Genomic DNA, 64,440 nt, shown 5'->3' with positions numbered 1-64,440 from the left:
CATAAGTGAAAAGTCTATACAAATTCCTTAAGCCAACTTCCCTTCACCAATGAACACAAGTTCGTGCCTGGTGTAATACACGGAACAGACTATCTAAGTAACTCACCAGCTTGCTGACCTATGTTTGATCCTGGAACCCATGTAGTAGGAGAGAACGAACTCCCACAGCTGTCCTCTGATTTCCACACATGCACAAGTCAGGACATACAGTTTCACACACACTGAGAAAGAAAAATAAGTACATGTGTTGTGTTTTTTTTATTTTATTAATTTATTCATATTACAACTCAATTGTTATCCCATCACTTGTATCCTCCCATTCCTCCCTCCCTCTCACTTTCACTCCATTCTCCTCCCCTAGGTCTATGACCGAAGGGGACCTCCTCCCCCACTATATGGTCATAGGCTATCAAGTCTCATCTTGGTAGCCGGCTTATTCTTTCATTGAGTGCCACCAGGCCTCCCCACCAAAGGGAGGTGGTCAAATATGGAGCACCAGATTTCATGTCAAAGTCAGTCCCTGCTCTCTACATAACTGTGGAGAATGCCCTGTCCATTGGGTAGATCAGAGTAGGGGTTCGATGTTTACTATTGTATTGTCCTTGGTTAGTGTGATAGTTTGAGCAGACCCCCTGGGCCCCAATCCACCCATCACGATGTTCTTCTTGTAGGTTTCTAGGACCCTCTGGGTCCTTCTATTTCCCCATCTCCTATATTTGTTTTACCTAGAGTCCCAGTGGGATGTCCTCACATCTATCCCAATCTCCTGGTAAGTGAAGACTTTTGTGGGACATGCCTTTTGGGCTAGTGCCCAATTATAAGTGAGTATATACCATGTGAGTCTTTCTGCTTCTGGGTTAACTCACTCGTTATGATCATTTCTAGTTCCATCCATTTGTCCACAAATTTCTGGATTTCCTTGTTTTTAATAGCCGAGTAGTATTCCATAGTGTAAATGTACCACAGTTTCTTTATCCATTCTTCAACTGAGGGTCATTTAGGCTGTTTCCATGTTCTGGCTATTATGAATAAGGCTGCTATGAACATGGGTGAGCATATGTCCTTCTTGCGTAGTGGAGCATTTTCTGGGTATATTCCAAGGAGTGGAATAGCTGAGTCTTGAGGAAGCCCTATTCCCAGTTTTCTGAGAAAGCACCAGATAGATTTCCAAAGTGGGATGTGTTGTTTTTAATACATTAAAGGAGCTGGGAACTGGCTCAGTAAAGTGTTTCCCATATAAGCCTCAGGACCCAAGTTTGGATCCCAGTACTCAAGTGAAATGCCAAACATGGCATCCCAGTGCTGGAGATATGGAGATAAGCGGGTCCCTGGAGGAGCTGGAGAGATGGCTCAGAGTTAAGAGCACTCTCTGTTCTTCCAAAGTTCGATTCCCAGCAACCACATGATGGCTCACAACCATCTATAATGAGATCTGGTGCCCTCTCCTGGCATGCAGGCAGAACATTGTATACATAATAAATAAATCTTTTTTTTTTTTTAAAGAGGATCCCTGGGGCTTGTTATCCAGTTAGTGTACACAAATTGATGAGTTACATGTTCAACAAGAGACTTTGTTTCTTCTCTGCATTGTCAGTAGAACACGGTATTAGTCCTACTTTCTGTTACCATAAAGAAATGCTAAGGTTTATTTAGCTCAAAGTATTGGAAGTTCAGAATCCATGATCAAGTTGGGGAGCAAAACAGTGATTTGGCCCATAATATTAGCCTAACTGTAGAGATAGGGTCAAAAGGCAAGTGAACGTGTCGGAGAATATTACATCAAAACCAGAAAGCCAGAAGAGTCCCAGAAGTATTCCTGAAGACATGGCACAGTGATCTAAAGACTTCCACAAGACCTCATCTTCCAACGCAGCTACTCAGGGCCAAACCGTCCTGAATGATCCCTTGAAGGACATACCAAAACAAGGCAAGAATTAGAGTGCTTTAAAAGTTCTAAGTACCCTGAGGCAGAGGCAGTTGGATCCCTGTGAGCTAGAGGCCAGCCTTGTCTACAAAGTGAGTCCTGGATAGCCAGGGCGACACAAAGAAAATCTGTCTCAAAAAACCAAACAAACAAAAAAACAACAAAAAGTTGTAAATAGCCTATGAATTGCATCTTAGTCAACCCTGTCTTTGTCACCTCCCAGTTTTTGTTGTTGTTGTTTGTTTGTTTGTGTTTGTTTTTGTTTTTTTCCCTACAGAGAATCCTGACCTTAATTCCCATCAACCTCCCTGCCTCCAGCACTCTGACTTTACTACCATACTGCTGCATCTGTGGCCCAAATCCTATCAGTCTAGATGTTTGTGGAAAATGAATTACTCATCATTTTACTTGAAGTTTGTACAGCATTCAATTTTGTTTATACTCTGTATTAGAAACTTATCCTTTAATTTCTGTGATATCATGTCTATAGTTTGCATTCCTTGGGCTCCTTTGCAAAGCCTGTTCTGCTGGCTTTTCAGAATTCAACATTTCATGTTTAGCTCTTCTTTAATCTACACTTTCTTATTAGACAGTCTCATCCACACTTGTGATTTCAGTTATCCCATAATTAACAAATATTTTTTCATTCAGTCCAAAGCCCACATTTGAACTTCGTATTTCTCCTTCTGGAAGCACTAAGCACACAAACTTGCTGTGCCCAAAGTAGAGCTTACCTCCAACCCACCAACTGTAGTTCCTTCTGTGTCCTAGGCTAAATCAATAGCACTGCCCTCCAGCCTCTCAAAGAAGAACCTGTTCTTTTGTGCCCAACTTCCTACTCTCATCCCAATATTCTCAGTCTCCACCCCAACTCGTAGTGCATCTTGTCAAGCTTTCCTCTCTCAGCTGGGCGTGGTGGCATACCCCTTTGATCTCAGCTGGGCGTGGTGGTGTACCCCTTTGATCTCAGCACTCGAGGCAGAAGCAGCATAGTCTACAAAGTGAGTCCAGGGCAGCCAAGGCTACACAGAGAAAGCCTGTCTCCAAAAACCAAAGGGGTGAGGGGAGGTGGGGGGCATGGGGGTAGAGGAGCTTTCCTCTCTCACCTAGTCTTTTAGCTGAGCTCCTAGCTTCTTGTCAGATCGAATCCAATATCCCATCCACAAATAGAGATTCCAGGGGATTTTTCAAAACATAAATCCATTTATCTTCTACCTTGTTTTAAAAAGCAAATGGAGGAGAAATAATTTAAGTGCCTAAAGAGAGGGTCCTCAGAAGAACTAGGGCATGGGTACAGACCTCTTTGGTGGTGATGAGAATGGTCTAAAATTGACTGTGGTAGCGATTGTACAACCCCCTAAACGTGTTTAAAAATAAAACCACTTGCATGCTTTAAATACGTGGACCATATGACATTGGGGGTTGCATATGCTTTAATGTTTCAAATTTAAGAATACTTACATGCACTTAATATCTCAGAAATTAGACTCAATCTTAGCAATGAGATTTGTTTCCTGTACACATGACCTGGATTTAATCTTATGTGAAAATTTTCATCTACCTCTGCTTTACTGTGGCTCATCACATGATGTCAGGTGTGTAATCTTCAACCTGTGATATGTCAGCCTATAAAAGTTCATATTTGGAGCATTTTTAACCAGATTTTCAGACTCAAAGGGGATTAACATGTACTGCACTTTGACACAGTGTTAGGAAATGAGAAGGCAAATAGAGCTGAATTCAAGATGACTGGGAGGAGAGACGAATGCATTGATATAGTGTAGGAAAAGTATATGTGTTAATATAATCAATTCCAACTTACAGCTAATCTAACGCATGATACTCTGCAAGTAGTATTGAAATAATCACATGGACATGTCCTTTATGTACATGACTGTTTGGGGTGTGTGGGGGGGGTATTTTGGGAGAGTACTCATGTGTTCATGTGCTTGTGGTGAGAGGGTGACTGTGAGTGTCTTTAGCAGGCCATAATCTTTTTGACACAAGCTTTCATTGGCCTGCAGTTTACTGAGTCGGTTGAGCTTGCTGGCCAGTCACGGAGAGTCACCTGTCTTTACCTGCTAGTGAAGAAATAGAGACAAAAGCCATTACAGGTAGCTTTTTTATGGAACTCAAATTTGATTCCTCATAGTTATGTAGCAGCACTTTACTGACTGAGCCCCTACGCACATGATTTTTAATCTATTCTCATGCATTGATACTTTTAAAGGTGGGTCTGGCTGTCAATTTAGAAATCTAGGATCAAATCTGACCTTGCTGCTGCTCTCATATGTGTGCATATGGTCATGTCATAGCACACATGTTGAGGTCAGAGGACAACTTCTGGTAATTGGTCTTTTCTGACAACTTATGAGATCTGGAGATCAAACTCAGTTTTTCAGGTTCTGTGCACAAACAACTCTTCTCACTGAGGCATCTCACTAGCCCATTTAACCTTCCTTTTTTCTTCCAACTGAACTGTTTCTCCAGCAACCAAGTAGATAGTTCTAAAACAAGATTCAAAGTGTTCAGAATTTCATTTTCAGAGATTTTTTTACCTGATAATATAAAAAGGAAACCCTTGGGAATCTTTAGAAAGGGGCTAACAGTAGGTATGAATGCTCTCACTGTCCCTGTAACCCCACATCCAGTGAAACATCCTCTGGTTTTCTTTAACCATGATACATTCCTTTTTACCAGCCCTGGGGATTGACCCCAGGGTTTTGCATATGCTGGGGAGGTGCCTTACACTCCTACACAATCAAATCTCAACTCAGAAATTTATGAACTTTAAAAATATATATGCATATATGGGAATCCAGAAACTTATGAAAGCCAAAATGAACCTTATAGAAAGTTTCTATTTCTATAAATTTTCTATACAGAGAATTACAGAATCCACAATGTTTAGGAGTCCCCTTTATTTATGATACTTTGGTCCAGAAGCAAACAGATCTGGGGGTTGATTTTACATTATTTATAACCTAAGACAGTCTGTGAATGGCCCATGTTTGCTTCTGAACAATCATTCTTATATCAGTAACAAAAGATTATTATAACTTACAGCAACAGCAGACACCATGAGCACCAACATACTTCTGCCAGTTCCCTTGGTCCTCCGAGGTGAGGAAGAAGATAATGGGCCCAGATGTGTATTGTGCGCACAGGGAGTTTGTGCTTCAGTGGAGAAATACTGAGCTTTGGGGGACTCCCCTGGTATTAAGCTTTTAATGCATCCCTCTTGACTTGCTACTTTTGCAGTAAATGAATCTACGTTTTGTTTGGGGCAATATGTTACTTCAGTGCCACCAGTTGTAAAACAACTCTTAGAAATGATCTGGCTAAATATTAGCTAGGGCCTTGCAAACTTGGCATGCCCAGCCAAATTTGTGTAGATGTGCAAGAAGACTGTGGAGGGCTGTTTCTCCCATAGTAGCTACACAAGCAACTTGAGAGTACAGCTGAAACTGTGAGTTATGATCTGGTATGAAACAGAACAGTGGGATACAGAAAAACTGGACAATAAAAGCATGCTTTTGTTCTCACCACGGTCTCCCTCTCCTGTGTGTGTGTGTGTGTGTGTGTGTGTGTGTGTCATATTAAAATAATAAATAAAAGCTAGAGAGTATCTGGGCAGTGGTAATGCAGGCTTTTAATCCCAGCACTTGAGAGGCAGAGGCAGACAGATCTCTGAGCTCAAGCCCAACCTGGCCATTTCACAGATTGAGTTCCAGGAGAGCCAGGGCTACACAGAGAAATCTTGTCTCGAGAACCCAAAAATAAATAAATATACCAGCTAGAGAGTAATTTTAATTTTTAATATTTCTTCCTTGCAAAAAAGTAACAGCCTTGGCCAGATAGGGGCATACACCTTTATTCCTAGCACTTAGGAGGCAGAGGCAGGTGGATTTCTGTGAGTTCGAGGCCATCCTGGTCTACAAAATGAGTACAGGATAGCCAAGGCTGTTACAGAGAAACCCTGTCTCAACAAAACAAAACAAAACCAACAACCAACAACAACAACAAAAAAAAAGACTAACAGTCTTTCTTTGACATAAAAATGGTTTTCTTTTACAAAATGGTCAATCATTTTAAAAATCAACAAAACAGAACCCTGAAATTATATCTGCAATTTCATTACATATTTAAGAGCTTGGTTGTTGGTTCATTATGGTTGGTGGGTCATTGCTTTTCTATCCCAAATTCATGTTATTACAGTGAGGAAATAAAGGAACCAGACCTAAAACATCTAAGAGAAGCAGAAAGGACACATTCTTCCTAATGTGTTTCTAACAGACAAAAAGTGGAAAAGATTGATGTATGAAGCATACTGACAACTGAGGGTGGGAGTATAGCTCAGCAGAGGATGCCCTTAGCATGTAAGCCCTGTGTTTAATATATATACATGTATCTGTATACATACATGCATGTATATCCATACATGTGTGTATACACACACATACACACTTGAGACATTATACAGAAGACAACAGCAAAATGGGAGCTGAATTTCCAAATGTTTTCTTAAGGCTCCAAATTCTAAAGATAAGAATGATAGTGGAACATAAAACATAAGAGCTGAAATCTCCCCCATAAGTGAGTCCAACACTCTTCTTATGGAGTAACTACTGGTTCATTTATTTCCAGGAAAAGCAGGTGTCTGCCTTGGGAAGCTCCAACTTCTGGTGGATAAGCTGGGGGCTAGGGCAAGTCCTTTTCATTTTAACATTTGAGATCACCTGCAGCTATTTGCCAGCTTAGTCCAACTACAGATTGGCAAATAAAAGGATGTTATTCTAGAAGACCAGGCCTATATAGCAGCTCATAGTCATGTCTAACCCCAGTTCTAGGGGAGTTAATGCCCTCTTCTGGCCTATGCAGGCACAGACAGATATACAGGCAAAATACCCATACACATAAATCATAAATAGTAATAATAATTATTATTTAAGGAAATTATGGCTCCAAGCCAGTCATTTTGCCATCACTAATCTTTATAATATAATACAGCTGTTAAAAGCTAAAAAAGACATTGGGAAGGACTCTTTGGATAGAAATGTTAATTTTCTGTATTAGAGTGAAAAGAGATGTTAAAATGTGATGGCTTGATAGAGACATAATTGTTATAAAAATAATGTCATAAAAAGGACAAGGGAACTCAACTTCCATAAGCAAATAAAAGACTAAAATTGATAGAAACTGGAAAGATGAATCAATGGCTAACAGCACTGGCTGCCCTTGTAGAAGACCCAGGTTCAGATTCCTGGCACCCAGATGGTGCCCTCTTACATTTTACAACCATCTGTAACTATAGTCCCAGGGGATCTGCCGCCTTCTTTTGGCTTCTATGGGACACTATATACACTTGCAGGAAAAACATTCATATACATAAAATGGAAAGACTGTTTTGAAATATTCAAAGTAAAATTGATAAATTAGATTAGACCTATAAACATCTTGTTCTGAGTTTTTCACCAAAGAGCTAGTTAACAATTAGGGTAGGGATGTTAGGTGTCTGTCATTCCAGCCATAGCAAGATGACCAATCAGTGGTTCTCAACCATCCTAATGCTACAGTCTTTTAAATAAGTTCTTCATGTTGTGGTGACCCCCAACCATAAAATTTTCATTGCTAATTCATTACTGTAATTTTACTGTTATGAATTGTATTGTAAATGTTTTCCAGTGGTCTTATGTGCCACTCTGAATAGGTCATTCAACTCCCCCAAAGAAGTCACAACCTAAAGGCTGAGAACCACTGTGGCAGATACCTTTAAGTTGGAAGAGGTTAGGACCTATATATAAATGAGAACTTTTATATATTTCTTCTTCAGATGTTTTCCATGTAGGGGGCTGTGTGTCTATGTGTAGTGTATGTATGTGCAGTCGTACATGTAAATATGCAGACATATTCAGCCCTGTGTGCATCTGTGGGGGCCAGAGCAGGACTGAGGTTTCTTCCTCTACTAGTGTCTACCTGATTGCCTTGAGACAGGGTCTCTTGCTAATCTAGAAGCTTGCCTTTTTTGACTAGGCTGGCTGGCCAGCAAGCTCTTAGGATCTGCCTGTTATTGTGGAGGACATAGGCAGGTAAGGCCATACCCAGCTTTTTACATAGCCTGAGCTACATGATACCCTGATTAAAAAACAACCAACACTAGGGGTTGGGTTCCAATACCTAATTTGATTCTTGCTTCATGTCTTTGTTTACATGTATGTGTGTGTGTGACTTAGATACATTGAATAGATTTAGTAACAGAGACACCTTTTGATTCCAAAGCTCGTGTATCTGAGTTTTCATATACTCAGTGTAAACTCTTAAAGTTAGGTTTTTCTTTCCCTAGCAACCATCTTATTACATTCATTTACTTATTTCTCTCTCTCTCTCTCTCTCTCTCTCTCTCTCTCTCTCTCCTCCTCCTCCTCCTCTCTCTCTCTCTCCTCTCTCGTCTCTCCTCTCTCCTCTCTCTCTCTCTCTCTCTCTCTCTCTCTCTCTCTCTCTCTCTCTCTCTGTCTCTCTCTCCACAGTCCATATGCCAAGTTCTGAGGACAACTAGTGGATGCTCATTCTCACCTGCCATGAGGTCTCCTGGGATTGAATTCAGGTCATCAGGCTTCGCAGTAAGCATCTTTCCCTAGAGACAATTCTGACAAGCCTTTCAAAATTCTCATCTTTCTCCATCACCACTACCTCCTTATAGGAAGTACTAGGATCTACAGTGTGGTGAACACAAGCATCTCACCTAACTTTTTAAAAGACTTTAATTGGGGGAGAGTATTACAAGTTGAGTGCCCGAAGAGGCCAGAACACCACTGTGAGCCATCCAGTGTGGGTGCCAGGAACAAAACTCAGCAATTCTCCAAGAACAGTAACCACTTTAACCTCTGAGACAGCTTTCCACATGGTTCCACTTAATCTTGCTGGCCTTGTAATAACCTTTTTGGAAGTATTCAATCTTGACAGCTTGATTTTTAAGTACCCTAATAATTCTGTCTCAGCTAACAGGTCACCTCTCAGGAAGCGTTCTCCCATCATTAGCAGCAGGTCAGCTTAGTTCTACCCACGGTATAACAATACCCAGCTCTCCTCTATGTCTGCTTATTGTTTTACTGTCTCCTTCCTCTCCCAGAAATGTGAGCGTAATGGAAGCAGGGAGTGTGTATTCCTCATAAAAGCTTATTATTATTTATGTCTTTTCTTTTTCCAGACCAGTAAATCTCAACTAGTGATCTGTGACCCCATTGGCTAACCTCTATTTCGTTCTTTTTCTTTTTTTGTTTGTTTGTTTGTTTTTTGTTTTTGTTTTGTTTTGTTTTTCGAGACAAGGTTTCTCTGTGTAGCTTTGGCTGTCCTAGACTCACTTTGTAGACCAGGCTGGCCTCGAACTCACAGCGATCCACCTGCCTCTGCCTCCCAAGTGCTAGGATTAAAGGCATGTGCACCACCATGGCCGGCACTAAACCTCTATTTCTAAAGTATTTACATTATAATTCGTAACAGCAGCAAGATTACAGCCACAAAGCAGCAAAGAAAGTAATTTTATAGTGGGGTGAGCACTGCATGAGGAATTGTATTAAAGGTCACAGCATTGGGAAGGTTGAGAGCCACTGCTCCAGCCAATCTCTGTAGCCCAGGCTGGCTTCAAGTACACAGTGTAGCTGAGGGGCTTGCTCTTCTGGTCCTCCTAACTCCATCTCCCAAGCACTGGCGTTCCAGGTGTACACCAGCACACCTAGTTTGTGTGGTGTTAGAGGGAAAGCCCAGTGCTCTGCACATGCTAGGTAAGAACTCTACCAAGCCACATCCCCAACTTATTACTACTGCAGAATACCTGACACAGGATTCCACAGGAAGTCTACAAGTGTACATAGAACATGAACCACACTTTGATAAACATGGACATTTGAAGAGCCTTCCTCCCAAAACAAGATACCCATCTAGCAATCTAATAATTACACTAGGACTTTGAAACAAGGGTGTTGGACTTTTTTTTTAATTTTTACATTAAATATTGTTAGGGGTGTTGGACTTTTATCTCATTACTGATTATCAAATTTACCTAGATCTGTCACTGATCTGAAATTGGGAAACTTTTTCTGTAGAACCTCCAGATTTGGAGGCAGGAAAATAAACCCAAAGTAGGAACTCAAGGAGAAAATTGGGCTTCAGAAAGTAAAATAGCAGGAAATAGTAAAGCCATGTGCTGTACTTTGAAATTAGTTCAAACCAGATTGGTGAACATAAAATTAAGCTAGATTTAAATGATATTCAAAAGATTTAGGACCACAGTATCTTACTCTTTTGTTAAATTATTAACATAGGATTGAGGCTGAGAGCATAGGCTACATAGTCATCAACATTTGGATTTATTCCAGATGCTACCAGTTCTATCACTTAACTACAAGACATTGGTGTTTTGTGACTTTTCCTGGGGAGAAGTGAAAAAAACAAAAACAAAAAACAAAAAAACAAGAAGAAAACAAAACATGCCCACTTACTCCAAACAGGGCACCAATAACAGACCTAAGAAAGAATTCCAACCAAGTCTAGCTTAGTAAGATGAACTGAGTCTACTTACAAGAACATGGGTGAGAGTTGATGAAAGGAACATGAGCTACTATACCAATGGCTTACATTGCCTCAAGAAAAAGAGGGGCCTTGTATCCTATAATGGACTATCTAAAGAGCTCTTGAGACCCAACCAACTTCTATAAGGGAGCCAGCCTTGTGTTACTTCAAGGCAGTAATGACCACACGTCATGCCCAGAGACACAGTTCCACAATTCTTGGGGAAACTACCTAATCATATAAGCCTGACAGCCAAGCACAAAGGTCTGAGTTAATCACTATGTGCAAAGTGTTTAAACTATTGTCTAAATACAGGGAAAGGAATCACTTTAATAGCAATAGTGACTCATCACTGCAATGACTTACAAGTGTGGTCTGAACTTGATTGCACATTTACTTCACTCTAAGCACATAAGAGACATGAAATTTGTCTTTCAGAACTGTTCCACCAGTTCCTAGAAAAGTGTGGCTTTTGACAAATACTTCTTTTGAGTGAATGATTACAGTATTAATTACACAATATCCTGATTCCAAAAATCTAATGTAAAAATTAGTAATTTTACAGACAGATTACATCCCACCTATGGTTCTATACATAAAACCAAGGAATAATCACACACATACATGTATACACAAATCGCACGTCACACACACACACACACACACACACACACACACACACACACACACACACGATCCAAAGACCGGTTTAGTTGCAAAAACAACAAATTGAAAGAGCCTGTTTTTTCACCTTCAATGTACCATAGTGCAGAAAAATCAATTGACTTACTTCAATTTTTCTCTGTACATTTTTAATTATTAGAAGCAATCAATTATTTAGTCAGATTGTACTTGCTGAGGTATGACAGCCAGTCTATAAAAATAAAGCCAGTAATGAACTATCTTGAATGGAATGTTTATCTTACTTTATTTACTGAAGCTTTTGAGAGCTCTATCTTGATGGTATGTGACCAATGGCATGCACACAGTAGACCTCAAGCCCAAGTTTGTGACTGTAGCCTCAACATTATTAGTCCACAGTGCCTGTTGCATTAGCACCAATCTCAGCACATGCACCTATGGTCAGCAGAACACAGTGGTACAATTGTAAAACCTCAAGGGTACAGCAGAAATGGGGCCTTTAAAAGCGCCATAGCTCATCTCAGCCACCGAGCACAGAGAATCAACTCTCTAGATTCTCAGTAGTTCAGGAGATCATAAAGCCCTCACAGAAAAATTTGGATGTAAAAACATCCAGTTTCTACTCGTTGGCAACATACTAGAAATTCAACAAATTTTGGATTTAGGAGAATAAGTAACGCACACATGCCACCATGTAAGGCTGTACTACACTCAGTGGCAGCTAACTCTTACCACAACTTAAAAGGACACTAACCACAGCAAGTATTTAAATATACACTGTGCCAGGTAGTTCTAATGTTCAGGCAATAGCTCATCCTCACAACTCTAGGGGTAAATGCCATTATCCTCCCAAGACAGTGAAACAGAGATGACACAACAGGAAGTGTGCTTAGACGAGGACCTGAGTCTGGAGTCTAGGGCAGTTCTGACCACTGGGGTAAATGGTCTACTATGATATAATAAATAGTAAATATGCTGAAACTTAAAAGTTAATCTAAGTGGACAGTTGAGTGATAAGCTATGAGAATAAGAACTTTAGTGCTATTTTCTGTACTTTCCTTCAATTCTGTATCATCACTAGTACTTTTTCAAAAACACAAATTCTCTATTAGAACATACCTTGTTTTGAAATTAGTAAGCATTACATGGGCCAACTTTCTAAGGAAAGGTTTTTTTGTTGTTTTGTTTTTGGTAACTGGATCCATTTCATCTAACATTAAAATCTATATTAAAGAAAAGTTAGTTCCTGTATAATTCATATGCTTTAAAAACAACTTTATTATGCTAAGATTTTATAAAACTGAACTATTTGTTCATGCATTATAATATTAAAGTCTAATTCCAGGAAACTAAAGAACATTTATTTTAAAAGCCAATGTGAAGTTGAGGGGAATCAGTAATATATTATTTAGTTTATTATTAATACAAAATTTCAAATACTGTACAGTGAAGTGTGCTCAAGAAAATTATACTGTTATACTGTTACCAATTATTCATTCTCAATTATAATATATACAAACAATCATGAAATCAGAAAGTGATGTCTAACAGTGCCTTATGGATGACATAGCATCTATACTACTTCATTGCCAAGTTAAAGTACTTGCTAGTTTTGGGGGATTGTCTAAATATTTATACTATTTCTGCTTGGTTTTAGTCTAAGTAGCATTTTCCTCCAAAAGGAGACTCTCAAATTTTTAGCACTAATACTTAAAGCCAAACAAACCTGAAAATACTGATAAGCTTTTCAGTCCTTTATTGCTCCACAACAGGCATAAAGGCTCCAGGAGGGATTTCAGTATTCTAAAGAGAGTATGCAATACCTTGAATTTTAAAATACTAGTAATTGATACAAGCAAATAACATCAACTAAAACTTTTTCTTTACTAGTTTTTCCTTCTTTTACAAGAGAATAGTCATTGTATTATTATACTACAAAAACATGTCAACTCCATAATTAAAAACTTTAAATGTCAGATATACAAGTAATGGCGTTTTCTCCAATAATTCACAATTTTTCTTTTCTTTTCTTTTTTTTTTTTTTTTTTACAGTTTCTGCTACTTTGGAACAAACGTTAAAATTTCCACGATTTGAGTATCATTAAATATGAATTGAAACACTTGGCATCTCAAAGAATGGCAGAACTTGCAATTAACTCTGTGATATAAGTTATCTATCTCCCCTTTGCTACTTTACTCCTTAAATATACATTTTACTACTATTTTCATGAGTTGTTTTTGTTTGAAAAAATACTCTGTGAAGAGCCTCTGTGTTGTTAAATTAGTCTTGGAAAGCAGAACATCTAGCCAACCTAGAATGTGCATCTATTTCTGTTATAAAAGGTAACTTTACATGTATGTTAAAATAAGTGGAATTTAAACCAATTTTGCAAGGGCTCTGATTTTTATAAGAATCTTAAGGTGAAGACCTTGCTTTGAAATCCATTAAAAAAAAACAAACCCTAAAACTCTCAAGATTTGAACTTGAGTATTTAAGTTTGGGCCAATTAAACTGATTGCTGAAAAATGAGGACAAAACTATATTAATGTTTGCAAATTTTTAAAAAAATTATACTTATCACTATAGTGACAAGCTGAAGTATAACTAATGACAGAACTTAGAAATTTATTTCATATCTACATGTTACTTATTAGTAGGGTCCTAAATATCTAGAGAAATATTCAGTAGCAGACAGCAAGTAAAATAATACTTTTTTGCATTTGGTAGTTAACATGTGATATGTCAAAGTAGTTCTCCAAAGCCTGTCAGTGTAACAGCATAGGAGTTGCTAGTCAATGATCTTCCCTGAGGTAAGAGACCCTATGTAAGACACTGTTAATATCCAATGAATATGACCCTTAAAATAATGACAAAAAAGACCTGTAAAACCTGTGGCTATTCTCACAAGTACAGTCCAGAATGCTATCTTAACTGCAAGCAGTAAAGCTTAATTGTAAAAACCAAACTAAAAACCATAAGAAGGTATAAAGCAAAGTTCAAATACCAGCAATTGCTAAATTTCTTAGGCCTCTTTCCTAGTAACTTCCAATAAACATCTGAAACATAGTTTAAGGTGTGGGAGAGAAATGGGCTATCTAGGCTTGCTCTTTAGTTCCTGAGTAACCACTCCCTTGGAGCTAATTGTATACTACTAGTCTTAATACTTGGCAGTGTCTTGTTTCCCTCTATTTTAACAATCATTCATTACCAGCGTTCTAAATATACACCACCTTTAACTGCCTGGACTTTGGGTCATCAACTCAAACTTGGTATGATTACAGAATGGATTACTGAAGAAAAATATTTACAATATTACTTCAGTATTTAGTGAAACACTGCAAATAGAACTGAGTTAAGTTTGAAATACAGTTATGTTACATCTAGGGCTTAAAAAAAACATTTTTACTTGAGATTACAAACTATTGTGCTCCACTGGTGCACTACAGTGGTATCACATGGTAAAAAAAAAAAAAAAAATCATTTGCACTCATATAACTACAAGAATGATGTTTAAAACAAAGAAACCCCTCTCAAAACTTACCCAAAAACCACTAATAACCCATTCAAATTTCAACTCTTTCAACTTGAATATATTCAATTTAAAAATATGTTCAAGATTTCTGATGAATTCTCGAGCCTGGTTTTTGTTTGTTGATTTGTTTGGTATTTTCTACCAAGGGAGAACCAAAACTGTTATTTATACCCAATTAAGTTTCTAACCCTAAATACTACTACTGTCACTAAAGACACTGAAGTACTGCCAGAGATTAAGCCCATCTTCTAACATTCACATGTGTATAATTTACACTAAATTCAAGTATTTAATAGGGAGATAAAATTTGTTTCTAGCCAGGCATGGTAGTGTACGCCTTTAGCCCCAACACTTGGGAGGCAGAGGCAGGCAGATCTCTTTGAGTTTAAGGCCACCCTGGTCGACATAGTAAGCTCCACGACACCCAAGGCTGCAGAGTGAGACCATGTCAGGAAATAACAAAATTTGTTTCTGATATTCCTACTAATGCTTTGAGATCCTGCCAGTTATCAACTAATTAAACATACCAAGCCACAGAAGAACATGTGTTAAAGCAGGGTGATTATATAATTTATTTGAAGCAGTACACTTTCTGCTTATTGAAGTTTTCTTATACTTAAGCTAGGGAAAAAAAATTAAGAAGAATATCTCAGTGGCTGAATAAGCCAAAATAATTACAGTAGTTAGTGAAGTGATAGGGGGCATTGGTTTTTTTGTTTTGTTTCAAAAGCACAGCTAATTGTTAAGAATTTGATAGCTTTCTTACTTCATGCAAAACTAGTATGCAATATAAAAGTTCTAAATTTTCCTGGTACTTTGATATAAAGATGTGTTAAACTAAATTTAGAAATGGGTGGAGATAAAATATTGCAAAGCATGTGATATGATAAACACTAATCCAGGTGTGTGTGTGGTGTTGCACACTATCTTACCCTCGGCTACATCTAGATTCTCCCTTCCTTCCTTATTCAACAAAGTGGGGGTAATCGGTATGTAGACTCACTTAAAGATACTGTCACAGGGGGGAAAAACCCTCAAACCTTCCTTATCCAGAAAGTTAATGTACAACCTACATTCCTTTCAAATGAACAGGTAGAGATTTTTAACACCTGATTAATGTATTTTCTGACATACGGTTTTGTAGAATTGCAAACAGTTCTGCATCTGTACTATGTGCAAACAGAGACAGCCAGGCTTTGAGTGCTCTAACAGATTATATTAACATACATTTGTCTTTCGTTCATTCAAATTCAACTTAATTTCAGTAAGCAAAGGAGAATGATGGACTAAAATACATTTACAAATACAGATCTATACAACAGAATACAGTAGTGCTGTACCAATCTCAGGAGTATACACTCTGCTTTTAAAGAATACGCATGAAAGCTGCTATGAGGAAACTGGCACTAAGAGTTAATGCAATGTTTAAGCAAGTGCACAGTTGCTTGTGGTATGTTGGAGTAAACTATGCATCCAAACTATGCCAACAGAAAGAAAATCTTATGGACTCTAATAAAAACGGAAACATTTTTGGTTCAAAGGGGCTTAGAGACATTTAGCATATAAAGGCTTACATACTACTGTGCCAAAACTGCAGAACCATTCATAAAGATAAATTTTCTGTGACTCTGACATACTCTGAAAATTAGAAATTAACTACTGCTACTATTATTTTTTACATATTCTAGAACAAATTGCAATTTTCTTTTATGCAAGATTTAAAAAATAATAGGTGGAACTTGACAAGGCCAAGATTAAAAAAATAATGGCAACATATTATCAACAAGAGCATACAACTGGCCACATTGGCTCAGACCAACTAACTAAATCACATTGATTTTATCATACTAGGATAGATATTTCTTCCCAACTTTGCTCAAGTCAGGAAAATGTCATATTACACTCTATTGTCAAGATGTTTTTGCCAACAATAGCTGTCTCTATAATGTTATAACTTTTAAGTAATCTAAAAAGTGTTTTATGTACTTTAAGATACATTTAGTTCGGGTAAACTTGAAGTCAACGTTCTCATGAAATGTAGGATGGCTACCTTGATGACAACATGTACAAACTCTCATTTCCTCTTCAATTCTGGTCTCTGCAGAAACTAAGCATTTAGCAAGAGAATTTTCATGTCTGAAAATTAAGACTTTCATGGAATTAAAAATGACAAAGAACTTCCAATGAGCCACATATGTGGAAGAAATTCTTTCAACAGATCTAAACTAATTTATAGGAATTCAGAGCCAGCCTGGGTAGCAGAATATTAAAAGCTATTGCCAATCACACACTTGGTATCATGCACTGAATAACAAGATATAATCTTTGAATTATATACGTACAAGATTTTTAATGACTACTCAAGTTATGTGGCCCAGCCAACAAATATTACATATTCACAATAAACATTCTGCCTTTATTAGCCTCTAATTAAATCAAGAGTGATCCATTGGCTCAGTTGTGTTAGTTGTCTCAGCATCTTGACTATCCATCTCTTCAGGTTCCTCTATGGAATTTTCCTTTTGTGCTTTTGACCTTGTGGCAAACGCTGCTCCCAGTACATCTGCCACACAACTATCGGTTGTTTCAGTATTCGAATTCTCAGTGCCACCAGTTAAAGATTCGGGCAAGCCAGTCTGAAGACTCCCAGGCCTCACAGAAGAACTCACAGCTTCTACTTTTCTTTGAGAAAGATCAGATGGTGTCTGCTCTGTACTTTGATCCCGCAAGTGTTTGTCCATTGAAGCCTGAATAGAAGAAACCATTTCCTGCAATTTTTTTCGCTGGGCCTCAACCACATCAGGATCAAGCTGCCTGCCGTCTCTCATTGTAACTACTCCAGGAGCTATTCGAATAAGCTCACTGTTACTAGAAGCAGCTGTGAACACAGGAGGCTCTGTTTTAATCGAACTATTACTAAAATCTGTCCCTGTATTATGCTTTCTTACAGCCAGAGTGTCCCTAGCTCTGGGATCAATGTGCGGGTTACTGGATGCAGTTCCTAGAGAATGGCCCTTCCCCTGAAAGGCAGTTACATTGTGAAGCTGCTCAGATTTCTTTTTCACTACTCCACCACTACCTAGTTTTAATAACCCATGTGAGGGGCTTGATTCCCTACTTCTTGTAGTAGCCTCTGCTCGAACCTGACTTACAGCCTCTTTAACTAAATCTTCAACATCAGGACCAATGGGGAAATGTCCTGCAGCATCGACACACAATTCCAGTCTATCTTCAGAGGCATTATAAACGAAGGTTTTGCCAGGTAGATGTGGAAAAGTACAATGTTTGCCATCAGCCATTCCTAAAGAAAAGGAAAGACATTAAACATATTAGGACTTTATTTACAATACTAGCAAAAGCATAGCAAACATTTATGGCCAAAATACTGAATTTCCGAAAGCAATGAATAAACAACTTTAAAAAAAAAATGATTTGCAGGGCTGGAAAGATGGCCCAGTGGTTAAGAACATTGTCTGCTCTTCCAAAGGACCATGGTTCAATTCCCAGCACCCACATAGCAGCTTACAACTGTCTGTAACTCCAAGATCTGACTGACACCCTCACACCAATGCACATAAATTAAAATTAAATAAAAATATCTTTTAAAAAGTGATTTGTAGCTGGGCAGTGGTAGTGTACACCTTTAATCCCAGCACCCAGGAGGCAGAGGCAGGTGGGTCTCTGAGTTGTAGGACAGCCATTACTACACAGAGAAACCCTGTCTTTATAAACCAGAAAAAGAAAAAAAAAAGAAAACCATCAAAAATGATTTGCCAAAAAATAACTTAGACTACTACAAAAAAGAACATCAGTAAGACCTTAAAGTAGTTTTCCCAGGAAATGAGTGTGTGTGTGTGTGTGTGTGTGTGTGTGTGTGTGTGTGTGTGTGTGTGTGAAATTATTATCCTATAGCAAAGTAAATTTTGCTCTCTCTCTCTCTCTCTCTCTCTCTCTCTCTCTCTCTCTCTCTCTCTCTCTCTGGGTGACCCACCCCTTTCTTTCTCTCTCCATACTCATATAATAAACCTCTACATATCATAAAAAATGTAACTCTACTTACAAAAATGTAAATAGAATGTAAATAAAATTTGCATTATAACATTCAAACAAATATTAACTTCAATAGAAACAAAAACGTCAATAAAAATCAATGTAGAAATTTCTATTGACATGATTCTGGCATAGTCAACTGACAAAAACCTGAAGTTGCCAGAGCTGTAGCTCAGAGCAGTGAGCTGCTACTATGCCCGTTCATCCTCAGGCCCTGCCAAACCACACAAACGGAAGAAAGAAAGAAAATTGCTGGGCGTGGTGGCACACGCCTTTAATCCCAACACTTGGGAGGCAGAGGCAGGCAGATTGCTGTGAGTTTGAGGCCAGCCTGATCTATACAGTGAGTCTAGGATAGCCAAGGCTACACAGAGAAACCCTGTCTCGAAAAACAAAAATAAGAAAGAAAGAAAGAAAGAAAGAAAGAAAGAAAGAAAGAAAGAAAGAAAGACGAATCAATCTTCAAGTCAGACATCTGATCTAAGTGGCTTTTTTATTTTTAACGCAAAGCATAGTGGTCATGCCTTTAATCCCAGCACTCAAAGAGTGGAAGCAGGAGAACCAGGAAGGATTTCATACTGCCCATTGTCTCAATACCATTTGTAGAATACATTATTTTTATCTAAGTCTCAACTCTATATCTAACATTTAAAAGATAATTTCAAGGCCTACAAGATAGCCCAGGTAATGATGGCACTTGCCATACACGCCTAGTGACCTGAGTCTGATCCCTAGATTCCACTGTGGAAGGAGAACACTAACCCCTAAAAGTTGTCCTCTGACATACATGCACAATGACAAATGCATGTCCACATACATACACAAATAAAGCAATTTGTTTTTGTTTTTTGAGACAGGGTTTCTATTGTGGTCCTGGCTGTCCTAGACTCGCTTTGTAGACCAGGCTAGCCTCGAACTCACAGAGATCCGCCTGCCTCTGCCTCCCGACTGCTGCTTATAACTAGAAAACAAAAAAGAGCTTCTACTTAGAAAACTAGAAGGAAAATAAACTTTAAAACCAACATTACTATTATTATTATTATTATTATTATTATTATTATTATTATTATTATTATTATTATTTTGGTTTTTCAAGACAAGGTTTCTCTGTATAGCCTTGGCTGTCCTGGACTAACTCTGTAGACCAGGCTAGACTCGAACTTACAGCAATCCACCTGCCTCTGCCTCCCGAGTGCTGAGATTAAAGGCATGTGCCACCACTGCCCGGCTTAAAACCAACCTTTAAAAAACTTGCAAGTAGCCAGGCATGGTGGCACAGGCCTTTAATCCCAGCACTCAGGAGGCAGAGAGGCAGGTCGATCGCTGTGAGTTTGAGGCCAGCCTGGTCTACAAAGTGAGTCTAAGGATAGCCAAGGCTACACAGAGAAACCCTGTCTTGGGGAAAACAAAAAACTTGCAAGTGAATAAAAGCACAATTTTATGAACCTAAAATTAGAACTGACATTCAAAACAGAAGCTGTGAAGCTTCACATTAAATATTGATTATATTTTATGCATTTATCTATTACCAAACAACAAAAATACCCACAAGAGAATTAGAACTAGAAAAACAATTAATTTTATCTCTTCCTTCATATTTCATATCTAAAGCAAGTATAAGGGAAAAACCTATGAATCCAAAAGTTGTTTCTTTGATAAAGATTATTAAAACTGAAAACCCAAACATTAGCCAAACTAGTCAGCAAAAAGGAGGGAGGAAGGAATCACAAATGACCAATATCAGAAATGAAAGAGCTACAGATATTGTTAGGCATTAAAGGACAAGGGAATATTATAAACAACTTTACACCACATTTGACAATTTGGATGAAATGGACAGACATGTTGAAGAGATAACCTTACAGTACTATCTACTACAGAAATTAATTCACAGTGAAAACCTGCCCAACAATGGGCTGGAGAGATGGCTGGCTTAAAACAGCTTTCTTCTTCTAATTCCCAGCATTCATGTCAGGTACTACACCACCCCCACCCCCTAATTCCAGCTCCAGGGGATCTGATGTCTCTTCTAATCATAGAGAGCACCCTTACATACATGACATATGCACACTAAAGCAAACACATATACGAAGAAAATTTTAAAATATACAAAATAAACTAAATCCTTAAAAAAAAAAAAAAAAAAACCTGCCCAATAAAACTCCAAACACAGGTAGGATCAATCAATCCTATCTATAATATCATCTACCAAATGATTTGCAGAAAACAAATGGAAATCTTTCTTTTATCCACTTTAGTAAGTCAAATTTACTCTGATTAAAGAGTTATTGGGAGGAAACTAAAACCCATTATTCATCATGAACAATCACAAAGCACTTGTCAATAGCACATAGAGTTTTTCAACATTTAAAAGTCAATCACTGGGACTGGAGGGCTCACATGTTAAGAGAACTTTCTGTTCTTGAAAAACACCCAAAATTGGTTCCCAGAAGCCACAAGATATTTTACAGCCATCTGTAATTCCAGTTCAAGGAGATCTAAAGATCTTCTCAAAACACATAGTACACACACACGCACATAGGTGAAACACTCATACACATAAAACTGAAAATTAAGTACCTTTAAAAAAAAAAAAAAAAGGTCAATTCTTGGGTGTGGTGGTGCACACCTTTCATCCTAGCTCTTAGAAAACAGAGGCAGGTAAAACTTTATGAGTTTGAGGCCTGCCTGGTCTACATAGTGAGTTCCAAGGCAGTCAGGGCCACATAATGAGACCCTGCATCAAAAATAGGTAGGTGGGTGGGTGGATGGATGGATAGGTAGATAGATAAGTAGAAAGAAAAATAGAAACCCTGCCTCAAAAATAAACAAACAAATTTCAGTCACTGTAACTTACCCTTTTTAACAAACTAAAAAAGAAAAATAACACGATCACCTTCATAATGAAAAAGGAACATCTGACAAGATTCAGCATTCATTCCTAGTAGACACTGTCAGTAAATATGGAAATGGACTGTCCTTAACATAATTAAGATATGCTCATGAAGAAGACTGAAGGCTTCCCCCAAGATAAGAAGGCATTATAGTCTTCATCATTTCTATTCAATATTGAACTCAAAGTCCTAGCCACTTCAATAAGGCAAGAAAAGACTTGCAAATGGTCAGATGTGGTGACGCATGCCAGCACTCAGGTGAATCAATGTGAGTTCGAGGCCAGCCCGGTTTACAAAGTGAGTCCAGGTCAGCCAAGGCTACACAGAGAAACCCTATCTCGAAAAACCAAAAAAGGAACAAAAAAATTCAAAGACTTACAGAGGAAATGAAGAGATATCTTTTATTTACAGAAGACATGCTAACCTACACAATCTGGGAAGAAAATGCTAAAAAGCTAGTAGAATGTATGAGCTTAGCAAGGTCACAGGGTACACTGTTAACATAGGAAGCCAATTTTATTTCTAGTCACTAGCAATAAAAATACAAGAAGCATCACTTAAAACAGGATAAAAAAAATCCAAAAATTAAAATACCTGTAATGTCTGTGTGCTAAAACTACAAAATTTAGATGAGAAAAAGTAAATGGAGAAACAACATTTTCATAAATTGGAAAACAGTATTGTTAGCCGGGAGGTGGTGGCGCACGCCTTTGATCCCAGCACTCGGGAGGCAGAGGCAGGTGGATCGCGCTATGAGTTCGCGGCCAGCCTGGTCTACAAAGCAAGTCCAGGACAGCCAAGGCTACACAGAGAAACCCTGTCTCGAAAAACAAAAACAAAAACAAATAAACATACAAAACGAAAAACAGTATTGTTAAGCTATCAAATGTCTCTGATTTATTTTTACAGTCACCAAAATAACAGTATAAAAAAAAGAAAAACTTGAACACAAAAGCCTGTACATAAATAATAAATGTTTATAGGGACTAGATTCATAGTAGCTAAAAACTAAAGCAGTTCAAATGTCTTTTGGTTGAGATCTCTTTTTGTTTTGTTTTTTTTTAATGTATGTGTCTGTGACTTTATGCTTCATGTATAAAGGAACCTATAGAGACAGAAGATGGTATCAGATTCCCTGGAGCTGGTATTATAGGCTTGTGAGCTGCCCAAAGTGGGTGCTGGACACTGAACTTAAATCCTCTGCAAGAGCAAAAAGCACTCTTTACAGCTGAGCTCTCTCTCTAGCACCTATTATTAATTTTTAATGTGATACATTCAATCAATGAAATATTATTCAGCAGTGAAAAGGAAACCAACTACTAGTACTTGCCAATACACTCTAAAACAGAAGTAAGACACATGCAATATCCCTGTTTCCAGCCGTGTTATGTCCTATACTGCCTCAGGAGTCTGCTAACAAGAAGGCTATTTTACCACATCTTAGACCACAGACATCTGACCTCCATATGCAAAAATAAAAATCCTTTATATAATTAAAAACAAAACAGAAAAAGGCTTTTCTCCCGAATGGTCAACATGATAAATATTTTGATTACAGTGTACTCTAATACTGTTCAATTCTACTGCTGTACCACAAACGCAGCAACAAGCAGTATGAGACACACGTATGGCCACATGCCAACAAACCTTCACAACAAGCAGCAGATGGGACACGTCCCTCAGGTTAATTTGCCAATGTCTATGCTAAGCAAAAGGAACTGCACACAAAGTCACCCAAATACAGCAATAGGAAAGGGGAATAAATGAACTCTGAAAACACATCAGTGGCTACCAGTATATGGGAACTAGAAAATGGGGGCTGGCTGAAAATCGGGAGTGATAGAAAATACTCTGTGTTTTTACCGCATAACTGTGTATTTCTCAAGATCCATATACAATGTACATAAGGAATATACAGATTCTGAGCACCTCTAACCCAACAACCCAAAATCCATAATGTGCCAAAATCTGAAACAACTTTCTTCAGCACAAAATAATGCCACCAGTAGATTATCTACACTGTGAAACCAGCTTCAAAGTACAAAATTACTTTAGGAGGTAATATAAGAGTATCTGTAGGTGATGTGTTTAAGGCAGGTAGGACATAAGTGAATTTTTAGCTTGAGTTCCAGTAAAAAAAAAAAAAAAAAAGCTCACTAGTGTTCCTAAGTTCCACCAAATCCAAAATGTTTGTTATACATATTTGGGGTATATGATACTTAATTTGTACCTGTATCCCCAAGAAATGTGACTTCTACTCTGTACAAAACACATCTCAACAAGCCTGTCTCTGGGCTAGCAAGATGACTCAGCAGATAAAAAATGCTTACCAAACAAGCCTGACAGAAACCCAAGGTGGAAAAAAAAAAAAACCTGACTCCTCAAAGTTGTCCTTTGACCACAAAGGAGCAATGAATGAGCTGTGGTATGTGACACCCATACCCACACACCCACACAAATCATATACACAACGGTAATACAATTAAGACGTTTAGAATAATAATAATTCTGTCTTTAAAAAAAAAAAAAAGGGCCGGGATGGTGGCACACGCCTTTAATCCCAGCACTCGGGAAGCAGAGGCAGACGAACCGCTGTGAGTTCGAGGTCAGGCTGGTCTACAAAGCGGGTCTCAGACAGCCAAGGCTACACAAAGAAACCTTGTCTCAAAAAAAAAAGAAAAAGGAGAAAAAAAAAAAAAAAAAACACCACCACCAACAACAAAAGTATTCATGTTACATCTCTGAAGAAAAAAGAAAAACACAATGAGGTCCAAATACATTCCCTGCCAACTTCTCTCCCAAGATCTTAAAATCTTAAAATCCTATAGGTACAACTGTATAGTTAAGTACAGGTGTAGTATACATGTTAAATGTAAAACAGCTGTTTCCCAAAACCGAAAAAGCAATGAGGTATGTCAATCACCACTAAAACAAAACAATAAGAATACTGTATCATTTTGTTCTGGGACAGTCATAAGCAGTGTAATCAAATCTGTCTCCAATGTCACAACTAGTATTCTTTCATTATTAAGGATCAAAATAGGATCAAGAAAGCAACACAAAAATTAAGTAATTGTACTGCAGAAAACATATCTGACCACATGAGGATAATAACAAGGCAGATTTATAAAGAAAAACAATGCATTTAAAAATATAAAGACATGGGGTGGGAGACAAAGGATCAATCAGTGAAGTGCTTGCTATGAGCACAAGTTCAATCCTGAGAACATAGGTTGGAAAAAAGTAGCACATACTTAAAATATCTATGCTGAAGAGACAGAGAGAAGTGAATCTCTGGGCTCACTGGCCAGCTAGCCTAGCCTATTTGGAAAGTTCCAGAATAGTAAAAAATCTTAGCCAAAAAAAAACAAAAACAAAAAACAAAAAAACCCAAAATACTGTAGATAGCATCTGAGGAATGACACCTGAGGCTCCGTTCTGGCTTTCACACACATGGGCACATATATATATGTATGTACTCCACACATGCAATACACTTATACGTAAGTTGGGGATGTAGCTCAGTGGTAGAATACTTACACATACACACAACACATATGTAGCTCAGTGTTAGCACACTTGCCTAACATGAGGAAAGCCTCTGGTTCAATCCGTAACACTAAAAAAGTAGGGGGGAAAAAAAAAGGAAAGAAGGTGCAGGCACACACTTTTGAAAAATAGGGTACAGGGGTCTCTTGGACTAGAAATGGCTCAGAAGTTAAGAGCATGTAGTGTTCTTACCGAAGACCTAAGTTCAGTTCCCAACTCACAGGGCCAGGAAGCTCACAGCCCCTGTTTACTCCAGCTCAAGGTACTGGATCAGGAGATTCAGTACCTTCTGGTGTGTGAGGACTTGTGCGCACGCACACACACACACAATTTAAAATAAAAAGTGGGAGGGGGGTGTCCAGTGCTGTCACAAGAAACCATGTGGAAGTCCATCATCCATGCTCCCAGCTGACTGTAAAGGGTAAAGAAACTACTTTGATGGTGTTGGTGACTGCAGGTGGACAGCTGATACATAACAGCCTAGACAAGAAGCCATCAAAGGGAAAATCTTAAAAACTGTGATAAAGATGCTGAAGTGTAGTTCTCCACAAGTGACAGCTTCTGGCAAGGGTGTGAGTAGGGAAGAACCCAGTTTAGTTTTGTTTTTTAAGGGGCTGGCCACTGAAAGTTTGGCCATGCTCCAGTGAGTATATGGGCAACACAAATTGAACTTTTTTCTTTTGGGGGGAGAGGAGGGCAGTTAAAGCCACAAGGGTAGGGGCAGACCTGGGAGGAGTGGGAACTGAATGTGATCACAGTTCATGATGTGAAATTCCCAAATAAGCAATAAAAATATTGTGAGGAAAAAAAAGTATAACAAACTAGACTCAAAAAAAAAAAAAAAAAAAAAGGTGCTCAGGCTGGCTGGGAACTCTTGTTCAGGCAGTTCTCCAATATCATTACCCCAATTTGGACTACAGGAACGTGGTACTATGCCCAGCTGTCAGTATTTTTATTAAATATCATGACTGTCTTGTAATAAATTACATTTGATTTATTTTGTCTGTATGTACATGTATACATGGGTATACATGTGCATGTGGAGGTCAGAGGGCAACTGCAAGAGTTGGTTTTACCATGGAGGTCCCAGGGATGGAAATGCCTCTAGGCACTGAACCATCTCACTGGGCCTCTATTCACGGGCTCTTAATTTTATAATAGCTTAAATAGAAACATTTTCTAAGAGTAAAATCAGAATTTAACTTTACCCATGGTTTTCTTCATAATATTGTAGAATACACCGCCCTGCTGGAACATGTGAGGAAGTCCTTTGGCGTAAGACCACACATCTTCTCCTGAAAGACAAAAGTAGATAAAGTATAAGCTCAAATAAAACAGTGCCATCCAGGATTGTGCTGACACAGATGAGCCTGGAACAGAGATTGCAAGGCCAACGTCCAGAATGAGTATTACACAGATATGATATATGGCACGGCACACCAGAAAATGGACAGACCATGTGAAGGTGAGAGCTACTGCCAAGTGCTGTCACAGAAGAGCCTACACCCAGTGTTTGAAGGCTCATGTCACTTTTCAAGACACCATAACAATCTAAATGTTTAATAAGTTCCCTCAATCTTTAAATATAGGCGCAAACAAAAATATTTTTTAAATTACTCAAATCAACACTGAGCATATTAAACAAAATCTCTCTGAAGTTTGAGAATAGTTTAAGGGAAACTTGCTGATAAACTCTGGTTGAGAACAGGAAAGATGCTGGGCATAGTAGTACATGCCTTTAATCCCACCTCTGAGGAGGCAGAGGCAGGTGGATCTCTGTGAGCTGGAGGCTACCATAGTCTACAAACGTGAGTCCAGGGTAGCCAAGGCTACAGAGAAACCCTGTCTCATTAAAAACAAAAACAAAAACAAAAAAAGATTATAAAAAGATACCTATTTTTATCTAGAATATAAAATTGTATGGTATATATATGTGTGTTTAATGTAAAGAAAAAGAAAAAGAAATAGCCAGGGAGAAATAAATATGCAGTCAAATTAAACATAAGTAATCAATGTTGTCTTTTGTTACTCTGATGTCGAATTTTTTTTAAAAAAGAAACTTAAGGGGGAAAGTATTTGTGTATTTTCCAGTGTATAAGATGACTGGGTGTGTAAGACAACCCCCAACTTTACCAGTTAAAATACAGAGGCTGGAATATACTCGCTGTATAAGACTAGGGTGTGCAGCAGGCTCGGGCATGTGTCTATTTGCAGGCAGGGCACAGACAGGCAGGAGCTTTATTAAATGCCAGCAGGCAGCCAGTACCAGCCTACACTGTCCCTTTAAGGCCTGCTCCACATTCAAACTGAAGAGAGAGTGCCCTTCTGGGCAGGTTCTGGTGGAGAGTCAATCCACACTCATGTTCTCCTCCTTGAGGTACAGGAAGATGGGTGCAGCTTGCTTCTCCCTGCTTCATACTTCCTGCACAGAATCGGCTCCAGCACCCCCGACTATATGCACCAGGCATAGGAAGCAAGGGGAAGCAAGCTGCAGGTGTATAAGACAACCCCCTGACTTTGGCACGGATTTTTCCCGGGAGGGGGGGGGGTAAAATTTTGTCTTATATGCTGGGAAATGCAGTAAATATACCCAAAACAATCATTAAAAGCCCAAAAATATATATAAACAAAATATTATCAAGAGGTTTCAAATAAAAAGATTGAGAACAATAGAGCTTAATGGTAAAACATACTTAGCATCCCCAAGTCCAGCGCTCAATTCCTACCAACAAAAGGGGGGAAATGATAATAGCATTTGAAAGCATCAGTGTGGAAGAATAGAACTATGTTTATGCACTGCTTCTTTATATTTTCATTATGTTCTATTTGGTAAAGGATACATAGCAATAATGGGTTATTTTTTGTCTTTCCAACTAGAAAATTATATTGTTGGATGAGTTTTGAGGGAAATAACTGATACTAATAATCGTATGTCTGAATTCTTTCCCATACATACAGAGGGATATGAAGTTGTGTAACAGTCAGCTAAAGTTATCTTCAGTAAGCCAGTTGGCAATATAAAATTTTAAGTTGTTGTTTTTTGTTTTTCAAGACAGGGTTTCTCCATGTAGCCTTGGACTCACTTTGTACACCAGTCTGGCCTCAAACTCACATTGATCTGCCCGCCTTTGCCTCCCAAGTGCTGGGATTAAAGATGTGCACCACCACGCCAGTGACAATACAAAATTTTTAAAACCCTGGCACTTTAGTATTAACCAGAACATTCAGTTATGTAATATAATACAATACTATTACCAAAATGGCTATATTTAAGAGAAGACATGCAGAAATTTTTTATTTAAAATGTCAAATCTCCCCAAGTACAAAAATACTAATGACACCTGGTAGAAACTACACCGGCAAACCTACCAAACTTCATCTGGAAAACTTATTTCTATGGTAACAACTTTTCATTTAATAATGATCATTCTTACCCTAAATGGCGATAGTTTTTCTAAAATACTTGAAGATATTTATTTATTTAGAAAACATCAAAATATATGGGGTAGCAGGGTGTGAGGTTGTTTTGATTTTGTTGTTGTTTGGGGTTTTTTGGGTAAGAATATGAACAGAAAAATGTCACATTTTTTAGCATTTCACATACCAGACTATGTCTTATTTAAGCAGGTTATGTATCTCTTTATGTTCACCATCTCCCCATAAAGGCTATTCAGACATTATTTTCCTAATCAGTCCCACCATTCCCCATGGCATTTGATAGTATAGATACTATACTATTCTGTTTATGTAATGTATGTATATATTATACATTAAGGGTGAAGTTTTTAACCATCCCCCAAGAACTAATTTTTACGCCAAAGAACAATACTGCCCCATCATTCTGTGGATAAAGGAAGTATAAAACCATCTAAGACTCTTATCTACCTATCTCTGAGCTGAGAAGACACTATTACAGGTTCTTTTACTATCACAACTAGCTCTCTCTACTTCACTTACAAACTCAGAACAATGCTTTAAAAAGACCCCAAAGATCACACAATTAGTAAGTGGCAATATAGGGTCTAAATCCTACATATCAATCCAAAATTTATACATACCCCTAAAATTGAGCATCTTCGAGTTCAAATCATGTTAAGACAAATATGATTGGCACTATTCACAATCCTGCTTTATAAATATCTATGGCATCAACTGCTATATAAAAGACAAATTATGGGGACACCTTTAATTCCAGCACTCAGGAAGCAGAGGCAGGCAGATCACTGGGAGTTCATGGCCAGCTTGGTCTACAAAATGAGTACAGGACAGCCAAGGCTAAACAGAGAAATCCTGTCTCGAAAAACTAAAAGACAAATTATTTCCTTTAGTAACCAAATACCTCTAATGAGTTATCTTTGTTGTTAAGAAAAACAAAAAAGTAAAGATCAGGATCTTATACAAGTCTACCACAGTCACATAAAGCTTTGTATGGTATCTTTTCCATCTATATAAATAACTACTGCCTCTGCCTCCTGCCTAGTCTACTGCTCCCTCTCAACTGCTTTTCCCATTAGACTAGTCCTCCCTGACTCCCTTGTTCATACATGGTTAAACCTCCCATACTGAAGCAAAGCAGTCCAAAGGAAATCCTCAGCTACACAAGGAGTCCTAAGCCCATTGTAAACTACAGGACAATGTCTAAAAAAGAAAGGAAGAAAAAGATAAAAGAGCCAGGTAGTGGTGGCTTGAGCCTTTAATCCCAGCACTTGGGAGGCAGAGGCAAGCACATCTCTGTGAGTCTGAGGTCAGCCTTCTATACAGAGTGAATTCCAGATACAGACAAGGCTAAGTAGATACCCAGAATGGGGGTGGGAGAGGTGGGGGAGAATATAGGTTCAAGATCCCTTTTTAATATAATCAAGAGCTGGTTCTTCTCTACCAATCTCACATCACACCTTACCTTAACCTTTTGCTTTGTTGTTTTGAGACAGGGCCACACCCTGTAGCTGAGACTAGCTTAGAACTGCCAATCATCCTTCATCTTCTTCTACCTCCTAAATGCTGGAATTATAGGTATGCACCATCAAATCCAGTTCCCTCTGCCTTGACTTTTTTTTAATGAAGCAACACTAACTGTTTCAGTTTTGTAAAGGCCAATAATTATTATATATTCTTTAAAGGGCAATTTAAAGAATAAATTTAAAAATCAATAATAGCTCATCTAGTAAAGGCACTTATTGCCAAGCTTGACAACCTAAATTCAATCCCTGGACCCACATGATGATGGAGAATCTACTCCCCCAAGCTGTCCTCTGACCTCTACATATGTGCTGTGGAGTACGTATACAAGTGTGCGTGCGTGCACACACATACACAAATTAACTAAGCACAATAAAAACAAGGTATAAAGTTCAATTTAAGTGCCCTTCCTCTACTATTCATGTGAGTGATTGGGTAATACCTACTTTGGTGTCAATATGTACACAAATACCAAGCCCATTATCAAACTGCTGGCTATTTTAGTTTACCTTTTCTCTTTCTGCTTTTAAACTAAAAGGCTTTCAGATTCAGGGAAAGGTCAGTGGCTTATCAGACTTTCTATTCCCAGGACTGTCACAATGCTGAACAACTGCATTCTTAATACTGGGTGAGTAAACACATAGAATGGGTATCACAAATGAGTTTTTTTTTTTTTCCTGGCTGGAGAGATGGCTCAGCAGTTAAAAGGACTGGCTCCTCTTCTACTGGACCTGGTTTGATTCGCAACATCTACTTGGCAACTTACGATCAGCTGTCCCAGGGGATCTGGACAGGAACCAGGCACACAAGTGGTACAGACATGGATGCAAATAAACAAAAAACAAAACAAAGCAACACAATGCCCCTCCTAGTGGATCTGTAAAATGTAACCAATAGCACCACCTATTTTGAGGACTCTAATAAGTCAAACTCAGCAAAAACAAAAAGTGGCTCCATCTCATTAGAACAAACTCTCTCTCTCTCTCTCTCTCTCTCTCTCTCTCTCTCTTTCTTTCTTTCGACAGGGTTTCTCTGTGTAGCCCTGGCTGTCCTAGACTCATTTTGAAGACCAGGCTAGCCTTCAACTCACAGGGATCCACCTGCCTCTTGATGCCATAGAGCCAGGTGTGGTGGTCCACGCCTTTATCAGGAGGCAGAGGCAGGTGGATCTCTGTGAGTTCAAGGCCAGCCTGGTCTACAAAGCCCGGTCTAGGACAGCCAGGGCTGTTACACAGAGAAACCCTGTCTTAAAAAACTAAAAAACAAACAAACAAAATACTTGTTTTAAGAATCTATTTTTCGAGCCGGGCATGGTGGCGCACGCCTTTAATCCCAGCACTCGGGAGGCAGAGGCAGGCGGATCGCTGTGAGTTCGAGGCCAGCCTGGTCTACAAAGCGAGTCCAGGACAGCCAAGACTACACAGAGAAACCCTGTCTCAAAAAACCAAAAAAAAAAAAAAAAAAAAGAATCTATTTTTCAGGGCCAGGTGTGATGGTGCACACCTTTAATCCCAGCACTCAGGAATGGATAGCCAGGACTATTACACAGAGAAATTTTATCTCAAAAAACAAACTAAATCTATTTTTTTTGTTTGTTTGTTTTTTGTTTGTTTTTGTTTTTCGAGACAGGGTCTCTCGGTTAGCCTAGGCTGTCCTGAACTCACTTTGTAGACCAGCCTCTGCCTCCTGAGTGCTGGGATTAAAGGCATACGCCACCACTGCCCGGCTTTTTTTTTTAATATTTACTTCTTTATGTATATGATTATTTACACTCATTCTGTATGTCTGTGTGACAGAAGAGGACATCAGATCCCATTATAGGGGGCCATGAGCCACATGGTTGCTGGGAATTGAACTCAGCACCTCTGGTTAAGCATTCATTCAATAGTGTTAACTGCTGAGCCATCTCTCCAGCCCTAAGAATATACATTTTTCTAACAATAAAGCAGAGTTAAAATTAATTTTTAAAAGGTCATCATATGACCAAGGACAATACATGCAGTAAACTTCAAACCCCTCCCAAGATCTAGCCAACGGACAGGACATTCTCCACAGTTGAGTGGAAAGTGGGGTATGACTTTCACACGAACTCTGGTGCCCCATATTTGACCACGTCCTCGGATGGGGAGACCTGGTGGCACTCAGAGGAAGGATAGCAGGCTACCAAGAAGAGACTTGATACCCTATGAGCATATATAGGGGGAGGAAATCCCCCTCAGGAACAGTCATAGGGGAGGGGATTAGGGGAAAATGGGAGGGAGGGAGGAATGGGAGGATACAGGGATGGGAGAACAATTCAGATGTAGTATGAATAAATTAATAAAATATATTTTTTTAAAAAGTCATCATAGGAAAAGCAAATAAGTACGAGCGCACTCAACAGTCATAGAGTAGCTATGTTCCGTGGGTCCCTGCAAATGCACTCCATGGTCTAGCCTCCCCAGGCGCTGCCACCCGTGACTGTGTATGGAGACCCACGAGGAGGGGTCGCCCCTGAGCCGAGCCAGGCTGGTTGGAGCAGCTCAGAAGCGGAAGCCAGTGTTGCCAGGGCCTGGGGGACTCGAGGTCCACTCCAGTGTGCGGTGACCAGGCCCACATTCTGCTCAGGTCTCCACCACACCTGGGCCCTGCAGCATGGCAGCCATCCCTTCCAGTGGCTCGCTCATGGCTACCCCTGACTAACTGTCAGCAACATCTGGGCTCCTCATCCAGCAACAGCTCCTGTGTTAGTACAGAATACCTAGGGGACACCGTGCTCCACTCCTCAGGTCTCCCCAAGGCCGACTCCGGCCACTGGTGGGCCAACTTTCTTTTTTGGGAAGTTCACTCTTCCATTCATAGCCACAGTGTTGGACTCTGCTGAGCACTTGGCAAAATCCCTTAGGCCCCCAGAAGCCTGATCACTCGTGACCTGGCTCGTGAAACCATGAGGTAGCAGCCAGTCAACCATCCTGGCCAGGCTAACACCAGGGCCCCCTCCTGGTTTACAGCACTTAACTTTCCTGGCCCCATAACTGTGCCTTGCACCTAGCAGAAAATAAACTCCCAGAAGCCATCCTCCCAAAAATAAAAATAAATAAATAAATAAAAAGGTCATCATACACTGCCAAAATGAAGAGTGGCTCTTACAAGCCTGAGGACTTGTAATCCATATGTGGAAGAAGAGACTGATTCTCACAAATTGTCCTTTGACCTCCACAGGCACATGAGTGCACATACAAATATAATATTTTGAAAGTCATTATTCTAATTTTCCAACTATAAATATTTCTGAAGGCAACTTGGAGAAAGTTGAGAGAAAGAGATATAGCTAAAACAGCTACTGGACAAGAGGGTAATTTTTTAAAGGCTTTTTGACCCAATTTGACCTAGTCTAGCCTCCAACTCAAACTACTCTTCCTGCCTCACCTCGAAGAGCGCAGTGACTGCAGCTAGCCTCCAACTCACTACATAGCTGAGATGATCTTTCAGCGATTATAGGTATGTACTACAACACCAGGTTATAGGAGGAATAATCCACTATTCTACAGCATAGCATGCTAAATATATTGACAATTAACTGTTGTTTCCAAAATAGCTCGAGAGGTATTTTAATGTTCCCAATCCAGGAAGTGGTATGTGTCTGAGGTGATAAATATGCCAACATCTCTGATCCAATCATTACACACTGAATAGATGTCCTGAAATATTACACCTTACATTCCATAAATACATTCCATAACTATGTCGGTTAAAATTAAAATATTAAGTAAAAATTCAATTTGAAGTTTCTACTTTGCAACTTGAAAACTGAAAACTCTACCATGTATATGAAATATTTATTTACATGCATGTGTGTGTATATATATATATATGGAGAATGCATGGAGGCATGTATTGTGCAGGTACATGGAGATCAGAGGTCCTACACTAGCACTCGCCACCTTGTTCCTTTCAGACAGAGTTCTCTCTGAACCTAGAACTAGGCTGGCAGGCAGTGAGTATAAATGATCCTTGGGCCTCCACCCACCAAAGCACTAGAATTATAGGCAACAAACGCTCTTACCCAACTCTCAATCTCCCATATGAAATATATTTTAAAGACCTAAAAGAATTACTTAAAATGCTGACCCTGAACTGGCACGGTGGCTCAGTGGGTAAATGAAGCTGCTGACAAGCCTGTCAGCCTGAGTCTGATCCCTGGGACCCGCATGGTGGAAGGAGAGAACCATCTGGTTGCCCTCCGACCTCCATGTGTGCCCAGTGGCACATGCACAAAATAAACAAAAAATTTTAACTTTGTGAACTCAAAATCTATGACCACAAAATAAATAGTAGGTTTTTGCTTGTTTGTTTTAGAGACAAAGTCTCGTGTCACCCAAGCTAGCTCCAACTCACTACACAGCTGAAGATGACCTTTTATTCCAGCTCCTCTTACTGCTACGCCTACTCACTGATGAGATTACACGCCAGGCACGCACTAGTTTCACACAGTGCTGGGGCTGCATGCATGCTAGACAAGTATTTTATCAACTGAACTTCCTAGACCTTAAGGAAACGATTTGTGTAACTACATTTGAATGGCAGTGAACTTGTTTCTACTACAGAGGATGCTAAAGGTACGCATTTACAGCTTCCTGTTCCTCATACAGACCCTCCCAATTTAAACATTTGCTTTTATCAACACTCAAAGACTCTTTACAGATTTTGGTTTCTTTGTTGTTTATTTTTGTTTTTGTTTTTAAATTGCCTGTATTTATTTGGAGGGCAAGCGTCAAATCCCACAGAGAACAAACTTTAGGATTCAATTCTCTCTTTTCACCATATGGTTCCTGAGGCTCACACTCAAGTCTTAAGGCTTGGAAGCAAGTGCACCTGCTGAGCACTCTTGCCAGTCCAGTCAAAACTATGTCTAAGAAACATACCCTTCATTCTACTTAATACTCAGTCTGTCTCTTAAGTAAATCAAGTTTTTAGTGTCACCAGTAAGTGCATTTGTAATGCACATTCATGCACACTAACCCAATTGTGTATGTGTGGATATAATGGCCAATTTTTTTTTCCAGGACGTTCATATGATAACAATTACCACATCTTACTTTATAAATATATATTGGAATTCTTTGGAAGAAAATAAAAGTAAGTAAAATATATCAAGTGGCTAAATCACAGAAAGTGATTAACTTAATCTTCAAACCATAATTACATAAATCATTACCTATAATGTTTTCATAAAGACAACCTATATGCATCAATATTGCATTCAAATTTATGACTATTCTCACCACAAATGTACTACATATAAATACATAGAACCATCCAATGGCACATAAGGTATAACAATATGCATATGCATGGTCTAGATTCAGACTTTCATCTAGCATTTGAAGAAAAATATAGAGAATAATAATATAGGGACCCAATGTCATCTAAAAAAATAAGCATCTGAATTCCAAATATGATTTTGGAAAATCCTGAGGTACTGTGATGGGCTTCTATCTAAACAGAAACATATTTGTTAAGCATGCATTAAGTCATTAGATTCAACCATCAGTAGCACCTTCACCAATAAATAAAAAAGAAATTACAAAGTGTTATAAGGGTTTTGGATGCTGGAGACTGATCTAAGTAGGCCCTATATTTTAAAAGTAACACCAGGTGTGGTGGTGCACGCCTTTAATCCCAGCACTTGGGAGGCAGTGAGTTCGAGGCCAACCTGGTGTACAAAGCGAGTCCAGGATAGCCAAGGCCAACACAGAAAGACCCTGTCTCAAAAAACCAAAAAGTACATAGTAAAAAGCTATAGTCCTTTCAGGATCAAAGCTGGTAGTAAACTGATATAAATATCACATTTTAAGTAAACTGCAGTCAAATTTTGTTTTTAACCCTAACCTGTCTTTACCTATGATAAATAATTATGAAATAATATTTTAAAAAAGATTTTTTAATATTATATCTGCCATAGCTATCATAAAATAAGATACAAATAATTGGTCTACAAAGAATCATAACATATTTTGCAAAGCCATAGTTGGGACCATTTAAACACTATATAAGTAATGAAGATGGCAGTCTGCAAAACTAAGTTCAATAAACTCCAGTGGTCTGGACAAAATGGTTTAAGAGTACATGTGAAATATCACAAAAAAAATATTATTATGTTTTATACTACCACCATGATTCAAAGCAACCACTTCCATGAATGCTCCAACGCAAACTGAGATGAATGTATTATTTTGTTGATATAAGACAAAATCTATTCATTCATTTATTTTTGTTTTGTTTTGTCTTTGCTTTTGTTTTTGGAGACAGGGTTTCTCTGTGTAGCCTTACCTGTCCTGGAATTGCATTGTAGACCGGACTGGCCTTGAACTCACAGAGATCCGCCTACCTCTGCCTCCCTGAGTGCTGGGATTACAGGCTTGCCCCTGTGCCCAGCTTGTTTTGAGCTTTTTTGTTTTCTGGTGTTAGGAATGAATTTAGGACCTTACCTTCTTTTGTTTTTAAGTACAATATTCACAAAAGCTCAAACAGCCCTTTTCTCTGTCTCATGACCCCCATCATCTACATTGTTGTGCTCTATCACACCCTCCCCGCCATGGTAAATCCGAAGCTATTAGCTAAAAAACAAAACCAAACCACCCAAAAAAAGGAAAATCACATGTTCCCAGCTATTACATGTCAGAACACTTCAAAAATACATATTCTCCGACCCCCTCTGTCTCTGTCTCTCCCTCTCCCCCCCCCCTGTGTGTGTGTGTGTGTGTGTGTGTGTGTGTGTGTGTGTGTGTGTAAAATCAAATCAAATATTTTTCTAAAATGTCCTGTTGGATATCTTCGTGGAGTTTATCATTTTTATGTCTACAGAAAAGAAGGCTGAGCCAGGCATGGTGGCACATGCCTTTAATCCTAGCACTTGGGAGGCAGAGGGGTGGATCTCTCTGAGTTAGAGGCCAACTACACAGAGAAATCCTGTCTAAAAAACCAAAACTAAACTAAAAAACAAAAACAAAAGAAAAGAAAGCTGGTCATGTTTTGATGAAAGCTATAAAATCAGGAAACTCCCTCAGCAGAGAACTCTGCAGGCAAGTTGTGATGATCTGAATGAGAAATGTGGCCCCATAGCCTCCAGCATTTGACTGTTTGGGTCCTAGTTGGTGCTACTATTTGGGTGGGCTTAGGAAATGTGGCATTGCTGGAGAAAAGTATGTCACTAGATGAGGGCTTTCAAGTTTCAAAGCTTCCCTGTGCCTTTCCCAGTGAGCTCTGCTTCCTGCTGCCATTTTAAGATGTGAGCTCTCAGCTTACTGCTGCAGATGCCATGTTGCCATACGTCCCTGTCATGATGATGATGGACACATCCCTCTGGAACCATAAGACCAAATAAACCCTTTCATCTATTAAGTTGCTTTGGTCATGGTGCCCTTACATATAGCAACAGAAAAATAACTAATGCATTAAGTTTACAGAAGGCAAGCATGGTGGTGCATGCCTTTAATCCCACAGCACTCAGGAGGCAGAGGCAGGCAGATCTTTGTGAGTTTGAGGCCAGCCTGGTCTACAAAGAGAGTCCAGGACAGCTAAGGCTCGTATACAGAGAAACTCTGTATTAGGAAAACAAACAAACAAAGAAAAAACAGTTTATAGAAGGCAGGAACTATGTCTCATTCATCTTTGTACCTCTGATATAGTCTCGGGCTCACAGCTTACATTCATTTTGATGAACTAATCTGTGTTCATTCACTCTGCAAACATTTGTTTGGTATCATAAGATGTTTCAGGACTGTACTAGGTAAATATGGTATTCATTAAAACAGGTTATACTCTCTCTGTTCATAGACTTCTAATCTAGTCGGGAAGGGGCAAAGAAGTCATTAAGCCAACAAATAAAATCATTAAATTTAGCAGAGGTGTGGTGGCACACACCTGTAATCCCAGTACTCAGTGAAGCAGAGGCAGGTGGACTGCTGTGAGTTTGAGGCCAGCCTGGTCTACAAAGGGAGTCACCAGAATAGCCAAGGCTACACAGAGAAACCCTGTCTCCAAAACAAAACAAAAGAAAGCAAAACAAAATATACCGCCTTCTATTCTGATCCTTCCTGTCTTCACCTTTAATATTTACATTGCTACCTATAAACCCTAAGATACATATATATATATATATATATACACACACACACACACACACACACACACACACACACACACACATAAAATAAAGGTGTATTTTGCTAATTTAAGAGTAGTAGCATTTGAGAGATTTCTGCTTTAAGAACTAACACAAGCCTAGTATGGTGGTACATACCTGTAAATCCTAGCATTCCAAGCATTTGGGAACCTAAGACATGAAGAGCATGAGCTTGTCTTTTGAGCCTGGACTACATAGCAACATTCTGTCTCCAGTGATGACGACGATGACAACAACAAACCAAACCTAAAACAAGCAAAGTACTAAGACAGTGGCTGCTCCTGTTTAATAAATATTAGTCTTCTAAGATTTTTAAAAATTATGTAGAAGGAACGTGCTTGTGTCGGGCATGGTGGCACACACGCCTTTAATCCCAGCACTCGAGAGGCAGGTAGAACTCTGTGAGGCCAGCCTGGTCTTTAAAAAAAAAAAAAAAAAAGAAATGTGTTTGTAAAAATATTAGTTTGGGGATAGTTATATATTTTGACCATGTATAAAAAGTATTTAGTAACTTAATGTTTAGATTGGTGGTGCTGAAAAATAGGCATTATTTAGAAAATTGCAAATTTCAGAATGCAGAAATTAGCTGCCTTTATGTTTGTCTAGAAAATAGCTTGAAATCAAGTTTTACAATACTTATTACCTTCTCACTTATATTTCGTTTTGAATATATCCTCTAGAGATTAGAGAGACTACCCAGGTACAGTGGCACATGCCCATAATGCTAGCATTCTAGGAGGCAGAGGTAGGCGGATCTCTGTGAGTTCAAAGCCAGCTAGTCTACGAAGTGCACCCAGGATAGCCACGGCTATACAGAGAAAGCTGTCCTGGAGGAATGGAAGAGGGGACAGATGGGAAAGACTTTTGCTTACTAGTTTTGTAGATCCCCTTTATTTTTGTATCCTTATTCATTTTCCTTACAGCACCTTTAATCCCAGCACTCAGGAGGCAGAGGCAGGCTGATCTCTGAGTTGGAGGCCAGCCTGGTCTACAAAGCAAGTCCAGGACAGCCAGGACTACAAGAGAAACCCTGTCTCAAAAAACAAACAAACAAACAAAAAAAGTCCTGTACTTCAGCAAAGATGACCTTTCTAGTTACCAGAATTACCATGAACCCCAGTGCTATATTTCCTTTTTGTAGAACAGTGTATAAACATAGTCAAATTCTGCTTTCCAGGCTTTCTCAATGTTGAGTGCTGACCATCATTCCATTTCTGCAGATACAGTCTTTCTTTAGACATGTTAAATTCAACTTTAAAAAAAAAAGACCTTCAATTGCTTTCTAACTAATTGTTGGACACTATACTAGGCACTGTATACACAAAGTCAATAGGAGATATTTGCCACGTACTTGTTCAAGTTCATCCTCTTTTAAGACAGACATTATTATCCTGTTTTTAACTTGGGAAACTGCCAGTCTTGAAAATGTTTTCTATCTATACCTAATTTTGTCTATTTTGTGAGGATGTTATTCAATTTTTTTCAGAGTTCTGGGAATACTTTACCCACGCTCACATCAACTACAGAGGTATTTTGTACGGAAGCAGCTGAAGTGCTGGGGAGTTAACAGTTCGCCTGAAATGATAAGTTAGTAAGTAGTAGCGCGAAGAGTCAAACTGTGCCCTCTGATTCCAAAGACCATACAGCCATTCCTCTATTCCATGTAGTCTCTAAGAGAACACAACACTTCAGAAATATGGAAAATAAACTAAGCTGGTTTCTCTAATTCAGGTTTCATGCCTGCCAAACTAAAATCAACAATATTAAGGTCAAAGTTTGTATAGTTTTTAGATCTCCCTAAAATTAACTAGGCTCCCAACTTAATAAGCCAGTAATAACCAATCTTCATGATAGTGGGCCAAGGCCCAATTCACTACTATTTAGTAGTCTGAGAAGACAGAATCCAAGTCAGTACCCCACTGCCATCTTTGTTTCTTATGAGCTAGTCACTGCGATTATGGCAGTCACTGAACCATGAAATTAAATACAAAACGTAAGTGAACACATAAGAAAAATATGTTGAAGGAAAGGGAAAACAAGAAATGAAGACAGGCTAGTAGGTGGGAGTGCAGTGAGACTACAAGCACCAGAAACTGCAATTCATCAAACAGGAAGTCCTAAAATCACATGACAAGCAGGAAAATGAAATTAAAAATAAATAAAAAAGGATTAAGATGGAAAGGCCTAAGAGCCTGCTACGGTAGGAAAAAAAAGAAAGAGCTTTAAATAGGTGCATTTGTTTTTTTAAAACAACATTTGAAATAAGATATATTCAAGTAAATAGGTAATAGCTGAGGAACCACTTTCATTTTGTAGTTTCATTCTAACAGTCAGTAATAGTAATAATAATAAATAATAATAATAATAAAACACTAACAAAAACCATTTTCTCCTAAGTATAGAATCAAGGATTTATGGTAAACAGGTTTTTTTTCCTCCCAACAGAAAAACTCAGAATTTATACTCACAATTAAGATATACCATCAGAGTTGAATTGCTCTTACCCATTAACGTTGCTAAAAGACACAAGGAGTACATTTCTTTGTCAGCTTGCTCCTGAAGTTCCTTGGACGACAGTCTGCCAGTAACAGCAATCTCTTCTTGCTTCACAGAGTGGGCTGAGTGAGCTGCAGAAGATGGACCACCTTCTGCTTTGCCTTTTAAGATCTCTATTGTAATTCTGTCACCGTGCTGTAAAGGAACAGGCTCCTTTTCCATTCCTGCCTGGGGTGGCATTAACTCTTTAGGAGGAAAGCCATATCGAATACACTGTAAATACGGAGGAATGTTGAACTCTCTGGCTATACTTTCCTGAAGTTCAAAAAAGGTTGTTGAAGACTTAAGGGTAACCATGGATTGCCGTCCATCATTAGTTGTTATTCGAATCTTCTTCTCCTTAGACGTCGTGGGTGAGTAGGGAGCCTTGGTGGGGGTAGCAGGTGCAGAAGATGGACCGTCGCGAACAGTACTTGGAGAAACAGTTCTGGGCTGCCCCTTTTGCTCTTGCTTTAGCTTCTCTGTTTTCCGTTTCTGCATTGCAGAAGCTTGTTCGGTGATGTTCTGTTGAATAGTTCTTTCAGTTTTACTCATGTTTAACTCTTCCTTGTGCAAAGTCTTGGCTTTCTGTCCAGTAAGAATAATTTTAGTTGGCAGCTGAGACTCCAGTCCTGGTCCTTGCACGTCTCCAACTCTTTGAGCATGAGCACCGTCTATATTTACAGGAGTGTAATCGTCAGGATTTTTTTTTGCAGTCTGATGCAATATAGTGTGGACAACTTTCTGAACTAGGATCTCACTCCCAAATTCACCTGGAAAGTGCTTGGTAACAAGTTTCATTGCAACATCATAAACGTTACTGTTCAACGTTGGATCACTTTCATACTGGAACCAATATACTGTTTCTCTGACTACTCTTCCTCCCCATTCTAAAGTGATAGGAAAGGCTTCTGGGAGGTTGTCATATTCTTTACCTTCCCAAAAGTGTTTGAATCCACAGCCACATTTGCCACCAGTAGATCTAGAATTAGTTCTGTCTCCGTCCAAATACACAATAGAGCCATCTCCTCTGACTCTTCGCACAGATGTGCCATGGCACCAATTACAAGCTGTTAGATTACTCAATCCATAGTCTGGTATTAGAACATCTTTCACTTGATCGTATGAACAAACCAAATTGTTTAAGGGAAAACTGTAATTTTTGTCAGGCCTCAGTTGTCCATGAGTGCTTTTTGCCAGGTTATACAGTTTCCCTCCTGGAGCCAACCACTCAGGAGGTACATGAAGTTCAGAAAGGGCACCGCAGAGCAGACACTTGTGAAGGCGATTATCCATTACTGCTTTTTTAGCAGCTGCTGTAACTTCCTCAGGCTGAACTCCTATCACCCCAGTCCTTCTGTAGAAATACTGATGTACATCAGCAACCAAACTAGGATGGATACCATGTTTGTCCATGAAGACTTCTTCCATAGCAGCAACCAGCCTAAGTAAGTACTTATCTTGCAAACTTCTGTCTCCTCCAATAACACAACCACCATCCTCCTCAAGTTTGATGTACTTCTTAATAAGGTCCTGAGGCACACCCCATGCTTTAGGAAGCAAATTCATGGGTAGTTTGGGCAAGGCAGCCCCTTTTATACCTACCAAAGGAATATAATGGTTTCTACCAGAGCTACTCCACGCAATACAGATCGGCTTGTTCAAATGGCCATCTCTCCCAGTGCACTTCTCTGCAGGTATGAGCCCAGGTAGAAAGGTGGCTGAATAATCACCAGAGCTTCTCATGCCACTGAGGGAATCTAAGAGAATTATAGGGCGATGTAACACATTGGCAAGGCCAAATATGTGAATGTTCCTTAGGCCCAAGGGGACACCTTCAGGTGGCACAAACAGAGGGTCACACTCATTGATAATGTCCTCCCATTCGGCAGCATCAATAAAGTCATGAAACAGGGCCTGATATCGGGCTAGGTGCTGCTGAAAGTGTTGCTTAAGATTCTCCCTCAAGGCATGCCAGAAGAGCTCTCGGCCTACAAGAGCCCTAGATACAGCATGCACTAGGCAGTGTCCATCCCCATCCACATGTACTGGAATGAGGCATTCCTGACTTTTATTGGCCCGCTTGATATCCTCGAGAGTGTCGTGCAAATATAGGAGGCTTCCGGAGCGGTCCTTGCCGTAGCCCACCGTGTTGACGTGCTCTGGTTCGATGAGGAAGGCCCGGTCCCCGAGTAACGAGCAATCGAACAGTTCGCCCTGGTTCATGTCCCGGAGAAGCTTGGCCCGGCCCGTTTGTTTGTCCATTCCATAGCGTGCCAATATGGGCGACAATAATTTGCAGTGGTAGTTGGAGAGGCCCATCACCTTTACCAGTTCCGTGTTCTTCTTGGGAGCCCCCGTCACCCCGAGTAGCGCGCTCCGCAGCAGATTGTGCAGCACTAGGTCCGGGTCAGTCACCTCCTCCACTCCCAGCAGCTGTTGCTGCTCGTGCCGTTGTCCGCACTCGGTACACTCGATGCTGACGGAACCGGAGGCCGGGAAGAACAGGCGCGCCTGGCACTTGGGATCCGGGCAGTTCCCGGAAAGGATTCTCCGGTCCCTTCGTTTCGAAAGGCCCCCCGGAGTAGCCGCCGCCGCCGCCAGCGACGACGACGACGACGATGAAGTCTGCGGAGCCTCGGGGGGAGGAGGCGGCGGCGGCAGCGGAGGCGGCGGCGGCGGCTGAGACATCGCTCTCGGCTCTCGCTCGGCGACCCAAGCGACCCTCAAAGGCGCATAGCCAGACCTCCGGCAGCCCGACGAGGTCTAGTCCAGGCCCAGACGAATGGCTTTCCTCTCCCTACCAGTTCCTCCTCCTCCTCCTGGGCGAAGGCGGAAGCGCCGGACGTTGTTTCTCTTCTCACTTCTCCACTGCCTTAGCCGTTGCCCCGAACGTAACGGCCACCACCCCACCCCGCACTCACACTCACTCACTCTCGCTCTCTCCCTCAGACACAGACATACACGCCCTCACTGAGACTGCGCAGGCGTAGCTTCCGCTCTGCCCTCTGGGAACCATAGTCTTCCGGCTCCTCTCTCGTGGAAGAGACTTAGGCGCTTCCGTCCAGAAAGAACTTCAAATACCGTGATGCAAAGCGACCCGGAGCGCGAGGGGAGGAGGAAGAGGAAGGCAATCGCAATCGGAAGGCGGGGGCAGAAAGGAAGACGATGACTCGCGGGGCTTGTCGGTAATTGTATTTTTAGCTGGATTTCGTCTGTAGTTTGCCCCCCCCCCCCTTATATGGCCCAAGCGAAAGAGTCAGAGAGACCACATTTCCTAGAATCCTGTGCGTGGTGTCCCAGCGCTCTTTCCCTTTGGGCATAAAGGAGTGTGCTTGGTGAAAACATGAGGAAAAAGGAATAGTGGGAAGCCAGGCGTGGTGATGCACGCCTGTAATCCCGGCATTTAAGAGGCAGACACAGGAGGATCTCCCTGAGTTCGAGGCCAGCCTGATCTACAAAGAGTCCAGGACAGCCAAGGCTACACAGAAAAACCCTTATCTCGAAAAACAAAAACAAAAACAAACAAACAAACAAAAAGGAGTGGCAGGGTAAATGATCTGAAGTACAGGGCCGCTACAAGTGTTGGGAGAGTGGAAAAGCTAAAAGGCAAGTAGGGAAAATAAATAAGTAAATAATCCCAGGGATTTGTCGGGCTAGGAAATGGAATCAAATTATTTAGTACAGGTTACAGGTCCTAAGAAAATGAGAGAGGGAATTTTCTATGGGGCAATTTTTTTTTTTTTTTTTTAGTATATTAAATTTTCAAATACTCTTCACGAAATCAGTAGTATAATCTTAACTCCAAAAGGTTAACATTACTATCTCTTTTTATTACCACCTACCTAGCAAGTGCCATAACTGAGCCCCACCTTATTTGTAGTTAAGCATGTACTCCACTGCTCTAAATTGAGAGGAAATTAACAAGTGAGCATCAGAAATGGTCAGTGGTAAAATCTGGCTGGGCCACGAAGAATTTAATCGTGTGTGTGTGTGTGTGTGTGTGTGTGTGTGTGTGTGTGTGTACAGTGAACAGCACTTCCCTAAAAAGTTAGATTTTTAAGGTGTTTACCTCCTTGGTTCCAAAATACATTTGGTTTTGTTGTTGTTGTTGTTTTTATATCATTCAGTAAGTGGGACAGCAGTTGTTGGTTTCAAAACTAGCTGTGCCCTGGGAAGGCTGATACATGCAGATGTCCAGCACAAAGCCAACATGGGAGTACTGGGCAGGAGCTTGTCAGAAAAAAAAAAAAAAAACCTCATGGAGAAAGTATATTCAAGAGTAAATGAGGACTCGGTGAACTAGAGTCGAAGAGCACGGTGGGAAAGATGAGTGGTCTTTATTACTGTATAAAGGTGAGAGGGTTGAATACACGGCAGTTCCAAACTTAGGCACTCCAGAGTCAAACCACCGCAGGCAGCACTCCAGAAAGAACATGTCTGGGAGCAGCCTGGGACTTTACATTTTGGGTAGGGTGTCTGGGTGTTGATGCTGATGATGGGAAGATCACAGTTTGAAAATGACTGCTTGCAAACTTGTAAGACACTTTTTTTAGAAAACGTCTTGTTATTATGTTTGTCCTCTTTAGTTTTTTTGTTTTTTTAGAATTCACTATATAGACCAGGCTGGCCTCATGGTCTCAAATTCACAGAGATGCGCTTCCCTCTGTGAGTGATGGGACTAAAGGTGTATAGCACCAGCCTGGCGTTTTTTTGTTTGTTTGTTTTTAAGTATTAAGGGAATTGCTTGTCATAGAATGTTTAAAAAATAAGTCTTGCCAGGTGGTGGTGGTGCATGTGTTTAATCCCAGCACTTAGGAAGCAGAGGCAGGTCGATCTCTGTGAGTTCAAGGCCAGCCTGGTCTACAAAGTGAGTGTAGGACAGCCAGGACTGTTACACAGAGACCCTGTCTCGAAAAACCTATTTAAAAAGAAAGAGCTGGGCGTGGTGGTGCATGCCTTTAATCCCAGCACTCAGGAGGCAGAGGCAAGTAGATCACTGTGAGTTCGAGGCCAGCCTGGTCTACAAAGAGAGTCCGGGAAAGCCAAGGCTGCAAAAAGAAACCCTGTCTCAAAAAACTAAAAAAAAGAAAAAAGAAAGAAGAAAGAAGAAAAGAAAGAGCCGGGTAGTGGTGGTGCACGCCTTTCATCCCAACACTTGGGAAGCTGAGGCAGGCAGAGCTCTGTGAGTTCGAGGCCAGCCTGGTCTACAAAGTGAGTCCAGGACAGCCAAGGCTACACAAAGAAATCCTGTCTTGAAAAACCAAAAGAAAAAGAAAAGAAAGGTAAAGTTGTCTGTTAACAGTTAGAGATCATAATTATTAAGATTTCCTATGCATATATAGTATATACTTTTTTTTTTTTTTTTTTTTTTTTTTTTTTTTTTGAGGAAGGACCTCATGAGCCCAGGCAGACCCCAAACTCACTAGAGTGGAGGATGACCTTAAACTTTTTATCCTCTGCCTCCACCTCCCAAATGCCAGGATCATAGGTTAGGCAATGCTAAGGGTTGAACTAGGACTTCATGCATGATAGGCAAACACTCTGCCAACAGAGATATATCCACAGCCTGCACAATAAATTATTTCTACTTTTTTAGATTATAATATAACTATATTTCCTCTTTCTAAACCCTCACATATGCCCCTCCCTGCTCTCCTTTAAATTCATGGTCTCATTTGATGAATCTTTCAAACTATATGATGTATATGTGTGCATATATATTTATATTTACTGTTCTTTATGTGAAGTACACTTTCTTTTCTCTGATATTCAAGATGAATTTTCTCTGTTTATTTCTGTTCTCTGTTTTCCTTAAGTTATTTATTATTTTAATTAAAAATAATGGCTTTTTTTCATTAATTATAGTTACATACTTATCTATTTCTAAATACATAAACACAACCTGTTCAGTCTATATAATGTTACTTGCAAGTGTGTTCTCAAGGTTGGTCATTTGGTATTGGATAATTTACTTTCCTAGAAAGACCATCTCTCCTCTCCGTGTTGCTTAGTTGCCTGGAGTTCTTTGTGTAGAGTTGAAGTCTCATGGGCTTTCCCCTCCCCACTTTAGTATGTTTACTGTTGTTTTTAAAGAAACCAAAATTGTTTAATAATGATGATAACAATAATAATAGCCATTAACATCTATTTACCACCAACTGCACATTAGCGTCTTCCCATGTATTTAGTTAGCATTAAAATATCATTGAAACAGGTACTATTATGATCATTTCTATCTCGGAGATGAAGAAACTGAGTAACAGGAAGTTAAGTACTTTACTCAGTGTCTGACTGCTCATTAGTAGCGTGTTTGGGGTTAAAAGCAAAGCCATCTGTTCAAAGAGCCTGGGTATCCAATCACACACGGTCAGTATGGAAATAGATCTGAGTCCTGTGGATAAAGATACTCGCTGACGAGGGTGTGTTTGATCCCTGAGATCCGTGACTTGATTCGCTAACCTCGTCATGTGTGCTGCACATTTACATGCACAAATAAATGCAGTAGAAGTTGTTTCATGGCTGTTTTTTGTTTTGGTTTGGTTTTTTTGTTTTGGTACTGCTGAAAATTGAACCTAGGGCCTCATGAACGCTAGAAATGAACTATACAGCTGTGTTGTGACCCCAGCATTCATGAGGCAGGCTCTGCTCTCTCTCCAGCCACCCCAAATTGATCTTTGTGAGCTAGGGTTATTGTTTGTTTTTATTTGTGTGTGTGTGTTGCTATTTGAATTGGTTTGATTTAAGGTTTCTGGTGTCTGGTTTGTTTGGTTTGATTTTTGGTTCTGTGTAGCTTTGGCTGTCCTGGACTACCTTTGTAGGCCAAGGTGGTCTCCAACTCAAAGCAGTTGGCCTGCCTCTGCCTCCTAAGTGCCGGGATTAAAAGCGTGCACCTTTTTTGTTATTTTGAGACATGGTCTCATGTAGCCCAGGCTGGGCTTGAACTCATTTTGTAGCTGAGGCTGACCTTACTTCTCATTTCCCTACCTCTACCTCCCAAGTGCTGGGCTTTTACTTCCTCTTTATACAGACAGGGAAACTACAACAGGGACGTTACATACTAAAGAGTAGAAAGACTCATTAGATCAATTTCTGGGACCCACGTCAAATACTAAAAGCTTCCTGAGCAGGGATCAAAATACTAGTCAGATAGGAAACAGCTGGGCGTGGTAGCGCATAGCTGTAATTCTGGCACCTGAGAGGCTGAGGCCTGTGGATTGTAAATTCAAGGCCAAACTAGGTTTATTAAAGGGCACTGTGCCAAAAATAAAAGTGAAAAGCTGGGCATGGTGGCGCATGCCTATAATCCTAGCACTCGGGAGGCAGAGGCAGGTGGATCGCTGTGAGTTCAAGGCCAGCGTAGTCTACAAAGCGGGTCCAGGACAGCCAAGGCTACACAGAGAGACCCTGTCTCAAAAAACAAAAAAACAAAACAAAACAAGAATAAAAGTGAGAAGGGGCCTGTAAAGCCACGTGCTTTCTAGAGTCATCTCATAGTGTTTATGAGACAGGAAGATGTGTGCCAGATCATCAAACCTGCCTATTTTTTTAATCTTTTTTTTTTGTTTATTTATTATGTATACAGTGCACGTCAGATCATATTATAGATGATTGTGAGCCACGAATATGGTTGCTGAGAATTGAACTCAGGACCTCTGGAAGAGCAGTTGGTGCTCTTAACCACTGAGCCATCTCTCCAGCCCAAACCTGACTATTTTAAATGCTGGTTTTGATTTCTGCAAATGCTTCCATCTTCTTTTGTATACACTGAAATTATTACTGCACTATCCGTTTGTCTCATTTGGGCTGGGGGAGCACAAAACTGATTAACTGGCTCATTTGCTATCTTCTGCTGGAAGATTTAGGGAGCCGGTATCTGTAAACACCAGGTGTGCTGGCTTTCTAATCCCACAATCACAGGTTGTACCCCCAGGGGATCTTGAAGCTGAGAGATTCAGCCTTTCCTGGAGGGTGGCTTTTCACTTACTCATCTATCCAGTTGACTCACCCCCAAGGGCATCGGAGCCTGTGGAATCCTACCACATTCGTCACAGGTGACATAAATATGGTGATGGTTAGTCACTAGGTGTGTAATAGGAAACAAGTTGACTTCTCTGGGCTTCTACTTTGGGTTCCTCTACCCTAATAAAATGGATAAATGAAGGCTTCCCAGAAAAGAAAGTGAAATGAGGCAGCAAAAGAGAAAGTGAGCATAAAGCCACCTGCAAACTCATTCCAGGCCCTTTTCCTTGTTGGGTTGTAAATTTGGAGGAAGTACTTGGGGTTGGGCATTTAGCTCAGTGGTAGAGCAATTGCCTAGCAAGCACAAGAGCCTGAGTTTGGTCCTCAGCTCTGGGGAAAAAAACAAAACAAAAAACAAGGTAACTGGAGTAAGTGCTTACTGTGTCTTTATGTGATTGTGTGTGTGTGTGTGTGTGTGTGTGTGTGTGTGTGTGTGTGTGTGTGTGTGTCTGTGTAGGCATGTTCCTACCACAATGCACAGGTGACAGTCAGAGGATAACTTAAGAGCTGGTTCTCTCTTGCCATCACAGGTTCTGGAGGTCAGACTCAGGCTTGGTGGGGCAAGTGTCAACCTGTTGAGCCACCTCAAGGGCCCCTTTTATTTACTTTTTGTTTGTTTTTTGAGACAGGGTTTCTCTGTGTAGCCTTGGCTGTCCTGGACTCGCTTTGTAGACCAGGCTGGCCTCGAACTCACAGTGATCCGCCTGCCTCTGCCTCCCGAGTGCTGGGATTAAAGGTGTGTGCCACCATACCCAGCTTTATTTACTTTGACCACCTTTCTATATTAGTGCAGCGCTTTGCTTATGGTGAGATGTATAATAAACCTTGGCTGCACTGGCATACATATACAGGAACTGAACAACGAGTAAACAAGTTTTCGAAATTTTAAAGTGTTTATTATCTCTATACCCTGTACTATAAAGAGAAAAACAGAGTCTCTGCTTTTTACAGATAAGATGGCAGGCCAGAGCTGCTGCACTGGACAGGTCACCCCCAGCTTCTACATCCCTGTGTGCTTAAAGCACAGAGGAATGCAGGCCTGAGGACACTCTGTCCTATCTACAGGTGTCCTGGGGGGTGACTAACAGCTCAGCTCTCCTGACTCAGGAGAGTCCTTTTAGGAAGAATTGGCTAGATTTAACTTTTCCTTTTGAATTATGAAATAGTAAGATGGGCATGGTGGTGCATGCCTTTAATCCTAACACTTGGGAAGCAGAGGCAGGCAGATCTCTGAGTTTCAGGACAGCCAAGACTACACAGAGAAATCCTGTCGTTCACCTCCCCCCCCAAAACAAAACAAAACAAAAGAGGAAAGGAAAAAAAAATAAATTATGAAATATTTAAAACATAAAGAGGATAATGAAATACCTGTTTATCCAAAATTGAGATCTTGAATACATTAACTTTTGGTTTTGGTTTTTGTTTTTTTCTTAATTTCAAGCTCTTAAAAAAAAATGGAAGAAAGCAGGGCGTGGTGGCGCACACATTTAATCCCAGCACTCAGGAGGCAGAGGCAGGCAGATCACTATGAGTTTGAGGCCAGCCTGGTCTACAAAGCATCCAGGACAGCCAAGGCTAGACAGAGAGACCCCGTCTGTGGAGGAGGGGAACGGAAAGAAGGGCCAAGGAAGTGGTTCAGTGGGTATATGTTCTTTCTGTACAAGCTTGATTACTTGGTTCAGCCCCCAAAATATTTGTAAAAAAGAGAACGGCATGGCGCACACCGGTAATCCTCGCATGTTCGGGAGAAATCAAAGAAAGCTCCTGGGCCTGAGTCACAGCAGCAACAAACAAGATAGACGCTGCCTAGGAAACAAGGTGGAAGGAGATACGTAAAAGTAACTTTTATTCTCCTGTGTCAACTGTTGTCTGGGAGGCTTACTACCTCCTTCTGCTGACCTAGGCCTAGACCTGAAAGCTTCTACCTTCCATACAATCTAATTTAGGCCTCAAATGTTTTCAGCCTCTGAGACTGGGTGCTTAATAAGCTCACCCTTACTTGCTCTTTCTGAGCTCTGGGCTGGCTGGTTCAACTCAGCTGTTCTGGCTCAAACTCTTCTCCCAGCTGACTTATTTAATTATCTGTCTTCTCTCTCAGCCCGGAATTGCTCTGCTGGGCCTCAAACTAACTCAGCAATCTGTTCTAATCTTCTGCCTCCTTTTGTCTTCACTCGAGTTATCGCTGGTTTGGTTTTTGTTTTTGTTTTTTGAGACAGGCTTTCCCTGTGTAGCCTTGGCTGTCCTGGACTCACTTTGTAGACCAGGCTGGCCTCGAACTCACAGAGCTCTGCCTGCCTCTGCCTCCCAAGTGCTGGGATTAAAAGTGTGCACCACCATGCCTGGTCTCACTTGAATTATCTATGTGCAACCCATCTATCTATTACTGTCTGGTAAAACTGCCTCCTCTCTCTGTAAAACTGCCCAAGTATTCCCTTTCCTCTCTCTTCTAGTGAGAATTGGGTGTATTCTATTCTGTCGAGCCTTCTGATTAGTCACCTTTTCTGCCACTCAATTAGAGTCACTTTCAAACATGGGTGCTTCCTTCTACAAACTAACTGTACCTTAATTTGGGATTAAAGACATGTATCACCATACCTAGACCTAAGTTTTTCTTAAGCTGATACTTGTTCTATACCAAGCTGGTCTTGAACTCAGATTTGCTTGCCTCTGTCTCCTGGGTTAAAGGCATGTTTGTATTCCAGCTGGATCACACAGACCTAGAAGGTCTTTGAATGTGATCTCTTGCCAGCGAGATCACATAAACCTACAGGGTCTTTGGACGTGAACTCTTGTCAGAACAGCCATGTTCTGAGTTAGCATTCCTCTACAGAGATAGACTCCAGAAAGTTGTTCTCTGACCTTCACAGGCATGTTGTGGCAGATACATGCCTGCAAGCATACACAAAGACACACACACACACACACACACACACACACACACACACACCCATCACAGTTTCCCTGGAGTTAGTCTTCCCCCTGTTTATTTTGTCTCTGTATCACATGAACTACTTTATTTACAGGCATGATGGACTCTCACTCCCTGGTACCACAGTCCTCATTTCCTAAACCAAGGGCATTCTCTCTATAACCATAAACCACATTTTACAATCCAGAAAACCAATGTTTATAAAAGACTGATGTACAAACTTCATATTTTACCAATTGTTCTAATAATGCAATCTCATGGCTACAGAAAGTCATGGTCTGTGTCTCTAGTCTTTATCCTGAATAGTCAGCACTCAGTCTTTATCTTTATCGTCTCCTACTACTGACCTTGTGCTGCTGCTGGTGTTTGTTCTGAGACAGAGTTTCACTGTGTAGCTAGGGTGGCCTTGAACTGGCAATCCTCTTGTCTTGTTTTCCAAGTGCTTAGGATAGGTATGCCACAATGCTGACAGTCCTATAATACCGGACAGTTACTTTTGTAAAAACTCCCTCAATTCTGATTTCTTTCTCTTCCTCTCTTTCCCCTCCTTTCTTCCCTCCTTCTACCTCTCCTCCTCATCTTATTTTTCTTTTCCTTTGTCAATGAACCTACTCTCTCCTGTGCTCTTGTCCTTTAACCTGTCTGTCATTAGATTTGTTAATGTTGAATTGTTGGCATAGACTGAGACTTGCTTTTTGACCCACTGTGTGGTACTTTTCTAAATGTTCCATAGAATCCTGGGAGTAAATGTGTTCCTTTTAATTCTTTAAATGAGTTCTAGTGCCCTCTGCATAAATGCTGCGTAGTTTAGAGTTTTGGAAATATGCTTATGTAATTCTACATAAATTTGTAGTTAGGCTCCAAGGTTAACAGTCTCACTAGACTTTTGAATGTTTGCCTATTCTGGTTTTAGACCATGGTGTCCAGCTCTCCCTGAGCTGTGCAGTGGTGCATTTCTGCATGTCTCCCTCAACTCTGGCTCCCCAGCTGCAAGTGAGAACCCCAAGCCCCTCATCTGCTTCCTGTCCCCTGACTCAGCCCATTAGTGACAGGCTCTGCTTCCTTCCCTGCACTGCGAAGAACTAAGCTGCAGGTCAGGCACTGACCCAGCAGATGGGGCCTCACAGATCTAGAAATTAACGAATTCAGACACACAGAGGACCACTGTGGTTATCTGATGTCCCTGTTAGTAACAATTTACTTGGGAGCCTAATTACCACTTACAGCCTTCTTTCAGATGCCTCTTATTTTTCCTCAGCCCCATTTCTTCTAAAGTGTGACCCAACCTTCCGGATAGCATTCACTGAATTACCTCTCCCTAACACTTTTTTTTCTTTTTTTTTTTTTGGCTTTTCGAGACATTTCTCTGTGTAGCCTTGGCTATCCTGGATTTGCTTTTGTAGACCAGGCTGGCCTTGAACTCTCAGTGATCCGCCTGCCTCTGCCTCGTCCTACCACTTTTAAGCTGTACTTCAAGTATATTCCTATGATACAGGACCAAAGCTTAGAAAAAACTTGTTTCTTAGTGAGTCTAAAATGGCGTGCTGTTGGCTGTACTGTAATAAATAGAATTAGAATACACACAGAGATTTCAGAAGTGGGAAAAACAGGCATGGAACAAAAAAACAAACTGTAAAAATTGCCAATGAAAGGAGCTAGATAGTAGAAAGGAGAAAATACTGGGTAGGGGAAGGTGTCCCAAGAGAAGAGCCTGAGCAGCTCAGGAAAGGCCGTGCACCTGAACAGGACCGTGGCTCCTGAAGCTCAGGAAAGGCCGTGGCCTGAACAGGACCGTGGCTCCTGACGATCTGAGAGAAGCCACCAAGGCTAGGCTGACAGAGGGAGGTAGCAGAGGCAGCCAGCCCCCACAGGAACTTCTGGTCACATTTCAGGAACTGGACTCCTTTGAAGGATTTTAAGCAGAGAGTAAGATGAAAGGCTGTGTTTTGTTTTTCAACATAATATTTTTATTGATTATTTGGGAATTTCACATCATAACCCCTATTACATTAAGTTCGCAGTCCTTCCAGGTCTGCCCACACATCCTGTGACCTCTCCCCAAAAGAAGAGGAGGAGGAGGAGAAGAAGAAGAAGAAACAAATCTTATTTGTGTTGCCCATATACTCACTGGAGCATTGTCAAACTCCCCGTGGCCAGTCCCCCTTAAAGAAAATTGAGCCCTTCTTCTTGTTAAATCCCTACCTCTCTCAGGTGTACATTTGAAACTTTTAGGCTCATGGTCTTGGTAGTTGGGAGTCCCAAAAGCAGAGGAATCCTACCCTCTGAAATAGGTGGAAAGCTTAAGCTGTTGATTGACAGTGGTGTTTATCTGGAGTGTGGTCTGTGGCTTTGAGTGGATCTCCTGAAGGCCAGAAGATTCTTTTCAAGTTTACAAAAACTTGCTTGGGAGACCATTTAAAATATGATTAATGTGAAAGCTCTGAACAGTCTTAATACAACAGAATACAACAGAAGCATAGTGGGTGGAAGAGTTTTTATATGCTTTAAGTCACTTTTTTGTTTGTTTGTTTGCTTGCTTTTTGTGGGTTTTTTTGTTGTTGTTTTTGTTTGTTTGTTTGTTTTGGTTTTTCAAGACAAGGTTTCTCTTTGCAGCCCTGGCTGTCCTGGACTCACTTTGTAGACCAGGCTGGCCTTGAACTCATAGCGATCCAATCCACCTGCCTCTGCCTCCTGAGTGATGGGATTAAAGACATGTACCACCATGCCTGACTTAAATCACTTTCTTATTACCAACCTTAAAACACCTTCTCAGGGGACTAGAGAAATGGCTCAGAGGTTAAGAACACTGGCTGCTCCTCCAAAGGTCCTGAGTTCAATTCCCAGCAACCACATGGTGGCTCAAAAACCATCTATAAGCTGGGTATGGTGGCACATGCCTTTAATCCCAGCACTCAGGAGGCAGAGGCAGGCGGATTGATGTGAGTTCAAGGCCAGTGTGGTCTATGTGAGTCTAGGACAGTCAAGGCCACAAGAGAGACTCTGGAGAAAAAAAGTGCCATCGCTGGTGCCACCATCATTACTTGGCCCCGCCTCTGCCACCATCACTACCTGCCAAGACCATACATAGGTGTGGGCTAGAGTGGGGAGGGAGAAGATGAGACTTGGAGCCACATGAGCAGAAAGAAGCTGCAGAAGGTTGAGGAGGCAGAGAGGTAAGAGCCCACTTTTCAAAAACCTGGACAGATAAAGTTTGAGGCCGCAGACACCCAGTGGTAACCATCTATCCCAGCCTTGTTGGAATCCCAAGATTATTGAAGTGGTGTCCCAAATCAATAATCTGGAATCAGGTGGTTGGGGTGGGGTTAGGAGGTCAGACGGCTCCAAACTGCACCCCATCCCCCCACCCTGCCTCAGAACAAAAACTTGGTTTTTTATTTGGTCGGACTAGCTCTCACATGGCCAGGGCTTCATAGAGATGGGTACAGGACCCTGAAGAGGCACCTGATGTTTCTTGACTTCAGCTGTCAAGACAAGTCATGCCACTCACCAAGTGCTAAGATGCATCAGGCAGAGAGGGAGGTGGGAGAAGTTGCATACCCAGCCTGATGACTCAGGGGTCACGTGGGGACTGATTCTCTCCCACCCCCTGGTTTAAAGATGATCAATGACCCGGGCGTGGTGGTGCACCCCTTTAATCCCAGCACTCGAGAGGCAGAGGCAGGTGGATTGCTATGAGTTCGAGCCCAGCCTTGTCTACAAAGCAAGTCCAGGACAGCCAAGGCAACACAGAGAAACCTTGTCTCGAAAACCCAAAAATAAATACATAAATAAAGATGATCAATCAGAGCAGGTGGAAATGATGAGGTGAAGGGATCGCTCCACACGTCAGGCCTGCCAGGCTGGGTGGGGCTCAACTTCCCCAAGTTCATGGCATCAGATGATTGATTAAAGAGGAATAAACTAATAGTCAAAATGGAGTTATATAAATGTAGGTTTACTGGGAGCAATGCAGGAGGAGGAAGAGAGAGAAGGGAAAGGCACGTGCAGAGAGAAAGAGGGAGGAGAGACAGAGAGAGAGAGAGGAGAGCAGGGGGAGAGGGGGGAAGGAAGAGCAGGGAAATAGGGAAGGGGGAGAAAGGCCCCCCGGAACCAAAATGTCTGTATTGTATAGTGAAGGGTCTCCGGGAGAAGTAAGCTCGGCCCCTTGGGTAGAGGGCAGAATATACCAGCCATGCCCTGCAGAGGTAGGAACCTAACACTCCTCCTGTACCCCTGCCGGAAGTTATCAGTTGCGCAGCACTACATGTCAGCATCCCTGTCAAAATTAAGAGTTCTCTTTAATAGTTTCTTGTCTAGGCTATTGTGTGTGTGTGTGGGGGGGGGGGTTGTCACAGAAGCCTTCTATGTCCCTCTTTCTCAACTGTGAGCCTGCAGTCTTCCATACCACTGCAGAAGTGGCTCCCTTGCCCTTTCCAGTCAGTGGGAGCACAGAGCATGGACATCCATGTACTCTCCAGCTTTAGCAGGTGCCACAGACCTCTGCATGGTGTCTGGTAGCAGGACAGGCCAAGGACAACTCCATGGCCTTAGGCAGCATCACAGACCACAGACTTCCACATGGCCTCAGGTCACAGGGGTTTGTGTTTTTTCTTTTGTTTGAAGCTGTAGTGTTTCACGCAGTATAGCCTTTTGTCCACCTATGTTTACTTTCAAATGTTCACTGCAATGAGTCATGGGTCTGGTTGGAGGCCTACATTATTGTTACCGGATCCTCACTGGGACTGATGTCGCATATCCCGTTGTTGCCGTGTGTCAAGGAGATTCTTAATCTTTGAATCTGCAGCTCCTTCATGTGTTCCAAAAGGTCATACATGGGGTAGATGTTGGGATGAGGTCCATGCAGAGGCCTGAATAAGGGCCCCACTCCTTGTCCTCAGGGCAAGGCCTGCTCACCTGCTCCCATGTCCTCAGGGCAGGATCAGCTCTCCAGCTCCTATGTCCTCAAGACAGTACCAGCTCTCAGGCTCTCATGTCTCCAGGGCTGGCTCTCCTGCCTCCATGTCCTCAGGGCCAGCTCTCCTGCTCCCATTCAATTCACCAGATTGTTGTTGGCAGTCAAGGCATGGATGGCTTCCTACTCCTGTGGGTACTGAATCTTGTGGGCCATCAAGGAGGTGGCAAGTGGAGGCCCCTCAAAGTCTTTGTTGAGTAGCTCACAGAAACCATTGATGTTGGCCAAGCTCAGCGTCTTGTCCTGGGGAACTTGTGGCTCTGTTGTTTCGCACCTCTTGAGTCTCTGGTTCCATCACGTGCTCCCTCTGCCATGGACCCCGACCTCGGTGCTGCCCCTAGTATCCACCTCTGCAAGATACAGCTCTTTTTCAGCACTGAGCATGGCCCCAGCCTGTGTGAGGCCTGTGGTGTGGGCCGTGCAGTCCTCACTCAGGCTCCACTCCAAAAGCACCCCCTCCTCGAAAGCCATCTCCTTGGCCTGCACTGTTCCATCCACAACCTGAAAAGCAGCAGTGGCAGCTGTGGCGGCCCGGGGTCCCTGGGAGTTCACCAGAGTGTGGCTCCATTGTCCTGGGGCTGGAGGGCATGTACGATCCACATGACAGGATTTCCTTCTTTCTAGGAAACACCAGCACTGTGTTTTGGAGCTCTCAGTACGATCCTTTGGTGGCTGTGCAGTCACTGCTATTCTGGGGATCAGACACAGGACGCCATCTTGGATGATCTCAGCTTGGGTATCTCTAATATGTTGCCTAAGTGTTTCCTCCCAATCAGACTGCTCTCAGGCGTGAACATTTCTGTGTAGCTCTGGAGCACAATCATCCTCCTCAGAATGCATTGAGGACCTCATATTTTGAACCTCATAGACCCGTGCCCGCCACATGGACCTGTGCCCACTGCGTTGGGTTTGTCTTTTTAAATATAACTGTAGCTAGTAGATGGATAGTGACCTTCTTTAGGTAGAAACAGGCATGCAATTTGGGGCAAATTAGGGAAATGAAGAATTTAGGCAACTTTAGACAATGTTTTCTGATTATTAGAAGATTTATAAAGTCACAAGTAGCAAGTGACAACCTTTGCAAGTCAGGGGCAGTTTAAGAACAAGGATTATCCCAGGACCTGGGAAGCCAGGGGAGGAAGCCAGCCTAGGATATGTAGCAAGATCCTCTCTTCAAAAGAAAAAGAAAAAAATTTTTCTTAAACCTTTTTGTTTTGTAATTTTGAAACATATAGGAACGTGCATTACTTTCATTCAGATTATTCCGCATCAGATGTTTTCATCTGCCTGCCTTTATCACTTTCCTTTGCTGAGATATGTCAAAGCATCTTCAAAATATCATGTAATTTGGTCCTTTCATATAGTAGCCATTCATCTCTAAAATATGAACATTTGGGCTGGAAAGTTGCCTCCGAGGTTAAGAGCACAGGGTGTTGTTCTAGAAGTCCTGAGTTCAATTCCCAGAGCTAGAAACCAGATGGCAGGGATTAAAGACTAGGAGGGACTTTGTGTTGAAGGCTATTTAAGACAATGTATAGAAGTAGAAGGAGTGGCTGGGCATGGTGGTGCACGCCTTTAATCCTAGCACTCTGGGGAGGCAGAGGTAGCCGAATCGCTGTGAGTTCAAGGCCAGCCTGGTTTACAAAGTGAGTCCAGGGCAGCCAAGGCTACACAGAGAGACCCTGTCTCGAAAAACAAACAAAGAAGTAGAAGGAGCTTTTAGGTCTTTAGTTCTCGAGCTCTCGAGCTCTTGAGCTCCTTGGCCTTTGGCTTTTTTGAGCTTTCTAAGCTTTCACCTAGCAAAACTTTGGCCTTGGATTTTTTGGCCAACTTTCCACCTGGGCTATCAGCTAAGCTAGTCAGCCTTTTGGGCCTTTTCCATCAGGATGTGCGCTGAGTAAAAAGGTCAGCTGGGTGTGTTCTCTGCCTCTCTGAGCTAGCAGATTTCCACCCCAGCATCTGACTCCTTAGTCTTTATTGGTAAAAATCAAACAGTCTGGATTTTCCATTAAAACTACATAGTTGTTCACTCAGGATAAAAATGAGGTCATGGATCTTTTAATTCTCTTTAACCCAGTTCCCTCTCCCCATCTATCTCTTAATCCCAAGATTTATGTCATTAATTTAAAGAGACTAACATGTCTTATAAAATGTCTCAACACCTCATAATAAAAGCTTTTAATGAACTGTAAGGAGAGAGAGAGAGAGAGAGAGAGAGAGAGAGAGAGAGAGAGAGAGAGAGAGAGAGAGAGAGAGAGAGAGAGAGAGAGAGAGAGAGAGAGAGAAAGAGAGAGAGAGAGAGAGAGAGAGAGAGAGAGAGAGAGAACACAAAATATAGTTTGAGGCTTAGCTTAAAATTGCCAGTAAGTCAGATCATCTCTGGAATGTTCTTTGAAGTATCTGGCATACAAGGCAGCCAGCCCAATGAACCATAAAACTCACCACACTTGGCACCTATAACCGAGCTGTTTAATGAGAATGTGCCTAGAGTTTTAAGTCTGGTTTGTTCTTGTTGTTTTGAAACAGGTTCTAATGTAACCTAAATGGGCCTTAACCACCAGGGATGGTCTTTATCTTCTGATCCCTCTGCTTCTGCCTCCCAAATTCCAGGATGATGGATGCTCACCACCACACATCATTTACATAGTCCCTGAGAACAAACCCAGAGTTTTGTTCATGCCCAGCAAGGGCATTACCCATGAGGCTACATCCACACACACCCTAGCGTTGTCATCCATTCTTGATGTGCTCACCATGGTCTGTCAACTATTATTAAACTGCCAGAATCTGAAAATAGCACACAGCTTCACAAGCATTTCTTAACACAATTAAGATGATACTTTGGTTTGATGACCATGGTCTTCTTACCCTCTGAATTAGAAATTAAAAATAGTTGAACTGGAAGTAGATAGCAGCAGGAAAAACCAAGTTATTTTCTACCTTAAGAATGTACATATAAACTGGGTGTGGTGGTGCACACCTTTAATCCCAGCACTTGGGAGGCAGAGGCAGGTGAATTGCTGTGAGTTCGAGGCCAGCCTTGTCTACAGAGGGAGTCTAGGACAGCCAAGGCTACACAGAGAACCCTGTCTAAAAAAAAAAAAAAAAGAATGCCCATACAAGATACGAGAAGAAACCATGTAAGCAATGCATGTGTTCCTCTTCACCTCAATAGATGTCTGCACTAAAATGTGATTGCTTTTTTGTGATTAGCCTCTGTGGTCAATGGTATAAATTCTTTATTCCTGCAATAATAGAATCAGAGCACTAGGTTTTGGCTTTAGTGCTTCAACATGTTGTCATATGATGAACACTGTTACAAAATTAAAGTGAAGGAATTTCAAAATAGCCACTTAATGTTAATAATTTCATGAGCTGTTGTGATGATTCCAAGCAAGGATTTGCATGCAAAGCAAGAGAACTGGTTACTTATCTTCCATTGTTTTGAACACATTCTGGGGTTCGTCTAGCTGTATGGCACAAGAGAACGTATTTAAATTTTGCACATACCTGTGTTTTCATACAAAATGAACACAACCTATTGATATTTATATATTCCTTTGGAACAATAAATGAACAGTGGATTTAAGGTGTGGCCTAGATAATTTGCTAGATCAAACCCTAAACCTGGAAGTACTTTATAGTCACACCACACTTGATATTTTGTACATAAGACAGAGTTTGGAATCCAGGAGAAATCCTTCATCAGTCTGAAACTATTGCCTCAGCTCTCCCTGATGAGTCTCTGTACAGTGTTAGGGTGGATTTGGTAGTCACCACTGTCCAACCTTCTCTTATCCACACTGATAAGTCAATCCTACTATCTGAGCTCTTTGGACTTACCATATCCTGCTTTGTATTACACGTATTTGTATACAAATATATACATCCTACTAAGCTCTCTTTAAACATTTATTTGTGCATATTTATTTATGGCATGTATATGGAGGTCAGAGGACCACCTATAGGCATTGGTTTGCTGCTTCTGTCATGTGGGACCCAGGAATCAAACTCAGGTCATTAGGTGTCTGTTTGCTTACTGTTGCTGTGATAGAACATTGACCAAAAGTAACTGCTGGAAGAAAAAGGTTATTTGTCTTACGTATCTCAGGTCATAGTCCACTGAAGGAAACCAAAGCAAGAATTCAAGCAAGGGCTGGACACCGGAGGCAAACTGAAGCAAAGGTCATGACAGAGTGCTGCTCACTGGCTTGCTTTTCATTGTTTGCCCAGCCTGCTTTCTTGTATAGTCCAGGACCACCTGCCTAGATGTACCACCTCCCACCGCCAGTGAGCTAGGCCCTCACTCATCACTAACTGATCAAGAAAATGCCCCAGAAGCTTGCCTACGGGTCAGTTTGATGAAGGGATGCATTTTCTCATTTGAACTTTCCTCTTCCCAGATGATCTTAGCTTGTGCAAAGTTGACATAAAAACTAGCCAGGTAGCCGGGCGTGGTGGCGCATGCCTGTAATCCCAGTACTCAGGAGGCAGAGGCAAGCAGATCGATGTGAGTTCGAGGCCAGCCTGGTCTACAAAGCGAGTCCAGGACAGCCAAGGCTACACAGAGAAACCTTGTCTTGAAAAACAAACAAACAAACAAAAAACCCCAAAAACAAAAAAACAAAAACTAGCCAGGCCATAAGGCTTGGTAGAGGGTCACCTTTACTGGCTGAGCTATCTCCCAGCCACACTAATGTTATCTTGAGAGCAGAGGTCACATCTTACTTATTTAATTTCTTGGGCTTAGATTAGAGCTTTTTTTTTTTTTTCTCCCCTGTGAGTTTCTCAAACTCACAGAGATCCACCTGCCTCTGCCTCCCAAGTGCTAGGATTTACAGGCGTGTACCACTACCGCCTGGATCAGATCAGAGCTTTTTAATGTGATAAGAAATTAATAAATGCTTATATAATTTTTAATTAGATTGGCTGCTCTCTCTTCATTCTAGAATTATCATAGAATATGTGCCAAAACTGAATGTTTATTAATCCACTCATATACTCAAATACTATTCATGATGCAGAGGCGACAAGACATTGTCCCTGCCCGCATGGGATTTGTGGTAATTGCTGTATTTGACCTATAAATCATCTTCAGTAACAGAAAGGGTATGTAAGGATTTGGAAACTACCGGCATCTTGAGAGGAAGGATGATCGCTATGATTCCTTGATAGCAACTGTGTAAGGGGATAGATTGGTTGTTCTGCTTCTGCAAATAATTAGATTCTCACATGAGTTTTCTTCACAGATGAGGTCATGTAGACATGAAAAGATTAGGCAGTTGGCCTAAAAACACAATGGCTAGTAAATAAAGTAAAATCAGTCACATATCTTTAATTAAATGTTACTCAATTCCGGATCACCAATGAAGATTTTGAACAAATATTAGAAAACATGTCTGACAAATTATGAGAGCCCCAATGATATAACTGCACAACTCACAAGATATATAAAGGTCATTAAACGGGACTGGACGTGGACCAGTGGTTGAGAGTGCTTCGTATTCCTCCACAGGACTGGATTTTTGTTCCTACTACCCAAGTTGCAATGTTGATAACCACCTGCAACTGCAGGTCCAGGGCATCGGATGCCCTCTTCTGACCTCTGAGGGCACCTGCACTCACATACCCCACCCCCACATACACACATAAATTTAAAAGACAAAGAAAATCTTTCTTTTTAAATGGGGAGTGGATATAGCTCAGTGGTAGAGCACTTGCCTAGCACATGTGAGACCATGGGCTACACACTGAAAACATATAAACAAAAAATTTGTTTCAAAAGTTTGGAAGGAAGACTTTCTGATTTCTGTTCTCTGTTACAAGCCTGGTTCTCCATCATTTCAGAGTAAAATGCTGACCTGTCCGAGTCTGAAAATCCCCAAATCTCTCCTAGTGCCTGTGGTTTTCCTTCTTGCCAGTAGCATATATGCAATATAACTCTAGCAGCAATGTTTCCACCATTTTACTCAAAATATTGCAGCAATCAAAAGTAACTTCCAAATAAATGAGGGACAAGGTGTATGTGTGTGTGTGTGTACGCGCGCGCGTGTACATGCAAGCCATCTACTTCTGTCAAGACAGGGTCTCCCAGCTAGGCATGGTGGAACATGCCTTTAATCCCAGTACTCAGGAGGCAGAGGCAAATAGATCTCTGTGAGTTCGAGGTTAGCCTGGTCTACAAAGCTAGCCTAGACAGCCAAGGCTATGCAGAGAAATCCTGTCTGGAAAAACAAAAAACAAAACAAAAAAGACAAGGTCTCCCTTTGGCCTGAAACTCTCCAACTAGATTTCACTAACTGGCCAGCAAGCACATCCTCCTGGCTCTGCCTCCTCAGCTCTGAGACTATATGATGGGCCATCAAGCTCAACATTCTTATGTGGGTTCTGGGGAGGAACTTGAATCCTCAAGTACCTTGCCAGCTAAACCATCAGCCTTTCCCGACTATCATTTGAGTGCCATGTTTTAATTCATCTTGGATTTATTTTTATTTTTAATTACATGTATGGGGAGTGCAGGTGCCTGAGTTGGGGAGAGGCATTGAATTAATCCACCACCAGATGCGGGTGCTGGGAACTGAACTCGGGTCCTCTGCAAGAGCAGCAGGTGCTCTTAACGGCTGAGCCATCTCTCCAGTCCCCCCTTCATTATTCTTTAAAATTATGATAAGGCACACAATATACAATTGATTGGCTTAAGTCCAGAATTTGTTGTATAACTTTATTTTATGTGTATAACTGTTTTGCCTACACACCTATATGAACACCATGTGTATGTGTGGCATCTGTAGAGGTCAGCGGAGTGAGTCCAATCCAATGGAACTGGGTTCCAGATGGTTGTGAGCCACCATATTGCACTGGGAATTGAATGAACCTGGGTTGTGGTTTTGTTTGTTTGTTTGTTTGTTTTTTGTGGTTACAGTGAAGATCCTTATTTCCTTTTGTACATCGGGCCATGAATTCATATGGAATGGGCTCCATCAGCTAAGGTGCCTTCCCATCAGCCCTCACAAAGTGTGCTTCTCTGGGTGGCACAGGCTGGCACATCAGCTGAACCCAGGTGCCCGTCTCCTGGTTTCCTTCTTCTTCTGGTCGTTCTCCTTCACACGCTTCAGGAAGATGTCCCCTCTCTTAGAGTGACTGATGTCCTCAATGCGCACATTGATTCTCTTGGCGAGAACCTTGCCCTTAACCTGCTTGTTCACAGTGATGTCCACAGCATGCTGGGTGACATTGTAGACTCTTCCGGCTTTGCCGTGTAACACTTATGGAACGTTTTTAGCTACTGAACAACCCATCCCCCCTGTCTCCAAGCCTGTGCAAACCACCACTCTACTTTCTGTGCCTGTGAATTTGGGAACTCTAGGACCACATATACATGGGCACATAATCTGTTTGGCATAGTGACTCAATGCAGCATGGTATTCTAGACTGGATCATGGAAGAAGAAAAGAGCATTAGTGAAAAGAGTGGTAAAATCTGAATTACATCTATAGTTTGGTCAACAGTGCTGTCCCAGCTGGGTGTAGTGGCTCACACCTTTAATCCCAGCACTCAGGAGGCAGAGACAGGCAGATTGCTGTGAGTTCAAGGCCAGCCTGGTCTACAAAGCGAGTCCAGGACAGCCAAGACTAACACAGAGAGTCCCTGTCTCTCAAAAAAAAAAAAAAAAAAAAAAAAGTGCTATACCAGGATT

General features: G+C 41.0%; 1 protein-coding gene and 1 pseudogene across 1 annotated transcript; one reads left to right on the top strand and one right to left on the bottom strand.

Annotated features, from left to right (window-relative positions):
• Positions 1-15,699: 15,699 nt before the first annotated feature.
• Vcpip1 (valosin containing protein interacting protein 1) lies at positions 15,700-43,798 on the bottom strand. Its single transcript, XM_051159318.1, has 3 exons — positions 40,791-43,798; positions 26,369-26,455; positions 15,700-17,968 (listed from the first exon to the last, which is right to left on the bottom strand). Exons 1-3 carry the CDS (start codon positions 43,510-43,512, stop codon positions 17,103-17,105), a joined length of 3,675 nt encoding a protein of 1,224 aa, XP_051015275.1. The 5' UTR covers positions 43,513-43,798; the 3' UTR covers positions 15,700-17,102.
• Positions 32,754-33,150, top strand: LOC127205660 (pancreatic progenitor cell differentiation and proliferation factor-like; annotated as a pseudogene).
• Positions 43,799-64,440: the final 20,642 nt, after the last annotated feature.

This window comes from Acomys russatus, chromosome 2 (genome assembly GCF_903995435.1).
Source record: "Acomys russatus chromosome 2, mAcoRus1.1, whole genome shotgun sequence".
NCBI lineage: Eukaryota > Metazoa > Chordata > Mammalia > Rodentia > Muridae > Acomys > Acomys russatus.
The sequence above is the reverse complement of the archived record's forward strand: the minus strand, read 5'-3'. Positions and strand labels throughout refer to the sequence as shown.

What these genes read in the sequence shown, in the direction of transcription:
- Vcpip1 (XM_051159318.1), bottom strand. Translation starts at nt 43,512, where the DNA reads ATGTCTCAGCCGCCGCCGCCGCCTCCGCTGCCGCCGCCGCCTCCTCCC. An exon ending in TCTTTTAGCAACGTTAATGG is followed by an intron (nt 26,456 to 40,790) that starts GTAAGAGCAATT and finishes TTTGTCTTTCAG; the next exon opens with GAGAAGATGTGTGGTCTTAC. An exon ending in TATTATGAAGAAAACCATGG is followed by an intron (nt 17,969 to 26,368) that starts GTAAAGTTAAAT and finishes CCTTTTCTTTAG; the next exon opens with GAATGGCTGATGGCAAACAT.